The 72,089-nt window shown below is 40.8% G+C and overlaps 2 protein-coding genes across 4 annotated transcripts in view; both read right to left on the bottom strand.

The window, feature by feature from the left end:
• The window catches only part of gprc5c (G protein-coupled receptor, class C, group 5, member C), a 21,968-nt gene extending 5,933 nt beyond the window's left edge, over positions 1–16,035 (bottom strand). Inside the window, exons 1-3 of one of the 3 annotated variants that reach the window (XM_075457943.1) lie at positions 15,607–16,035; positions 9,458–10,518; positions 1,916–2,016 (exon numbers count right to left, since the gene is read on the bottom strand). In XM_075457943.1, the coding sequence (XP_075314058.1) occupies positions 1,916–2,016; positions 9,458–10,442 (1,086 nt within the window). In that variant the 5' untranslated portion in view covers positions 10,443–10,518; positions 15,607–16,035. The remainder of the gene's footprint in view (positions 1–1,915; positions 2,017–9,457; positions 10,519–15,606) is intronic. The other 2 variants (XM_075457942.1, XM_075457941.1) reach the window with 2 other exon arrangements.
• An 18,300-nt stretch (positions 16,036–34,335) lies between these two features.
• gpr142 (G protein-coupled receptor 142) lies at positions 34,336–53,021 on the bottom strand. Its single transcript, XM_075457403.1, has 3 exons — positions 52,934–53,021; positions 36,442–36,596; positions 34,336–35,369 (listed from the first exon to the last, which is right to left on the bottom strand). The coding sequence occupies exons 2-3, from the start codon at positions 36,578–36,580 to the stop codon at positions 34,423–34,425; spliced, it is 1,086 nt and encodes a 361-aa protein (XP_075313518.1). The 5' UTR covers positions 36,581–36,596; positions 52,934–53,021; the 3' UTR covers positions 34,336–34,422.
• Between the last annotated feature and the right edge of the window lie 19,068 nt (positions 53,022–72,089).

Here is a 72,089-nt window from a genome sequence, read left to right as displayed (position 1 = left end):
AACTATAGTAACTAATAAAAGATTAAAATAAATGAAGATATGACCTGCTGATGATCCTGACGGTTCTCTTCCACCTCCAGCTCGTCTACAACTTCTGCAGCATTCAGAGCATAATAGGTTATGTCCGCTGTGCATTCATGGAACGCGTGCTTTCAGCTGAAAGCTATTTCACACCCGGCAACAAGAAATTCTGTTTTCTGATTGGCTGAGAAATTCTATTTTGTGATTTGCCGATGGGTTGCTAAATCAAGACAGCTGTACAGAGCTATAGTTCTGAGCTGTACGAGCGCACAGTAACCTGCCATTGACTCGTTTATAGTATCGGCCATTAGAATTTCTGTGCAACGAAGTTGATCATTTCTCAGCGTGAGAAATGGCATGTGTGGCGTGTGAGCGTGTGAACTTGTTGAAATGCGTGTGTCTCACGCTCATTGCGTGAGACTTGAGAGCCCTGATTATCAACTAGTTAGCATGATTGCTAACATGATTGCTAACATTTTTAACATTATTATCAACTAGTTAGCTTGATTGGTAATTAGTTGATTGCATGCTAGCTAGTTGGCTTCTGTGACTCACTCTCAATCTATTTGAGCTATTTTTGCAAACTTAAATGTTTCCTAATGGTTTAAGAAAGAGAAAAAAGCGAATCAGGCCAGTGAAAATCACATTTATTTACTTGCATTTTTGTAGTAGCTAGCTCACCTACGTATCTATGTTTATGTTTGCTGAAGAAGCCACAAAGACGGCATCAAAATCCCCCCAAAAACGCGACCGAGAAGCCAAACATTGTGGCGCGGTATCTCAGCTCCTCGGGTGCTTTGGGGCAGTTTTAGGGCCGAGAATGTGCACAACAAAGGTGGGTGTACTTCAAAACAAGTCAGATCGCATCGTTTTAAGGTTCACAAACTTCTCTGGTGGTGCTTTAACCCGTAGGAGTCTGTGCCCGTCCCGGCGTCACATGTTTTATTGACTTTTCAGCAACTGAATCATCATTTTTTACATCATCTTTCTGTGTAAAAGAAGTCTGTTGTGTGCGCGCTGGGTTTTGAGATTAACCAAGCTCGTAATTAACTATGCTAAGGAAATTTAAAAATGTGTAGTTAAATGCAAACTTTGGATTTTGTAATTCACAAACTACAGAAATATTTGAGCTATTTTTGGAAGCTAAAATGTTTCCTAATTGTTAGTCACCAGCTACATGTATAGTTTACCTGCCCCTAGACAAAAAAATACTTGTTCTAAGATGACAACAAAAGAAACTGCCATTCATGTTTAGATAAGTACCAAAATATGGCTAAATATATTTAGTCTTTTTTGTTAGTAAAGTTAAATTTACAGTCTGAGTAGCTAATCGTGCTTACTATTAGCATGATTGCTAACATGATTGCTAACATTGTTAACATTATTATCAACTAGTTAGCATGATTGCAAACATTGTTAAAATTATTATCAACTAGTTAGGTATCTCAGCTCCTCGGGTGCTCTGGGGCAGTTTTAGGGCCGAGAATGTGCATAACAAAGGTGGGTGTACATCAAAACAAGTCAGATCGCATAGTTTTAAGGTTCACAAACTTCTCTGGTGGTGCTTTAACCCATAGGAGGACAGGGCACACGTTTTATTGATTTTTCAGCAACAGAAATCATTTTTTACATCATCTTTCTGTGTAAAAGACGTCTGTTGTGTGTGCGCTGGGTTTTGAGATTAACCAAGCTTGTAATCGGTCTGCAGAGTTGAACGTGACACTCATTTGTTTTTCTGGTAAATCTATTACTGAATAATGCCTAAAAAACTGGACAAAGGTTCCTCATTTTCATAATAATTTGCCTACATGTGGAAAAGTCTGCTCGTGTGTTGTAAAGCTTGAGCTTTGATGACACATTCAAATGTGCGTGTCTGTAGAAGCTTTATACTCACATTTCCCAGCTGTTTGCTGATGAGAGCCAGCTCAGTGGGCTGGTACACGGCGCTGCGCTGCTGACCGGTGTAACCGCTGTACGGAGACACGGGCTTGGATGCTGCGATGGACACAGAAAAAAAACAGCAAATGTCACTCTTATCCCTGCAGGATGTCTTTACAACTCTTATGTTTGGCTGTTTATCAGCTTTTTTTTTATCTCTCGGATGACCACAATCTTTCACTATCTAATGACAAATAACGCTCCCCCAGCTTGAACCGCTGCCACACCTTGGTCTCCGTGGCAACGATGTAAAAACAGAGCGTGATGTTTCAGGGGGGAATCGGAGGCGTGAGGTGCAGCAGTTAGACATTAACAGGAGGGATTCATCACCTCAGCTACCAGAGACACAGGCTGACTGTTGGTGAAAATGTTGCTGCTCCTTGTTAAATTATACCAACATGAATCAAGAATTCAATTTAGAGTCGTCCTTTTTTTATCCAACCAATGAACAACAGCTGCTGCCTCTAGGGCGGCGCCATTCTGGGATCAATTGTTAAACAAATCATCCTATAAATAAAGAAAAGGCTCAAAAATAGAGATGCACCGATTAAAAAAGCCGGTTTTATATCCAATCGGACCGACCGGTCACTCTCGCAATTTCCGGTTTTCGCTAGGGATGGGAATTGGTAAGATTTTTACGATTCCAATTCCATTTTCGATTCTGCGTAACGATTCGGTTCTTGTTGAGAACCGGTTCCCAGTGTTTTCAATTCCTCAGAATCGTTTGGCGATTTTGCAAACGATTCCCTTATCGATTCCAGTGGGCGCGAATGATGTCACCACGCAGCGTTGCGTGGCGAGTCCGGCGCAGCCAGCAGCCAACAGTAAACATGGCGCCCAAGCGGTACAAACGCTGGAAAGTTTGGTTACACATCTCTAAAAAAGACGACAACAGGGCAACTTGCAAAGTGAATATTTCACCAAAGGGAGGAAATACTACCAACATGCAATAACTATGAATGAATGTCGCGTTTTCGATCCGCTCCGGACTAACGTTGGTGAATCTGAACCCAGCAACGTTAGCAACGTTAGCAACGTTAGCATGTCCTCGGCTAACACTGCAGGTAACTAACTAACAAACACTGCCTATCATGTTAGCTCCATTTGCCTGATTGTAAAAGCTGCTGTTAGTAACGGTTAAGGTTAAATGAATGCCTTCTCAGGCATTACATTTAGATGAAATCATGAGAGACAGAGCCTGACTGGCTCAGAGCCAGAGGCTGGTGGTACTACCCCCAGTTCACCTCTACCTCCAGCTTCTCCTTTCACCAGAGCAGGAAGAGTTCAATTACCCAGGCCAGGATAGACCAATGTGGACCTCACCGTTGTTGGGTTTGTGAGGTCATGACTCGTGTTACTTCTAAACTAAACAAAGTTGATGCTAATCGACCGCTTTGTTGTCCTTTTTCTCCAAATGAGAATCAATAAGGGAACCGACAAAGAACCGAATCGTTAAGCAGAATCGAAAATGGAATTGGAATCGTAAAAATCTTATCAGTTCCCATCCCTACCCATCACCATCACCATCAAACAGATCTGAGTGGTCACGCCCCAGCGCGCCTGTGAGGACTCGGGTTTTGTTCGTCAGCGTATCAGATTCTGTGGGCTCATCAAACAGGCAGGAAACAACCTTCAGAGGACGTTTTCTGCCTGTTATTAGCCTGTTATTCTGCTCTGTGAGCCCCGATAAGCAGAGAATGTGGAGAGAAAGCCTTCATGGAGGCAGACCAAGGTGTGGCCGGCGGGTGGTTAACTGTGTGTGCTTTAACTTTCCTCTGGTTTCAGTTTGCTCACCAACAGAAACCCTTTCAGTCCACTAACCGGGCAAATATTTGCTTTACAGGAAACAGAGATAACACTTCCAGCCTGATGAAAATGAGGCGATTTGCATAGCCTGATGTAATGTTGTCCATGTTCTCTCTGAGAAAAAAGAAGGACGGGACATTTCAGACAGAAATACGTGGAACAAAAGGCCTCCCATCATTTAAAAGCTTAGAAACCGTCAGCTGAATGAACTGAGGAGTGATGGCATCAGGAGTTCATTCTGTTCATGCACCCTCAGATAAAACGTCAACAGTTCCTCCTTCAATCATTTATAGAAATAAACGACTCCAACACTTTGTCCGTGGGCTCATTTCTTTCCGTTTTTACCTTTTTATATGCCAAAAACAACCATTTTAAATGTCATAATGTCAAAATCAGCGTTTTTTTTTCTCCTTTTCCGTGTCAGATGTAAATGTTTGAGCGACAAAGTGTCACATTTTGATGAATAAGCTTCTGTAAGGTGCATTTTAAGACCTAACCGAGGTGTTTTACCAGCATAAACACGGCACTTTCATTAGCAGGGAGCGAAAGAAGTCAAAGAAAAGACCAAAAAAATGAATAAAAACAAGGTCAACACCAGCAGTGTCAGGGGTGGAAACATAACGGGGGATATATGCAGTTTCCTGAGGTAAAGCATTAAAACCAAACATCTTAAGCAAACATAAGAATGTGGCGAGTTGAGAAGGAGATTACATTGAAAATTTATCCGATAATAAGTGACTTCAGCCAACTATTTAACCCAATAAACATGGACAGAAGACGAGCTATAGGCTCAAAAATAAAACATTTCAAAGATCCTTACCCTGTGGCTTTAACTGGACAGCACATAGGTGGACTGTGGTGTGTTGTTTGGATGTTTTATGGATGTTTTTCTGCCTTTTCTGCCATGTTTATGGACCCTTTTGGGTCATTGGAACCCTTCTCTGTGAGTCCAACATACTTTTTAAATGATCTTTGGGTTTAATCGTCGTGACTCTGGATTCAGACGGCCTCTCCAGTGCAGAGTATAGATTACTATTAACCCGACCTGTGTCAGAATCCAGTTACATTAGCTGAACCATAAAAAAAACACATTTCAAGAGGAGAAAACTCAAGAAAGTGGCCGTTACTGGTTGTTAGTAAAGAGACTTTTGAATTAAAGTCTTTACTCTGGCTTCCAGTCAGTCACAGAATAGATTTTAAAAGCCTGCTGATGGTTTACAATCTGTGATCTGTTCAGAGAATATAAAGCCAGCAGAGCTCTTAGATCCAAGGACTCAGGTCAGCTGGTCCAGTCCAGAGTCCAGACTAAACATGGAGAAGCAGCATTTAGCTGTTATGCTGCAAACAAGTGGAACAAACTGCCAGTGGAGATTAAACTTTCACCAAATGGAGACATTTTTAAAACCAGGTTAAAGACATTTCTGTTCTCATGTGTCTATGCATGAAATATCTTTGAACTTATCTAGACTGCTAACTGTTTTTAAATTCATTTAAATGATTTGATTTGTTTCTCTTTATATTCTTTTATGTATTTTTAATGCTCCTTCCACTCCCTGCTGCGATGCTTTTATTTTATGTGAAGCACTTTGAATTGTTCTGGACATGATTAGATTAGATTGTACTTTATTTATCCCACTTCACTTGTCACAGCAGCAACAACAGACATGAAACAAGAAATTAAAAAAGATAAAACTTTTTTTTTTAAAGAGAAAAAGCAAGTACTAAAAAGTAAGAAAAAAAAAAGTAAGTACTAAAAAGTAAAATGACCTAGTATAAATAATATTGCACATTGTGAAGTTGAAATTAATAAAATATAAATAATACGGGTATACTACTAATAATAATATAATAATAATAATATATAATGTAATATATGATATGATATATATAATATAATATAATATAATATAATATAATATAATATAATATAATATAATATAATATATAATATAATAATATAATAAGTGTAATAATAAAACGGGTAATGAAATGTGCTATACAAATAAATCTGATCAGATCAGATCAGATTAGATTTAATTTAATTTGATCTGATCTGATCTGATCTGATGTGATCTGATGTGATCTGATCTGATGTGATCTGATGTGATCTGATGTGATCTGATGTGATCTGATCTGATGTGATGTGATCTGATGTGATCTGATGTGATCTGATGTGATGTGATCTGATCTGATGTGATTTGATCTGATCTGATCTGATGTGATGTGATCTGATGTGATCTGATCTGATCTGATGTGATCTGATCTGATGTGATCTGATGTGATCTGATCTGATCTGATGTGATGTGATCTGATGTGATCTGATGTGATCTGATGTGATGTGATCTGATCTGATGTGATCTGATCTGATGTGATCTGATGTGATCTGATGTGATCTGATGTGATGTGATCTGATGTGATCTGATGTGATCTGATGTGATGTGATCTGATCTGATGTGATCTGATGTGATCTGATGTGATCTGATGTGATCTGATGTGATGTGATCTGATCTGATGTGATCTGATCTGATGTGATCTGATCTGATGTGATCTGATGTGATCTGATCTGATGTGATCTGATGTGATCTGATGTGATCTGATGTGATGTGATCTGATCTGATGTGATCTGATGTGATCTGATGTGATCTGATCTGATCTGATGTGATCTGATCTGATGTGATCTGATGTGATCTGATGTGATCTGATCTGATGTGATCTGATGTGATCTGATGTGATCTGATGTGATCTGATCTGATCTGATGTGATCTGATGTGATCTGATGTGATCTGATGTGATGTGATCTGATCTGATGTGATGTGATCTGATCTGATGTGATGTGATGTGATCTGATCTGATCTGATCTGATGTGATCTGATGTGATCTGATGTGATCTGATCTGATCTGATGTGATCTGATGTGATCTGATCTGATGTGATCTGATCTGATCTGATGTGATCTGATGTGATCTGATGTGATCTGATGTGATCTGATCTGATCTGATGTGATCTGATGTGATCTGATGTGATCTGATGTGATCTGATCTGATTTGATCTGATCTGATCTGATCTGATCTGATGTGATCTGATCTGATGTGATGTGATCTGATCTGATCTGATGTGATGTGATGTGATCTGATCTGATCTGATGTGATCTGATGTGATCTGATGTGATCTGATCTGATGTGATGTGATCTGATCTGATCTGATGTGATCTGATCTGATGTGATCTGATGTGATCTGATCTGATGTGATGTGATCTGATCTGATCTGATCTGATCTGATGTGATCTGATCTGATGTGATCTGATGTGATCTGATGTGATGTGATCTGATTTGATCTGATCTGATCTGATGTGATCTGATCTGATGTGATCTGATGTGATGTGATCTGATCTGATGTGATCTGATCTGATGTGATCTGATGTGATCTGATCTGATGTGATCTGATCTGATGTGATCTGATCTGATGTGATCTGATCTGATCTGATGTGATCTGATGTGATCTGATGTGATCTGATCTGATTTGATCTGATCTGATCTGATGTGATCTGATGTGATCTGATGTGATCTGATCTGATTTGATCTGATCTGATCTGATCTGATCTGATCTGATCTGATGTGATCTGATCTGATGTGATCTGATCTGATCTGATGTGATCTGATCTGATCTGATGTGATCTGATGTGATCTGATCTGATGTGATGTGATCTGATCTGATCTGATGTGATCTGATCTGATCTGATCTGATGTGATCTGATCTGATGTGATGTGATCTGATCTGATGTGATCTGATGTGATCTGATGTGATCTGATCTGATCTGATGTGATCTGATGTGATCTGATCTGATTTGATCTGATCTGATCTGATCTGATGTGATCTGATCTGATGTGATGTGATGTGATGTGATGTGATCTGATCTGATCTGATGTGATGTGATGTGATCTGATCTGATGTGATCTGATCTGATCTGATCTGATCTGATCTGATGTGATGTGATCTGATCTGATGTGATGTGATGTGATCTGATGTGATCTGATGTGATCTGATCTGATTTGATCTGATCTGATGTGATCTGATGTGATCTGATCTGATCTGATCTGATGTGATCTGATGTGATGTGATCTGATCTGATCTGATGTGATCTGATCTGATCTGATCTGATGTGATCTGATCTGATCTGATGTGATCTGATCTGATCTGATCTGATGTGATCTGATCTGATCTGATCTGATCTGATGTGATGTGATCTGATCTGATGTGATCTGATCTGATGTGATGTGATCTGATGTGATCTGATCTGATTTGATCTGATCTGATCTGATGTGATCTGATGTGATCTGATCTGATCTGATCTGATGTGATCTGATGTGATCTGATCTGATCTGATCTGATGTGATGTGATCTGATCTGATGTGATGTGATCTGATCTGATGTGATCTGATGTGATGTGATCTGATCTGATCTGATCTGATGTGATCTGATGTGATCTGATCTGATCTGATCTGATCTGATGTGATGTGATCTGATCTGATCTGATCTGATTTGATCTGATCTGATCTGATGTGATCTGATGTGATCTGATCTGATGTGATCTGATGTGATGTGATCTGATCTGATGTGATCTGATCTGATGTGATCTGATGTGATCTGATCTGATGTGATCTGATCTGATCTGATCTGATCTGATCTGATGTGATGTGATCTGATCTGATCTGATGTGATCTGATGTGATCTGATGTGATCTGATCTGATTTGATCTGATCTGATGTGATCTGATGTGATCTGATGTGATCTGATCTGATTTGATCTGATCTGATCTGATCTGATCTGATGTGATCTGATCTGATGTGATCTGATCTGATCTGATGTGATCTGATGTGATCTGATCTGATGTGATGTGATCTGATCTGATCTGATCTGATGTGATCTGATCTGATGTGATCTGATCTGATGTGATGTGATCTGATCTGATCTGATGTGATCTGATGTGATCTGATCTGATCTGATGTGATCTGATGTGATCTGATCTGATTTGATCTGATCTGATCTGATCTGATCTGATGTGATCTGATCTGATCTGATGTGATGTGATGTGATCTGATGTGATGTGATCTGATCTGATCTGATGTGATGTGATGTGATCTGATCTGATGTGATCTGATCTGATCTGATCTGATCTGATCTGATGTGATGTGATGTGATGTGATCTGATCTGATGTGATGTGATCTGATGTGATCTGATCTGATTTGATCTGATCTGATCTGATGTGATCTGATGTGATCTGATCTGATCTGATCTGATGTGATCTGATGTGATGTGATCTGATCTGATCTGATGTGATCTGATCTGATCTGATGTGATCTGATCTGATCTGATGTGATCTGATCTGATCTGATGTGATCTGATCTGATCTGATCTGATGTGATGTGATCTGATCTGATGTGATCTGATGTGATGTGATCTGATGTGATCTGATGTGATCTGATCTGATTTGATCTGATCTGATCTGATGTGATCTGATGTGATCTGATCTGATCTGATCTGATGTGATCTGATGTGATCTGATGTGATCTGATCTGATGTGATCTGATGTGATGTGATCTGATCTGATCTGATCTGATGTGATCTGATGTGATCTGATCTGATCTGATCTGATCTGATGTGATGTGATGAAGCATTCTGGGAGGTAACGTACCTTGGCTGGGCTCGTCCATGGAAAACGCTTTGTTCTCCATGAACATGTTCTGGGAGCTCTGCTCCTTCAGGATCGTCTCGTATCCGACTCGGTTCGCGTACGCCTCCTCGTCGTCGTCCGGTCGCTGCTCGCAGTCGCTGCTCATGAAGCAGAACTGAGGAATAATGTAGAGGATGAGGAAGAGCCAGCCGTTTGCCACCAAGGCGATGGCCAGGGTGGGATCGTCCCACGTCGGACCCCCGGTCCGCTTATTACCGTAGACGTACATGACGACCCACGCCACCCAGATCCCCACCGACAGCAGGCTCGTGATGAGAATCAGAGCGCCTTCCTTCTTCCACTGCGCGTGTTTGCCCGCCATGACGCTCAGACTGGCCACCGCCACGGTCAGGATCAGCGCCATCACGTAGATCAGCGCCATCACAAAGTCCTGGTTGGCGATGTTGCACGGCGTCGCCGTCGCTCTTCCGCTTTCGGCCGAGGCGTTGAGCGGCGCCAGGGGGTGGCGCACCACGGTAATGATCAGCCACTCCGTGTTGATGACCACCTCCACCAGCCACAGCGCCAACGCGCCCAGACACAGGCCCCAACGCCGGGGCTCGCTGCCCCCCCTCGCCAAGACGTTGAGCCTCACGGACTCCATCAGGTGGCAGGCGAAGCAGCCGCCGAACAGCACGCCGAAGAGGAAGCGCCGCGAGGCGCAGGTGGCGAAGTCCTTCCCCACCACGAAGGCGAAGGAGAGGCCGAGGAGGCCGGCGGTGAACAGCAGGAAGCCCACCTGCAGGGCCAGCGGGCGCTTGCTGCTGGCGCCGTTCATGAAGGGCAGGCTGGCCAGCAGCGAGACGAACAGCACGAAGGAGAGGACGATGCCCGCCGCCGCCACGCCCTCCACCGCCACGCCCCACACCGCGCCGAGGTCGCACAGGTTGTAGTAGAGCGAGTCCACGTTCGGGCCGCAGCCCTGAGGGGTCCCGTTGGTGGCCATGGCGACTGGAATCAGCTGTTCTTGGACTCTGAGTGCGTCCGTTCAGACGGAGAAACGGGGAGCGACTGACAAAGATCTGATGAGAGGGAGATATGAAGAAAGAGTCAGAATACGTCAGCAAAGATTCCTCAGATTACTGTGGCGACGCCCGGCCGTGCAAATATTCCACCTTCATGAGTCAATACACACTCAGATAAATACATAATGTCATGATATTTATCTGGAAATGATGTAAGAAGCAAAGCTACCAGAGGAAAGTTGAAGTATGCATGAAATCTGCACGATATCTGGACTGTTGCTGGTTTTTAATGATTTTATTTGTTTCTCTTTATATTCTTTTAATCATTTTAATTACTTTGTTTCTCTTTATATTCTTTTAATCATTTTAATGATTTTATTTGTTTCTCTTTATATTCTTTTAATCATTTTATTTGTTTCTCTTTATATTCTTTTAATCATTTTAATTACTTTGTTTCTCTTTATATTCTTTTAATCATTTTAATGATTTTATTTGTTTCTCTTTATATTCTTTTAATCATTTTAATTATTTTATTTGTTTCTCTTTATATTCTTTTAATCATTTTAATTATTTTATTTGTTTCTCTTTATATTCTTTTAATCATTTTAATTATTTTATTTGTTTCTCTTTATATTCTTTTAATCATTTTAATTATTTTATTTGTTTCTCTTTATATTCTTTTAATCATTTTAATTACTTTATTTGTTTCTCTTTATATTCTTTAATGTATTTTTAATGCTTCTTCCACTCCCTGCTGCAATGCTTTTATTTCATGTGAAGCACTTTGAACTGTTTGTACATGAAATGTGCTATACACATCAATTTGATTTGAATTGAAGTTGAACTGGAAGGTTTCCCCTTCTCTGACGTTAATAATTAACAGGATTTATCACAAATATCACAGAAAATTCACAGATCGATGAGCTGAAAGTGCAATGAACCTAAAATCAGAGGCCGGTGCCTCTATCAAACAACATAAAGACATAAAGCATGCGTCCAGATCTCCGTCAGATCCGGTTACACCAAACCGAATCCATACTCAGCCACAGCAAAGATGTCAGCCTTTCTTCTTCTTCTTCTGCTCATGCACGGCTGGTTTGAGCACCCAAACTAAAAATATCTGACTTAAAACATTTCAGGACTGGGACAACGAGACCTCAAGGACCAGCCACTTCACTGCATTACTGACGTTTCTAATCCCTCAAGGCACAAAAAACAAGGCCGACTTTCCACGGCACGATGGGGAAAAGTAGGATTTTCCACATATTTAACGTACCTCAGCAGTCGGCCACGTAAAGCTGAGAGAGATAAGACCAAGGACGCAGAGGACAACCTGAAACTGCAGCAGCAGCAAGTCAAATAAAACTAAAATAATCCCAAACAATGAGGATTATTTGGGAGCTTTCACACCAAACGGTTATTTTCAGTGTGGAGGAAACTGGATCAATTAAGCAGTTGTTTGTCGTGTTTGAATAAAGTTCAGCGAGATGCAAATCAAACGGGATCAGAGCATCAAAAACACGAACCACTGTGTGGACTTTGAGTTGTGAAATCAGGCTTAGAGCAAATATTGAAACAGTGAAAGACTAAAGTCAACCTGCAGGCTCCAGGTTAAGGATGTTATTGTACAGAAACCTGCAAATATGTTCTGTAACAAACCAGTTAGAGACACATTATTACAAATATTTAGGCAAATTTTGTAGTTTTACCAACATTTCTGTGTGAAATATTGAACAATTGTAGTAAAACAGACACGGTTACAATAAGTTTAAGCCTCACAGAGACAGGCAGGAATGGGTTTAAAGTTCCACTTTTCACTATTAAAGGCTGCAGCTCGGGTTCATTTAAACTAGGGCTGGGCGAGTTAACTTGTTATTATCGCGTTAACTTGTTAATTATTAAACGCCGATAAATATTTTATCGCGCATTAACTCAGTATTTATTATTGTAAAAGTCTGTTGCTCACAGGCTTTTATTTTGTAAAAGTCTGTTTCTCACAGGCTTTTATTTTGTAAAAGTCTGTTGCTCACAGGCTTTTATTTTGTAAAAGTCTGCTGCTCACAGGCTTTTATTTTGTAAAAGTCTGTTTCTCACAGGCTTTTATTTTGTAAAAGTCTGTTGCTCACAGGCTTTTATTCTGTAAAAGTCTGTTGCTCACAGGCTTTTATTTTGTAAAAGTCTGCTGCTGTCTGCTGTGGAACAGGAAAAGAAAGTAATCGGCGGATCCACCAAACATGGAGAAGGGTACGGAACTTTTACTCGGCCATTTTCATGTTAAAGTTCTTCCAGACGGCGGAGTCGACAGAACCAAAGTCATCTGTAAACACTGCCAAGTTGAATTGTCTTCTCAGCGTAGTAGTTCCAGTCTAAAATATCACTTAAAGGCAAAACACACAACTGATAGCAGCAAGTCATTCAAGGAAACAGACAGTGGAGCGAGGCTTCTACATAAAAACTACAGAAAGATGCTGATGTTAAAAGTGTGTTTGCACAACAAATGTTATGGCACTTTCATTTATATGGCAGCACATTTAAAATAAAGCTAAATGCTAAAAGCTATACGCTACTTTTGGATTCATTTCTGGATTCTGCGTACAAATGAGATTAATCGTGATTAATCAGGGAAATCATGTGATTAATTAGATTAAACATTTTAATCGTTGCCCAGCCCTAGTTTAAACAAAATACTTTTTTTCACACCATAAAGAACTATTGAACATACGGGGGGAAAAAAAGCTAAATTTAGCTCCATTTCAACCACACGTGTCCTTAAACCTCAGCCTTTCCCAGCCGCTTTATTTCTATCGCAGGAACAATTAAGTTCCAGGTTACATGATTTCATATCAGCTGGACCCTCCAGGGTTTTATTTCCACCTTTTGTGGCTTTACGTTTGAGCCGTTTCATGTTTATTCTCATAAAACTTTAAGTTGTACAACAGAAATAGTTGTTCCTATTTAAAAAATAATTCAAACGGCAGTAAAAGACACTGAAACGATCTTTAAGCAGCTCGAAAAGGTTTTTACGTTCCAGGTGTTGTGGGTCAAAGTGTGCACGCTACTTTCCTCTGCTTCTTTAAAATCCCTGTGAGTAATCAGCAGTAATTACCGCGTCTTTTATGAGTCCCTTATCTCAAAGGAAGCCTGTATTTGACACTGATTTATTGGCCCAGTCTCCCACTGTCGTCATCCACCCAACCCTCACAGCACTCAGCCTGACGTCACAGCTGGGACAGCTGAGGCCTCAAAATGGTTCGGAAAGGACTGTGGCAACACATGTTGCCTGGCAACAATAAATCACCTGTAGACAAATACAGATCAGTTTCCCATCTGGTGTCTTTCTGCAGCATTTAGCCTTAGTTTGGAGCAGGAAAACAAGTTTATACGCTCTGGGAAGCCATTTCTGTCAGGAAATAAAGAAAAAAGATAACACTTTAAAATTAAATCTCTAGGAGGAGTTTGATAAAATGCGAGGTGTGGGAAAAAAAGACGTTTCCAACCACCAGCAGGTGGCGCTATAGGTGGATGTCACTATGGTAATATGTGTGCGTTCAGGCTGGGTCCAGCATTCACCGTATGGAGTTTGGGACAGATTGGATAATATATGTGGGAGTTATAAGCGACTTAATTTTTTGTGGCGAGTGATGGCGAGTCATCGAACTTTGACGCGTCGCCACGGCCACGCCCTTTAAGTTTTGAAAAAGTTTCCCCATGAATCTTTCCCCCCATGTCTTAAGAGTAACCTGGCCAAGTTTGAAGCTTGTAGCATTAAATCTGTAGGAGGGGTTCGATCATATGCAAGGCGTGGAATCGGTCAAAAATGGCACCAAAACGCACTTTCCATCCAAAATGGCCGCCTTCCTGTGGACGTGGGACCATGGCGGCATGAGACTTTTTTGTGCATCTGGGCATGATGAATGAGTGTACCGACTTTCATTGTCCCACGCGAAACTAAGCCCAATGCGGGGACCATTTTTAAGCATCATAGGGGGCGCTACAGAGCCAATGAGCGACTCCCAAAAATATAAAGTTTAGATTCTTTCTTGTCGTCGACTGGCAGGTGGCGCTCGCAAAATTTCAAGAGTTTTCGAGCACCTTTGCAAAGAATAAGAAGAAACCTTACAGATAGGGACCCTAATAATAATATAGCTTTTAGTTGATCTGGTCCATAACAGGTCCTAAAATGTGTTTTAAAACTGAGACAAAACGCAGAAGCAGTCTGTGAAAAACTAAGTACACCCCTACTACTTCCATTCACACGATGCCAAGGAGGAAAGCATGTCAGCATGTTAAAGGTTAAAGGTCACCCCAAGGTCAGAAACGCAAGAGCTACATCTCAGACTCTGCAGGCCCCAGTTAGCATGTTAAAGGTTAAAGGTCACCCCAAGGTCAGAAACCCAAAGAGCTACATCTCAGACTCTGCGGGCCTCAGTCAGCATGTTAAAGGTTAAAGGTCACCCCAAGGTCAGAAACTCAAGAGCTACATCTCAGACTCTGCAGGCCTCAGTTAGCATGTTAAAGGTTAAAGGTCACCCCAAGGTCAGAAACTCAAGAGCTACATCTCAGACTCTGCGGGCCCCAGTTAGCATGTTAAAGGTTAAAGGTCACCCCATTTCTAACTGCTGCTACCAGCTGCTGGATCAGGGGTTCACTTAGTTTCTAACTGCTGCTACCAGCTGCTGGATCAGGGGTTCACTTAGTTTCTCACTTAATTTTTTTAAATATAATATAATATATAATAATATCTATATATATATATATATATATATATATATATATATATATATATATATATATATATAACAATAATAATAATAATAATATATAATAATTATTAGTATTATTATATAATAATAATTATATAATAATAATAACATTTATAATATATAATAATATAATAAAAAATTTAATATAATATAAATCATGAATATTCTTTTTAAATTCTCTAAATATATTCAAGTAAATAAACATTTAAACTCTTTAGTTCAGCAGAACTTGACGTTATAAGATCCAAACTTCTACAATAAAATGTTATTTTATCATCTTTTACAACATTTACAACATCTTTTCCATATTTTTGTCTTTTCACTGATCATTTTTGCCCTCTCGCTGAAGCAGATTTCTCTCTAAATGAGCAGAAAAACACACCAAACCTTCCGGCGGAGCTCCGGGAAGTGTAGGCGGAGGATGGCGCGGACCCACCTGGATGTTTTCAGCCGACTTCCCCCTCGCTCCTCGCGGATCTTCACCTGAGACGCACGCACAGTCGGGACAGAAATCCTCCGCAGCGGGGCAACAAAAATCCCGCAAAGAGCCGCAGCGGACTGATACAGACCAAAGTTTATGAATCCCTTTTCCTCCCTCCGCACCCCTCCCGCTCCGTGGCACACAGCCCTGCTTTCTGTCCTCTGAGGACTTTAATATCCGGGAAACCAACGTGTCCCAACTGCACAATTAGCACCAGTTTCTACCTCCCGAAGCCCCGAAGTTTCCCGGAGAAATCTCCTCTTTTTGTGTGTGTTTGGAGGGAAACGTGTCCGGTGAGTTTTTAAACATACTCCTCCACTTATTTCCGGCTCTGTTACCAAAACAGATGTTTATTTTAATATTTAAATAATGATATAGGGAAACAGGGGACCAATCACAGCTCAGCTGGGGTTCGTTTAAAGCAGGGATGGGCAACTTCCATGACCAGGGCCGGCCCAAGCCTTTATGGGGCCTTAAGCAGAATTTCATTTGGGGCCCCCCTACCATCACCTCAGCTCCAGATGCCTCATTATTCCATAGGCTACACTGTTCTGTGTGTAACGGACCCACAATCATTAGCATTATCTGTAATCATCTTACAGTATACAGGTGTCATTCTTGTTTTTAACCTTAAAGGGATAGCAAACTCATAAATATGGTTTAATTAACTTCTACATAAAGAGTGATGTATAAGTATGGCTCATTAATTTAACTATTTGAAAGTAACATCAGCAGGCTGGAGACTGCATTTATAGTAAACACGTTAAATAGTTTCATTTCTTTCAGATGTGCAATGGTGTGCAAAATGTTCAAAATCCAAATACAAAATAGAATCAAATGACATTCACATTATCTTACAGAAAAATAAAGTTGTAATCAAAATTAAATACTTAAATAATAAATAATAATAGTAAAATAATTAATACAATACTTAAATAATTTTGCCCAACGGTGGCAGCAGCCAACAGGAGGCATAAATTAACCTAATATTAGTATTTTGTCAAAATATATATATTTTTTTCTGGTGTAATACAATTTCGTTTAAATTATTCAATGTTTTTTTAATTTCATGTATATATTTACTTTTTTATCACAACGTCTCGGTGCTCTCTGGGGCCCCCTGGTGGCGTGGGGGCCCTAAGCGACCGCGTAGTTGGCAAATGCCTTGGGCCGGCTCTGATTGGAGGGCCACATGACCCGCGCACTTCGAATAATTGGACATGAAAGACGCTACAAATGATTCTCAATAAGAACACATTTTATATGAATTTATATCTGTATGTTTATTGCACCAACGTACAACTGTTTTCTGCATATAAATGCATTTTAACACGTCCTTAATAAGCAACACAGACAAAACATTTTCTTAGAAAAAAGTGCAAAAAAGGAATTTGAACTCGTTCATAACAAAGAACAAAACTGAAGAGGTACTCTTCTTCCCATTTTGGCTGAAAAATGCGATTTTCTCGGTCAAGTTTTCTCTTTTTGCCGCTGCTAGTGGCCATGCCTCTGGACTTTCCTATTCGCTGTTGCGGAAAGCGGCCCGGGCCCCGTTACTGTTTGCGTATGGTGCGCCCTCTATCGGTCAACAGTATAATTACATTTTTTTTTTTTTTTTTTAATTTTTTAATTATTAAATTATTATTGATCTATTTGCCGCCAGTTGGCCATCCCTGGTTTAAAGAATACAAACACTGGAAAGTGTGTTTTTCCCACTAAAAGAGTGTTTATTAGGTCTCTTTTTCACAAATTTCTACACTTTAAACCTTAACTGGCACATTTTAATAAAATCTAAGATTCTTCTCCTCACATATAAAGCTCCTAATGACCTTCAGAGCCTTCAGTTATCAGGCCCCTCTCTGTGGAACCAGCTGCCAGTTTGGGAGGCAGAGCCTTCAGTTATCAGGCCCCTCTCTGTGGAACCAGCTGCCAGTTTGGGAGGCAGAGCCTTCAGTTATCGGGCCCCTCTCTGTGGAACCAGCTGCCAGTTTGGGAGGCAGAGCCTTCAGTTATCAGGCCCTCTCTGTGGAACCAGCTGCCAGTTTGGGAGGCAGAGCCTTCAGTTATCAGGCCCCTCTCTGTGGAACCAGCTGCCAGTTTGGGAGGCAGAGCCTTCAGTTATCAGGCCCCTCTCTGTGGAACCAGCTGCCAGTTTGGGAGGCAGAGCCTTCAGTTATCAGGCCCCTCTCTGTGGAACCAGCTGCCAGTTTGGGAGGCAGAGCCTTCAGTTATCGGGCCCCTCTCTGAGGAACCAGCTGCCAGTTTGGGAGGCAGAGCCTTCAGTTATCAGGCCCCTCTCTGTGGAATAAGCTGCCAGTTTGGGAGGCAGAGCCTTCAGTTATCAGGCCCCTCTCTGTGGGACCAGCTGCACGTTTGGGAGGCAGAGCCTTCAGTTATCAGGCCCCTCTCTGAAGAACCAGCTGCCAGTTTGGGAGGCAGAGCCTTCAGTTATCAGGCCCCTCTATGTGGAACCAGCTGCCAGTTTGGGAGGCAGAGCCTTCAGTTATCAGGCCCCTCTCTGAAGAACCAGCTGCCAGTTTGGGAGGCAGAGCCTTCAGTTATCAGGCCCCTCTCTGTGGAACCAGCTGCCAGTTTGGGAGGCAGAGCCTTCAGTTATCAGGCCCCTCTCTGTGGAACCAGCTGCCAGTTTGGGAGGCAGAGCCTTCAGTTATCAGGCCCCTCTCTGAAGAACCAGCTGCCAGTTTGGGAGGCAGAGCCTTCAGTTATCAGGCCCCTCTCTCCCTTTAAGACCAGGCTTAAAACTTTCCTTTCTGATAAAGCTTATAGTTAGGGATGGCTCAGGTGACCCTGAAACATCCCATAGTTCTGCTGCTATAGGCCCAGACTGCTGGGGGAGCTCCCATGATGCACCTCTCCATGTACATGTGACATCATTGTTATCATTAACTTGTGTTTCTCTCTCTCAGCAGGTACCCCTGGCCTGGTGTTACAGTGTTTGTTGTCCCCTCTTTCCTGGCAGATGGCCCTTCCTGGTTCTGGTTCTGTTGGAGGTTTCTTCCTGTTAAAATAGTTTTTTCTTCCCACAGTCGCCTCGTGCAGCTCAGGACGGGGGATTGGATCAGAGAGAAGATTCAGTGCAATCCGTTGGTTTCCTTAGCTCGGCCACTTATATTTGAATTGGCTCTGTATGTATGAATTGGTCCAATTTAGAAGTGAATTAACTGGATTTGATTGGATTACAATGAACTGGATTGTAATGGTCTTAAACTGGACTTTATCTTTGAAGCCTTGAGATGGCATTTTGTTGTTATTTGGCGCTTTATGAATAAAATTGAATTGAACTGAAATTTAATTTCTTTTGGTCTTTTAACCCACACAGAACCCCCAGCTCACCCTGTTACAACTCATTTACTCCACTTCTGTCTTTTACACATGACAATTAATCTCTTTCCCACTGGAAACTTTCCAAACTGGATGTTAGATGAACGTAGTTGAGGTTAAACACACAGACATGTTTGCTGAACACAGGAAGTGGTGTATGGTGCCATCTGGTGGTGGAAGTGAGGAATCAACGACAGTGAATTGGATTGTAATTGGCTTCAGTTGGACTCTAACTTTGTATCTATATCTTTATAAATAAAACTGCTGATGTAGGAAGTGTTACATCCTAAAAACTCCCCTTTTCATATGAACTTTACATCCGTTTATGATTATAGAGTCACCTCATTGTTTGCCACGACAATGTTTAACTGGTAAACATTTTACCCGTTTTACATGAATGGCATCTAACCACAGAGAGGGGTTCAAGTTAATTTGTTTATTGATTCATGGATGGTGTGTCAGGAACCAGGTGTATTTCCTGTAATGTTCACCTGTGAAGACAAAGGCTGTGTTCGCATACTACTCCTACTTCTCATACTAACTTTTTGAGTTGGTAAGCGAGTTTGAGTAAGCAGAAGTTCCCAGATGCATACTAGATTCTCTGAAATGTTGGGTATGCATCATGAGGTTACTACTCATACTCAAACTACCCAAGATGCAACGTAACGTGACGTCGCCGATCGTCATTTCCTGTCAAAACGGCAGTTTCAAGCTAGCTACAACGAGGGTAGGTTCACTTCCTGTTTTCAAAACAAAAGCACCAATTGTATGGTAATGGCTTTCCCTATGATAAAAGGCAACGGGTATTTTATTTTGTGAAAATAACAGGAAGTGCGTTAGCTCACTGCGGCTATCTTTAGTAGCGCCGAATTCGTGGGAACAAAATGGTAAATAGCCGGTATTTTGTCAGGTTTTCAACACGTTGGGGATCTAAACGACTACTTTCTCGCCTGAAAATATTTCAAATGTTGCTAAAGTTTACAGAGTTTAGAGCTTAAGGGAAATCAGCTTCAGGCCAGCTGATTTCAGCTCGGGCAGGAGCGAAATGCATTGTGGGTAAACGCTCTGCATACTGTCTGATCGATGAGTATGTAGTATTAAAGTGTGCAGTATGTAGTATGCAGTATGCAGTATGAAGTATGTAGTATGTAGTATGTAGTATGCAGTATGCAGTATGTAGTATGTAAGTATGTAGTATGCAGTATGCAGTATGTAGTATGTAGTATGCAGTATGCAGTATGCAGTATGTAGTATGTAAGTATGTAGTATGCAGTTTGCAGTATGTAGTATGTAGTATGTAGTATGCAGTATGCAGTATGTAGTATGTAAGTATGTAGTATGCAGTATTCAGTATGTAGTATGTAGTATGCAGTATGCAGATGCAGTATGTAGTATGTAAGTATGTAGTATGCAGTATGCAGTATGTAGTATGTAGTATGTAGTATGCAGTATGCAGTATGCAGCATGTAGTATGCAGTATGCAGTATGTAGTATGTAGTATGGAAGTATGTAGTATGTAGTATGTAGTTGGTAGTATGTAGTATGCAGCATGTAGTATGCAGTATGCAGTATGTAGCATGTAGTATGCAGTATGCAGTATGCAGTATGTAGTATGTAGGATGTAGTATGTAGTATGCAGCATGTAGTATGCAGTATGCAGTATGTAGTATGTAGGATGTAGTATGTAGTATGTAGTATGCAGTATGCAGTATGAAGTATGTAGTATGTAGTATGTAGTATGCAGTATGCAGTATGTAGTATGTAAGTATGTAGTATGCAGTATGCAGTATGTAGTATGTAGTATGTAGTATGCAGTATGCAGTATGCAGTATGCAGCATGTAGTATGCAGTATGCAGTATGTAGTATGCAGTATGTAGTTGGTAGTATGTAGTATGCAGCATGTAGTATGCAGTATGCAGTATGTAGTATGTAGTATGCAGTATGCAGTATGCAGCATGTAGTATGCAGTATGCAGTATGTAATATGTAGGATGTAGTATGCAGTATGCAGTATGCAGTATGCAGCATGTAGTATGCAGTATGTAGTATGTAGTATGGAAGTATGTAGTATGTAGTATGTAGTTGGTAGTATGTAGTATGCAGTATGCAGTATGTAGTATGCAGTATGGAAGTATGTAGTATGTAGTATGCAGTATGCAGTATGGAAGTATGTAGTATGTAGTAGGTAGTATGCAGTATGCAGTATGTAGTATGCAGTATGTAGTTGGTAGTATGCAGTATGCAGTATGTAGTATGCAGTATGTAGTATGTAGTATGCAGTATGTAGTATGTAGTAGGTAGTATGCAGTATGTAGTATGCAGTATGTAGTATGTAGTATGGAAGTATGTAGTATGTAGTATGCAGTATGCAGTATGTAGTATGTAGTATGCATTATGCAGTATGCAGTATGTAGTATGTAGTATGGAAGTATGTAGTATGTAGTATACAGTATGTAGTATGCAGTTTGCAGTATGTAAGTATGTAGTATGCAGTATGTAGTATGCAGTATGCAGTATGTAAGTATGTAGTATGCAGTATGTAGTATGTAGTATGTAGTATGCAGTATGTAGTATGCAGTATGCAGTATGTAAGTATGTAGTATGCAGTATGTAGTATGTAGTATGCAGTATGTAGTATGTAGTATGCAGTATGCAGTATGTATTATGTAGTATGTAGTATGCAGTATGCAGTATGTAAGTATGTAGTATGCAGTATGTAGTATGCAGTATGCAGTATGTAAGTATGTAACCCATATGTAACCTAAAAAACAAACATTCACCTATCCATGGGGGAAAAACGAGTTTAGGAAACTTAGCGCTACATGTTTCCTCAAGTTAGATGTTGAGTTTCTGCTGAAATGTGCGTTTGTTTTGGTTGACACAGAAGACACATAATGTAGCTGCTGTTTCTCACTCTTTGTAAGGTAAACATGCTTTCAGTATGAGGCCTCGTCTGCGTCTTCATTTCCCACCGTTGGTTCTGACATTTTTCATCTGTTTCTTTCTTTGTTTGCTACGACTGCTAATGCTAAAGCTAACCCGTCCCGCCGCTGAGATCGAGTACGGTCACGTGACCAGACTGCACGGCTGCGTCTGATTGGTGGAACACAGTCAGGTGGTAGAGCCTTTGGCGGAAGTCTCTCTCTCTGTCAGAATAAAACATTAAAATGAGGCGTACGCGGGGGATAAAAATAACGAGGCGTAGAATACCAAAGAGGTAAGAAGAAAAGTATCCAGCTCATTGTAGCCTAATGTAGCGGAGTAAGAGGACAGTTTCTGCTGCACACATCTACTCAAGTAAAAGTAAAAAGTATAGAGATTTAAAACTACTCCTAGAAGTACAATGTTTTCAAAAACTTACTCACCTAAATGTAACTCGTTACTACCCACCTCTGCCACCAGATGTCACTGTTTCTCCTCAAAGTGAAGCCCCAAAGCTTTGCATATTTTTTGGTATAAAAAGAAAGAAAGAATCAAGGCTTCACAAGGATTCAGTCTGTCACGGAGAGCAGAAGAAGTTCAGCTAACGACAGTTACAGCAAAGATCTGACGAGGACTGAGATAAAAATGGAGGGGAATATATACTGAGGGAAACTGACGAGGAAGCGGCTGCAGCTGTGACCGATTGAGTTGGAAACAGAGCTGAGAATCAAACAGGGAAGCCGAGGACACTAAGTTATGACCAGATCTAAACAGATCTAAACACGGGACTGAAAACAGAGATAAAGTGAGCGAACTAAGAACATCCAACCAAAGGATGAAATGATTAAACCACCAAAAGAGCCACACATCACGACAAAATAAAACAAACAGAAAACATAGCATTTGTGCTCACGAACATCTGTAATCTGTCATCAATCAATCTTCCTGGGATGGTGGGTCTGTCTTGTACCATTTTCTTGTAATTGCCTTTTTACAGGCTACTAACATCATTTTCAATATGTATCCATCATCTTTCAACACAACATTTTCCGTAATAACACAGAGATATAATAATGTACAAGACTTGGATACGACATAACCCAAAATGTTTGGTGGATTTTAATGTGATACCTTATTTCAGTGTCTGTTTCAAACCAAGCCACGGTGGGTTTGTGTAGTCTACCTTCATTTTTGTACAGAGAGCAAAGCTAAAGCAAAAGTATTTACATACCTGGACAGTAAAGCTGCTTCTGATTCTGAAAGGAAACAGTTTGGACAGAGAAAACGACCTGCTTACTGTCATTTAATAGCATTAATTTCACAATTTCAGCTACCTGAGGAGGGAATCAGGTGATTATTTATTATTATTTTCTTGTGAAATGTTTCAGTTTGATGCTCCTAACATCTGGAACAGTCTTCCAGAAGATGTGAGACAGGCCTCATCTCTGACAATGTTTAAATCCAGGCTGAAAACAGTTCTATTTAGCTGTGCATATGACACCTGAAAGTATTTTATCTGCACTCTTCACTTTTAAATTAATTAATTAATGATTATTTTTAATATTTTTTTTAAAAAAATTAAATTTTTTATTATTATTATTATTATTTTATTTATTTTTAATTATTATTTTTATTTTTTTTAAATGATTTTATTGCCTTCTTGTGATTTTATGTAGCTGTGAAGCACTTTGAATTGCCTTGTGTATGAATTGTGCTCTATAAATAAAATTGCCCTTGCCTTTAAGCATATGTTTCACTGCTCCTACAGATCCAGAAGCAGATTCAAAGTTTATTCACTCGAGCAGCTGTGAAGCTGGAGTAATAAAAAGCATGCCGACAGGACTGTGGAGATGTGAGCAGGGTTTCGGTCAATGATTAAAGGGCCGGTCCACGCACAGACTCACACTTGTTGCTCAAGAGCTGATTTGTGCTGCTTCATTTGCCTCGGCGAGGCTGATCTCGACAGAATGGTTTGAACTTCCATTTCCTCCTCCATCTGGCCCTCAACTGATAGGAAGTCATGCTTTTAGCTTTCCACTCTCTGTAATTAGGTCCTCCACCTGGCCTTGGAGCCTGTTATCGGGGTCGAATTTCTCTCATGGGTTCCAATCCGTCGGGCTCCCGAACCCAAACCCATCCGTTGTCTGTTTCCAGATATCCATCAGAAACGTCTCATTCATGGACTCGCTTATATCACATCATCTGTGGAGGTCTTTGAGGCTGCTTTTCATTGGTCGATGCAAATCGATGAGAGACATTCAAATCAAATCAAATTTATTTGTATAACACATTTCATGTACAAAACGTGGACATGTACGTCTGCTGGGCTGCAGTCGCCATGGTGACAGAGACACATAAAGTTGTGTATCGTCTGCATAAACTGTGATAATTGATGTTAAAGTTACTGCAATATCTGACCCAAAGGGAGCATATACAAGTTAAACAGAAGAGGTCCAAGAATTGACCCCTGGGGGACTCCGCAAGTCATGGCCATGTCATGTCATGTCCGGCTCAGCCGCGCCTTGTTTTGACTTTTGTTATTTTTAAATGTGCTCTTACCTTTTGAAGTCCGCATCCGTGTCCTGCCCCCCACCCACCCTGACAGATAATTACCGTTGCTCAACTCATTCTGATTGTAATTTAGCCAATAATCCGATCCTTTCAGCGCCATGTGACCCCGCTGACTGAAAGCGTTTCCAGACGGTCGCTCTGCTCTAATAAAATCCTGATTTGTGACGGAATCACCGTTAATGTAACTTAAATGCAATTCAGCTGAACTTACATGTACCTCCCGCAGAATAAGTGAGAGGATGTTTTTTTTTAAAAAGCACACAGGATGGCGGTCTGATTAAAGGGCCCGAGTCAAGCTGTGCACGGAAATGTAGTGACTCTGTTTTCCTGTTTCACGTTTTCCCGTGAGACCGGGCCAGAAGGATAAATATTTGGAGGTGTTTGCATGCTATATGTACATGTTCCCCGTTTATTCCTCCGACCATTTGTTCAGGTTTAATGTTTCCAGTGCCGGCCCACCACCTGTTCCCGTCCCCCAGGCTGTGTTTACAGTAACAGCGCCGCTTCTCCATCTCAGCCGGCGCGCTGAGTTCTGAGGCTTCGCGCGCAGATGCAGATACGAACGTTTTCTTTGAAGCCGTCTCCCGCTGCCCGACAATAACAGAAGGAGGGCTGAGAGAGCGTGTAGCGGCGGCGACCCGACGCCGGTGAGAACAGCAGGAAGTTAAGGAAAGCATGAACGAGCATTTAAAGAAATACAGCACCGACATGTCAAAGAGGGCTCGGGTTTCACCGCTGATGGTGCGTGACGGCGGGTGGAGGAGGTGGAGGTGAGGACCCTGTGCAGCAGGTAAACCCCACGTCCTCACGGCTGCCTCCCACCTGCCCTTTGTGCCTGTTCAAACACCGGCCGATGTCCCACCATTCGGCTCCCATTCAGGCCTTCCTGTTGCTCAGCAGGTGTCACAAGGATAGATTCACTCACACAGAAGAAACATCCGAGAGTTAATGAACAATCGGAGGAAGGTTACTCAAGCTACGCCCTGAAAAAAATCACCTCAAAGGAGGCGGAACACTGGAAAAAATGCCCCTCCAAAAATAAGTAAAAAAACAACAAATAAAAGACGTTTTTGCTTGAAATAAACAGAAAAAAATCTGCCAATGGAACTAGTGAAAATCGGCTGGTCAAGATTTCTTGAAATAAGATGTGATATTTAGGACTTTTGAGATAAAAGTGATCTTGAAATTAGCTTAAAAACCTCTACAAATGTAAAAACAGAGCATGTTTCATGTGAAATATGACTCAAAACAATTTGTTTTCAAGACTACTACTCCTACTAACTTTCTGAGTTAGTATGTGAGTTTGAGTAAGCAGAAGTTCCCGGATGCATACTAGATTCTCCGAAATGTTGGGTATGCATCATGAGGTCACTACTCATCAGAGGTGGGGACTTGGACTCGAGACTTGAGACTTGACTTGGACTCGAGTCCCGATTTTGATGACTTGAGACTTGCTTGACCAAATCAAAAAAAGACTTTGACTCTACTTGGACTTAACCCTCTGGACTCGAGTCAAGTCACATGCAGCAAGCACAAATATTAAAATATTTTTTAAAAGTGTCGCATCAATACTGTAGCAACCAGCCAGAAATCCCAGTGACACCTGAACGCCGCCTGAACTTCACGCCGCCCGCCACGTCACTACGTCACGTTACCTTACGCACAGCTAACAGACCAGAGGTTCAACCTGGTCACATCTGGGTGCAGCTGGTTTTGAATGGTGTTTTTTTTTAATGATTTTTTATGTGCAAGTTTGTGTAGAAATAAAAGGAGAAATACCTCCCAAAGTCTACTGTCTATTGATTTACAAATGCACTCCTGTTATCAGTCTTGGCTGGATAATTAATGCCAATACACACAAAAAAAAAGATACTAAAGATATCGCCCAATTTTTTCAATTTCAAATAGCTTTATTGGCACAAGAAGGCAGTGCTTATATTGACGAAGCATCTAAACACAATATTAATGAAAATAAACAAATGAATAAGTGGCAGAACATTAACAATAAAATATAAACAACTTAATTGAGGCGTGGTCATGATCCGTATCATTAATTATAATCGATTTGTTAGGACTTGGTTGGGACTCGAAACAAAAATCTTAGGACTTGGACTTGAGAGCAAAGACTTGAGACTCTACTTGGACTTGCAACATAGGGACTTTCTCCCACCTCTGCTACTCATACTCAAACTACCCAAGATGCAACGTAACGTGGCGTCGCCGATCGTCATTTCCTGTCAAAACGGCAGTTTCAAGCTAGCTACAACGAGGGTAGGTCCACTTCCTGTTTTCAAAACAAAAGCACCAATTGTATGGTAATGGCTTTCCCTATGATAAAAGGCAACGGGTATTTTATTTTGTGAAAATAACAGGAAGTGCGTTAGCTCACTGCGTCTAGCTTTAGTAGCGCCGAATTCGTGGGAACAAAATTGTAAACAGCCGGTATTTTGTCAGGTTTTCAACACGTTGGGGATCTAAACGACTACTTTCTCTCCTGAAAATGTTTCAAATGTTGCTAAAGTTTACAGAGTTTACAGCTTAAGGGAAATCAGCTTCAGGCCGGCTGATTTCGGCTCGGGCAGGAGCGCAATGCATTGTGGGTAAACGCTCTGCATACTGTCTGATTGATGAGTATGTAGTATGTAGTATGTAGTATGCAGTATGTAGTATGTAGTATGCAGTATGTAGTATGCAGTATGCAGTATGCAGTATGTAGTATGCAGTATGCAGTATGTAGTATGTAGTGTGTAGTGTGCAGTGTGCAGTATGTAGTATGTAGTATGTAGTATGTAGTATGTAGTGTGTAGTGTGCAGTGTGCAGTATGTAGTATGCAGTATGTAGTATGCAGTATGCAGTATGCAGTATGTAGTATGCAGTATGCAGTATGTAGTATGTAGTGTGTAGTATGTAGTATGTAGTATGTAGTCTGCAGTGTGCAGTGTGCAGTGTGTAGTCTGCAGTCTGCAGTATGCAGTATGCAGTATGTAGTATGCAGTATGTAGTATGTAGTATGCAGTATGTAGTATTTAGTATGTAGTATGCAGTATGTAGTCTGCAGTGTGAAGTGTGCAGTATGTAGTCTGCAGTGTGCAGTGTGCAGTGTGCAGTGTGTAGTGTGCAGTGTGCAGTATGTAGTATGTAGTATGCAGTATGTAGTATGTAGTATGCAGTATGCAGTATGCAGTATGCAGTATGCAGTGTGTAGTGTGTAGTGTGTAGTGTGTAGTGTGCAGTGTGCAGTATGTAGTATGTAGTATGTAGTATGTAGTATGCAGTATGCAGTATGCAGTGTGTAGTGTGTAGTGTGCAGTGTGCAGTATGCAGTATGCAGTATGTAGTATGTAGTCTGCAGTGTGCAGTGTGCAGTATGTAGTATGTAGTATGCAGTATGTAGTATGTAGTATGCAGTATGCAGTATGCAGTGTGTAGTGTGTAGTGTGTAGTATGTAGTATGCAGTATGCAGTATGTAGTCTGCAGTGTGCAGTGTGCAGTATGTAGTATGTAGTATGTAGTATGCAGTATGTAGTATGTAGTATGCAGTATGCAGTATGCAGTGTGTAGTGTGTAGTGTGCAGTGTGCAGTATGCAGTATGCAGTATGTAGTATGTAGTATGTAGTGTGTAGTGTGCAGTGTGCAGTATGTAGTATGCAGTATGTAGTATGCAGTATGCAGTATGCAGTATGTAGTATGCAGTATGCAGTATGTAGTATGTAGTGTGTAGTGTGCAGTGTGCAGTATGTAGTATGTAGTATGTAGTATGTAGTATGCAGTATGCAGTATGTAGTCTGCAGTATGCAGTATGCAGTATGCAGTATGTAGTATGCAGTATGTAGTCTGCAGTATGCAGTATGCAGTATGCAGTATGCAGTATGTAGTATGTAGTATGTAGTCTGCAGTGTGCAGTGTGCAGTGTGTAGTCTGCAGTCTGCAGTATGCAGTATGTAGTATGCAGTATGTAGTATGTAGTATGCAGTATGTAGTATTTAGTATGCAGTATGTAGTCTGCAGTGTGCAGTATGCAGTATGCAGTCTGCAGTATGCAGTATGCAGTATGCAGTATGTAGTATGTAGTATGCAGTATGCAGTATGCAGTATGCAGTGTGTAGTGTGTAGTGTGTAGTGTGCAGTGTGCAGTATGCAGTATGTAGTATGTAGTATGCAGTATGCAGTATGCAGTATGCAGTGTGTAGTGTGTAGTGTGTAGTATGCAGTATGTAGTATGTAGTATGCAGTATGTAGTATGTAGTATGCAGTATGTAGTATTTAGTATGCAGTATGTAGTCTGCAGTGTGCAGTGTGCACTATGTAGTCTGCAGTCTGCAGTATGCAGTATGCAGTATGCAGTGTGTAGTGTGTAGTGTGTAGTATGCAGTATGCAGTATGTAGTATGCAGTATGTAGTATGTAGTATGCAGTATGTAGTATTTAGTATGCAGTATGTAGTCTGCAGTGTGCAGTGTGCACTATGTAGTCTGCAGTCTGCAGTATGCAGTATGCAGTCTGCAGTATGCAGTATGCAGTATGCAGTATGTAGTATGTAGTATGCAGTATGCAGTATGCAGTATGCAGTGTGTAGTGTGTAGTGTGTAGTGTGCAGTGTGCAGTATGCAGTATGTAGTATGTAGTATGCAGTATGCAGTATGCAGTATGCAGTGTGTAGTGTGTAGTGTGTAGTATGCAGTATGTAGTATGTAGTATGCAGTAAGCGGTTTCGAACACAGCCTCGCTCTCTGAGCAGGTGTCCCTGCCTGGTGTTACGGTGTTTGTTGTCCCCTCTTTTCTGTCCTCGCAGCCCCCAGCTGGTCCAGGCAGATGGTTCCTGGTTCTGGTTCTGATGGTGGTTTCTTCCTGTTAAAGGGAGTTTTTTCTTCCCACAGTCGCCTCGTGCATGCTCAGGACGGGGGATTGGACCAGAGAGAAGATTCAGTGCAATCTGTTGGTTTCCTTAGCTCGGAAACTGTTTTTTAATTGGCTCTGTATGTATGAATTGGACTAATTTTGAATCTAATAAACTGGATTTTGTTGGATTATGATTACAATGAATTGAACTCCAATTGGCTTGAATTGGACTGTATCATTCAAGTGGATTGAGATGAAATTTGTTGTAATTTGGAGCTAAATAAATAAAACTGAATTGAATTGAATGGAATAGAATTGTATGAATTGTATTAAAAATGGGCCGTAAGTCTTAAATTCAGTCTTAAAGTCAGTATTTTATTTTGCTAAGTTCATGATGGAACAGATGTTTTTTTTATTGTATTTCTTACTGGAACTGTTTCTGCAAACAAACCAGATCACTGCTGCGTAACATCAATATTACGACATATATTCAGGTTGGCGAACATCAATCCTGAACCTTAATCGATCTTCCTGAAAAACCAGGAAGAACTCTTCAACTCTGACACCAAAACGAGCAACATGGAGTCAGAATGACAGAAACTAAACTCATTTCTGAGTTTCCATCATCAGACAGAGGAGACTTTATCACATATTACAGCCTTAAAACAATAAATCAGTGACACTGGTGTAAAATACGCAGGTTTGTGTGATTTATTTTACAGTTAAAGGTTTCATTCCCATCATTGTACTTCTGTTTATCACAGCCCAAAACAATCTTTTAAACTCTGAAAACGTGTCTTTAGATGAAGCACGGGTTAAGACACTGTTGTCAGACACCAAAAACAACTAAAAATAGACAAAAAGATCAATTACGAAAGCCTTTTCCAAACATCAAGGCCCTTTATTAACGAGCACTAAATGAGGTTGTACTGTTATTGTAAACATGAATATTTAATACCATTTATCAGACAAAAAAAAATACTCAATATCTACCTGTGTCTGAACAGAATACACAAAAAACTCTGAGCGTCACACTCTTTTAAAGGTCTGCCGTTAAAAAACACGTATTTGTACAGAAATATGTCAACGAGCAGGGGCGTGGCTACAGGGGGGCTGAGGGGGGGCACTGCCCCCCTGAGAAATGCCCCGTCCATCCAAAGAAAACTGTCCAGAAAAAAGGCCACGATTAATTATCTCTGTTTGTGTCTTCTATTGATAGAATAAATGCAGGTGGTGATTTTAAAAAAACACATATCTGCAAAGTTTATAGCTTTATATATTTTTTTGTTATCGTGTCCCCCCCCCCTCCGTAACCATAACCCCTTGCTGCTGAAAAAAAAGGCGATTTTCACATTTTCGGATGTTTTTCTTGTATATAATGATCTGAAATGTAGACTTAATGAAGGTAATGAAAAGCTGGAGTTGGCTTGATGTCTCGCCCCAAAGTATCTACTTGAATTTAAACCCTCAATGGAGAATGTGGAGCATGTTAATTAAAATTAAAAATAAAAATTGATGGTCATGATTTATGCTAGTGTGACCATGTTTTAATTACTGAATTGAATGATTATTATTATTATTATTTTATTATTAATATTATTATTATTATTATTATTATCATTATTATTATTATTATTTTATTATTAATATCATTATTATTATTATAATGCTTGAAGTTGTAGTAGTAGTTTTCCACCGATTTTTTCAGGCAGTGGAAATGTACTGGCTGTCAGCTCCGTGTGTGCACGTGTTCACGCATGCATGAGAGTGTGCTCGTGTGCGTGTGTTTGTGCACATCATCAGGCTAATCTGCGGTTTGTTTAGCCGGAGCTGGGGGGCCGTGTTGGGGTCGTTTTTGCCTGAGAGTACGATTTCTTTTGCTCGATTGGCTTTGATCAGCAGGGTGGATCGTGTTTATGGGATTCAGCATCTTTACACAAAGCAAGCCGGGTCGATTTTTGGCTCTTTTTCTTTCTCCTTCTTTGCTGTTTGCAGAGTTACAGCACGACACAGCAGTCGGATTCTGTGACACTGGAAAAAAAAATCTAAGTCTTACCAAGTATATTTGTCTCATTTCTAGTCAAAATATCTCATTACACTTAATATCAGACACAACTGCTTAACAAGTTCAGCCAGATATGCACTGGAAAAAATGCCCCTCCAAAAATAAGTAATAAAACAACAAATAAAAGACGTTTTTGCTTGAAATAAGCAAAAAAATCTGCCAATGGAACTAGTGAAAATCGGCTTGTCAACATCTCTTGAAATAAGATGTGATATTTAGGACTTTTGAGATAAAAGTGATCTTAAAATTAGCTTAAAAACCTCTTCAAATGTAAAAAAAAAAAGCTTGTTTCATATGATATGTGACTCAAAACAATTTGTTTTCAAGACTTTTTCATTTAACAAGATATTCAAAATGTATTGTCCCTATATCACTGGAAAAAATCAAAGTCTTACCAAGTATATTTGTCTCATTTCTAGTCCAAATATCTCATTACATTTAATATCAGACACAACTGCCTAACAAGCACCATTTCAGCCAGATATAGGGACTTGTTTTAATACAATACATCTGGAATATCTTGTTAAATGAAAAAGTCTTGAAAACAAATTGTTTTTAGTCACATTTCACATGAAACAAGCTTTTTTTTTTCATTTGAAGAGGTTTTTAAGCTAATTTCAAGATCACTTTTATCTCAAAAGTCCTAAATATCACATTTTATTTCAAGAAATCTGGACAAGCCGATTTTCACTAGTTCCATTGGCAGATTTTTTTTTGCTTATTTCAAGCAAAAACGTCCTTTTTTTTGTTGTTATTTTTTGTTGTAGGGGCATTTTTTCCAGTGCAACCATGAATGAATCAGATAAAATGATTCTTTCTCCTCTAATGCAACAATATAAAATATATTCTGTCATGTTACGTCCATTTATGGAGAAGAAAAAAATACCTACTTGTGTTTAGTCAAATTCTTTCTAAGGAAAATAAATACGCGGACGGCCATCTTATTTGATTTACGTGGACAAACAGCAGCAGGGTCACAGAAGACAAAACGTCCAGAGAGTTGGGCCGGTTTGAGGCCATGTGAGAGAGCTCCAGGGCGGACTGGCTGCCGTCCACGGTCGTGCCCGGAACACAGCGCGTCCCTGGGGGTCCGAAGTGCACCGGGACCGTGGGACGCCGGTTGTGTTTTGGGTCAGGAAACTCCTCCATGCATTCATCTCCAGCAGACTCCATCACTGTAACGCTCTTTTAACTGGACTAAAATCTTTACTCTGGCTTCCAGTCAGTCACAGAATAGATTTTAAAAGCCTGCTGATGGTTTACATCTGTGATCTGTTCAGAGAATATAAAGCCAGCAGAGCTCTTAGATCCAAGGACTCAGGTCAGCTGGTCCAGTCCAGAGTCCAGACTAAACATGGAGAAGCAGCATTTAGCTGTTATGCTGCAAACAAGTGGAACAAACTGCCAGTGGAGATTAAACTTTCACCACATGGAGACATTTTTAAATCCAGGTTAAAGACATTTCTGTTCTCATGTGTCTATGCATGAAATCTGCACGCTATCTTTGAACTTATCTGGACTGTTGCTGGTTTTAACCCATAAGAACCCGGACCCATTTCTACTTAAATGAAAATTAAGGGGGTCATAACACAGACTAAATAGACCACATTTCTTTCAAAATACCACCCCCCCCACTGTCAGAGATCTGTAATGTGACATATGTCACATTGGGAGTTAAGAACCTGGATAATTTCTCCATGAAGGAAAATTATGCTGAACATAAAACAGACTAAACAGACTATATAAAACACATTTCTGACATTTCTCAAAATAAGACTGCCTAGTGTCAAAGATGTGTCAATGGGTGTTAAATGGTTTAAATCAGAGGTCTTCAACCAGGGGGTCCGCGGAGGTACTGCAGGGGGGTCGCGAAATCTTTGTTTGATTAGACGATATTTTACTTTATTGTGTGCAAACGTGTGCCATCCACAGATGGTTTGAGGATTCATTGTCATAGCTTAGTATTGAATGTACAATAACAGAGTAGCTATGTTTATACACGGCACTAGGCCCCGTTAAATATGAAACACAATTGTATGCCATATAAATAGTAGGGGGGTCCCTGCTCCAACTCTCCATCAGTTCGGGGGAGCCTGGCCTAAAAAACGTTGAAGACCCCTGGTTTAAATGGTTTGAATCTTTCCTTTAGCAACCAAAAACAAGCGATTTAAATGTAGCTAGCTCTGCCCGTAGTGCTAACCTGGCACACGGACATCTTGGAAATGTTATTATGGGAAGACTAAATCACATATAACCTGTCACATGACCCACCAGGATGTTAAGTATGGGTCACTCTGGCAATTCATGAGTTAAAATCAAGGATAAATGATTTTATTTGTTTCTCTTTATATTCTTTTATAGCCTGGGAATTCCCATGCTGCTTTGCGTGCAATTTCATTCTCACTGCAAAGGCAGCCTGGAAACCACCGCCCTGATTTTTGCCTGAGTTAGGGAACCAATCACAGAACGGGGGAGGGGCAGCAAGACGATGACGACACCGAAGCTTGTAGAGTGTTAATCCAACATGGCAGCGGACACAACGTTACCGTTCGATGCAGCCTTAGAAAGTGTTTTAAGTAGCTTAGAACGCAAGTTTACTTTTAAAAAAGAGCAACGCGTCTTCTTCTTCCTCGTCAAATTTCTGTCGCTCTACATACGTCATCTGGTATAAGTGATACAATTGGCTATGAATCGCGCGCAAAGCAGCATGGGAAGAACCAGACGCCATTTGATAGACATTCGTGACGCCCAATAAACGGCTCTAGGCATTCGTAAACCACGCCTCAAATACGAGAAAATGCACACCTAGTTCCCAGACCACCATCTCATCCAGATGTGGACGCGTCAGCCAGGCTAACTCCCTGCTGCAATGCTTTTATTTTATGTGAAGCACTTTGAACTGTTTGTAGATGAAATGTGATATAAATAAATTTGATTTGATTTGTTTTGGGTTAGGAGGCGGAGCGGGACAGAGGGTCAGGAGGGCTTTCTGGCCCTGCGGGGCGACAGCGGGGTGGAGTCCCGCTGCCAGCGCTTGGTGCTCCCGCTGTAGAGCGAGGAGATGGAGGCGTTGTTGGGGGCCTGCTGCTGGGGCAGGGCCCGGCGGGGGTCCAGCGGCCCCCCTCTGAGCAGCACCACGTCCTGCACCGCGCCGCGGAACGGCTTGCTGACGAAGCAGTACAGGAAGAAGTTGACGGCCGTGTTGAGCATGGCCAGCATGTTGGCGAGGTCGTAGGCCAGGTGCACGCGCCAGTCCCTGTGCACCGAGGACACGTACAGGTGGTAGATGATCACCGCCGTCCTGGGGGCCCACAGCACCGAGAACACGGAGGTGATGGCGAGCAGCATGGCGGTGGTCTTCCCCAGCCGCCGGTGCGGGCCGCGCTCCTCCTGGCGGGGCTGCCGCCGCTGCCGCAGCCTCAGCGTGCGGATGATCAGCGAGTTCAGCACCAGGAAGATGCTGCAGGGCAGGAAGTAGATGATGGTGACGTGAGTCCACACCAGCACCGCGTCCAGCGGCGTGGGCGGGCGGGCGCTCCGCCACACGTCCGACCACCAGAAGAACGGCACGCCGGACGCCAGGGACAGCGCCAGCACGGCCAGGATGATCCTGCGGGCGCGCGCCGGGTAGCTGATCTGCCGGTGCAGGAGGGGGTGGCAGAGCGCCACGTAGCGGTCCACCGTGAGCGGCACCGTGGACCAGATGGAGGCGTGGTTGGCGGCGAACTCCGCGGCGCTGACAGAGTGCAGCAGGAGCTCGGGGACGTCGCGGTGGAAGACGGCCGTCTCCAGCAGGAAGCCGACGAAGATGATGAAGAGCTGCGAGAGGATGTCCGATCCGGTCACCGCCAGAAGGTAGTAGTACAGAGCCTTCTTCGTGCGGGACGCCAGCCGGGACAAGGCCACCGCGGTGAGGACGTTTACTGGGGAAAAGATAGATAGAGAAGTACTTTATTCATCCCAATTTGGGAAATTGTTGTGTTGCAGCAGCGTACAGTAAAAGATATGTAAACAATTAAAGGGAAAACAAGCAAATATAATTAAATTAAATTAAATTAAATTAAATTAAATTAAATTAAAAAATAGATAGATAAAAAAATTAAATAAAATAAAAATAAAAATAAATAAAATAGAATAAAAAAATAAAAAAATAGAAAAAGAAATAGAAAACGCACAGGAAATTTTATTGTGGTAGCAGCAGTTACTGGTGAACTTTCACTTTACCTTTTTTGCCAAACGATCTGCAGAGAATGACTTGTATCTCTCTTTGCTTGTTTGTATGTTAGCCTTTTTAAGATCCTATAGCTTTTTCATAACACTAAATGAGAAAATAGCTAAATCTAAATCAGTACAAAAGTTTAACACCAAACTAGTACTAAATGCTAATTAGCCTAGCAGGCTAGCAGTATTACTTAAATTAAAAATGTATTTTCATAAACTGCAAAACTGTTTTTAAGATCTATTTTAGTAAAAATTAGGTAAAAATTCTAGGTTTTCAATCATGTTACACGGTTTATATCAACTTCAAAGCTTGCTTTCTCTTTCTTTCCGGAGGTTGTGAAAGACGCGACTCTTTTCTGCACGGATACATTTCCACAGTTTGGGAAATGAAACTGCTGACTCGGGGCCCTTCGGCCTCCAGATTTATTTCCCTTTAGGGACAGTTAGTGTTTGACCTGCAGGTCACCTGAATGTGTTCGTGTCTTTGGTCGTTTTGAACCCCATAAATCCCGGCTGCATCAATACCAAACCCTCACTTAGCTTAGTGAGCCGGTAAATCTCAACAAAAGACAAATGAAAAATAGTGTGATTGATAAAGAGATACTCAACTGATTATGAGATGATTCGATTATCATAAACCTGTGAGAATAACCATCAGTGTGTCTATTACCTCAGTAGTGCATTAACACCCGTAATGTACCTCTGACTCACTTTAGCATTGATTTCTTAGGTGTGGTTCCCTTATTGTGCTCAGATTGTTATTGAGCGGTCTACCTGGTACTCCTACGCAGAGCAGAACGCTGTAGTAGATAACGGGGATGAAGCCCAGGACACACTTGGACCTCTGCAGCTCCTCGGGTTTCAGGCCCAGCTCCTGGGGGCCGGATGCTGTCACATTGGGCCAGTCGATCATGACCTTGGTGCTTCCCCTGGAGGATAAAGTGACGGGAACAGAAAACCACCTTTTCAAAAAGGTACAAAAAGTACAAAACAGCAGAAAGTTTAGATGTAAGTTTAGTCTCCTGTTCTGGGAAGATTTAAAGGAATAGTTCGCCTCTTTTGACATGACCAAAGGGAGACATTTTTAAATCCAGGTTAAAGACATTTCTGTTCTCATGTGTCTATGCATGAAATCTGCACGATATCTTTGAACTTATCTGGACTGTTGCTGGTTTTTAAATGAATCTAAATGATTTTATTTGTTTCTCTTTATATTCTTTTATGTATTTTAATGCTTCTTCCACTCCCTGCTGCAATGCTTTTATTTTAGTTAAAGCACTTTGAACTGTTTGTACATGAAATGTGCTATATAAATAAATTTAATTTGATTTGATGAATCTCGCTGGGATAGGCTCCAGCTTAAGGGAAAGAAAGGAAAGGGAAAGAAAGGAAAGGAAAGGAAACAGAAGGAAAGGAAACAAAAGGAAAGGAAAGGAAACAGAAGGAAAGGAAAGGAAACAGAAGGAAAGGAAAGGAAACAGAAGGAAAGGAAGGAAACAAAAGGAAAGGAAAGGAAACAGAAGGAAAGGAAACAAAAGGAAAGGAAAGGAAACAGAAGGTAAGGAAACAAAAGGAAAGGAGAGGGAAGGAAAGGAAAGGAAACAAGGAAAGGGAAAGAAAGGAAAGGAAACAAAAGGGAAGGAAAGGAAACAAAAGGAAAGGAGAGGAAAGAGAAACAGAAGGAAAGGAAAGGAAACAGAAGGAAAGGAAAGGGAACAGAAGGAAAGGAAAGGAAACAGAAGGAAAGGAAACAAAAGGAAAGGAAAGGGAACAAAAGGAAAGGAAAGGAAACAGAAGGAAAGGAAAGGAAACAGAAGGAAAGGAAACAAAAGGAAAGGAAAGGGAACAAAAGGAAAGGAAAGGAAAGGAAACAGAAGGAAAGGAAAGGAAACAGAAGGAAAGGAAAGGGAACAAAAGGAAAGGAAAGGAAACAGAAGGAAAGGAAACAAAAGGAAAGGAAAGGGAACAAAAGGAAAGGAAAGGAAACAGAAGGAAAGGAAAGGAAACAGAAGGAAAGGAAACAAAAGGAAAGGGAAAGAAAGGAAAGGAAACAAAAGGGAAGGAAAGGAAACAAAAGGAAAGGAAAGGGAAAGAAAAGAAAGGAGAGGAAAGGGAAACAGAAGGAAAGGAGAGGCAAGGAAAGGAAGGAAGGAAACAGAAGGAAAGGAAAGGAAACAGAAGGAAAGGAAGGAAACAAAAGGAAAGGAAAGGAAACAGAAGGAAAGGAAAGGAAACAGAAGGAAAGGAAAGGGAACAGAAGGAAAGGAAAGGAAACAGAAGGAAAGGAAAGGAAACAGAAGGAAAGGAAAGGGAACAGAAGGAAAGGAAAGGAAACAGAAGGAAAGGAAACAAAAGGAAAGGAAAGGGAACAAAAGGAAAGGAAAGGAAACAGAAGGAAAGGAAAGGAAACAGAAGGAAAGGAAACAAAAGGAAAGGAAAGGGAACAAAAGGAAAGGAAAGGAAAGGAAACAGAAGGAAAGGAAAGGAAACAGAAGGAAAGGAAAGGGAACAAAAGGAAAGGAAAGGAAACAGAAGGAAAGGAAACAAAAGGAAAGGAAAGGGAACAAAAGGAAAGGAAAGGAAACAGAAGGAAAGGAAAGGAAACAGAAGGAAAGGAAGGAAACAAAAGGAAAGGAGAGGGAAGGAAAGGAAAGGAAACAAGGAAAGGGAAAGAAAGGAAAGGAAACAAAAGGGAAGGAAAGGAAACAAAAGGAAAGGAAAGGGAAAGAAAAGAAAGGAGAGGAAAGGGAAACAGAAGGAAAGGAGAGGCAAGGAAAGGAAGGAAGGAAACAGAAGGAAACAAAAGGAAACAAAAGGAAAGGAAAGGGAAAGAAAGGAAAGGAAAGGAAACAGAAGGAAAGCAAGGAAACAAAAGGAAAGGAAAGGAAAGGAAACAGAAGGAAAGGAAGGAAACAAAAGGAAAGGAAAGGAAAGGAAAGGAAACAGAAGGAAAGGAAGGAAACAAAAGGAAAGGAGAGGGAAGGAAAGGAAAGGAAACAAGGAAAGGGAAAGAAAGGAAAGGAAACAAAAGGGAAGGAAAGGAAACAAAAGGAAAGGAAAGGGAAAGAAAGGAAAGGAGAGGAAAGGGAAACAGAAGGAAAGGAGAGGCAAGGAAAGGAAGGAAGGAAACAAAAGGAAACAAAAGGAAAGGAAACAAAGGGAAAGGAAAGGTGTGACTTTTTCCTGGAGAACCATTTTGTGATGCAAATGTATTACTCTGTTGAACGCATATTGTTCTGAGAAGCAAAAGGCTTTATTTTTTAAACCCCAGCCAACTAGCCGGACTACCTTCATCAACACCAAAACGAGGCTGGAACTCTGCTCACAGGACGCAGCAGGGGGTAAGAAGATGTTCAGAAATGATGCTGCTGATATGGGATGTTACACAGCTTCATGTCAAAAGAGGAGAACTGTCCCTTTAAAGAGGCGAACTGTCCCTTTAAAGAGGCGAACTGTCCCTTTAAAGAGGAGAACTGTCCCTTTAAAGAGGCGAACTGTCCCTTTAAAGAGGCGAACTGTCCCTTTAAGTTCTTTTCACAAGCAGTGAGTGTGGATTGATTTGGTTAGAATTGGGATATAAAGGATGAAATGACACGAAACAATACCACTTATTTAGTGTTCATTACAGCTTTTTAATTCCTCTGTTGCCCAAACCTTAAAACTGTTATATAGGTTCACATATATATAGGTTCACATATATATAGGTTCACATATATATAGGTTCATATATATATAGGTTCACATATATATAGGTTCACATATTTAGCTGTTTAAAACACACGCCACCCGACCAGATACTCTGTCATCCAGGAAATGAGGGTCAGTTGTGTATTAGATGGTAAGCTGCTTAAAATAGCCCTCAGCAAACACTAACATTTGTAAAGCTCCTACCTGCCTTATCAAAAACACTTGTCATTTATCCAAAATTTATGAAATGATTTGAGATTTACGGCTTCAGTTGGAGCCAATAATCTCAAGGCTGAAAGTGTTGGAGGACAGCGTTGACGCACGGATTGAAGTGTTGTTGGTTTTGGTCTGTTTGTGTGAGTCAAATCTTCCATCAGTTATCCGAAAAGTTCGTGCGAAATGGAGCGAAGCAGATGTGGTTTCTGAGGACTCGAAATTACACACTTTTGAGTCCAAATGTCATATAATTCAGCTTAGTTTGCTATATTTGCTGTAAACCAACAAGTAGTTTTATGATGTATTAATTATCTGTTTATTTTCAGTTAATCCTTTTGTCTTTAAAGGTGCACTGGAAAAAATGCCCCTCCAAAAATAAGTTAAAAAAACAACAAATAAAAGACGTTTTTGATTGAAATAAGCAAAAAATCTGCCAATGGAACTAGTGAAAATCGGCTTGTGAAGATTTCTTGAAATAAAATGTGATATTTAGGACTTTTGAGTTAAAAGTGATCTTGAAATTAGCTTAAAAACCTCTTCAAATGAAGAAAAAAAGCTTGTTTCATGTGAAATATAAACTCATAACAATTTGTTTTCAAGACTTTTTCATTTAACAAGATATTCCAGATGTATTGTATTAAAACAAGTCCCTATATCTGGCTGAAATGGTACTTGTTAGGCAGTTGTGTCTTATATTAAGTGTGATGAGATATTTGGACTAGAAATGAGACAAATACACTTGGTAAGACTTTGATTTTTTCCAGTGTGTGAAAAAACATGGTTCCAGTGTTGTAAATCTAAAGGCATTATCAGACCATCACAAGCTGCGATCCATTTTCTTTTTATCTTTTATGAACAAATGTATTCTTATGCACATTTGTAGTTTGTCTTGTTGGAAGTGAAGTGGAAAACAGGTTCAGCCAAGCTTCAATGAATACATCACGTTAACAATAACTCACATGAAGGAAGTCTTCCAAACAATAATACCAGACTGTCTCCTCCATGTTCTGAGTTACTAAATGTTTCATTTTCATGGCGTGAAAAAGGCACAAAATCAAAATCTATTAAAAACAATTCAATTTTTACGTGACATGAGTCACGTGATGGATTTCAGTCAGTTTATTGTTGTGCCTGCATCATATTTTTGTCTTTTACAGACGGGAACTGTCATTTGGTAACGGTCGGACCTTGAGTTGGGAAAACTTTGAGAACAAGGTGGTTAATTAGGGAAAATGAGAGATCATTTTCATATGTTCAGGACATCGTGGTCGCATTTGACTTCATTTGCTGCTTCACCTCTTGTCAAAAAAACTTCCACGCTCACTGTACAGCAGAAGCAGCAGGGATAAACTCTAAGAATATCTGTTTTTGTTTGTACTTAGCTTAAACTGAGTCACGTACGTAAATGTACGGGTGTTTCTTTTTCCTCTTAAAGCTCCTTTTGTAATAATTTCTGTGTTCAAGTCAAACAGTACAGCAGAAGTAGAAAGGATAAACTTTAAGCAGAAGCAGAAAGGATAAACTCTAAGAATATCTATTTTTGTGTGAAGTTAGCTTAAACTGAGTCACGTACGTAAATGTACGGGTGTTTTTTTTTCCTCTTAAAGCTCCTTTTGTAATAATTTCTGTGTTCAAGTCAAACAGTACAGCAGAAGTAGAAAGGATAACCTCTAAGAATATCTGGTTTTGTGTGTACTTAGCTTAAACTGAGTCACGTACGTAAATGTACGGGTGTTTATTTTTCCCTCTAAAAGCTCCTTTTGTAACATTTTCTGTTCCATTCTTCAAGTCAAACAGTTTCTGCCGGTTAAAGCACTTATTTGCTGCTCTACGATTTAAAGAAGCATGAGTGAAGTGTTTTTGACCACATTTGATTTACATTGACATTTATTATGCACATTATTCGGCCTGATATCGTCCTGGAGCGCCTGAGATACCGCAGTTCACGACTTTGGTTTCCAGCCCTGCGCCGTTTAGCTTTGCAGTCACTTCTTGTGACCTTTTGATGCCATCTTTGTGGCCTCTTCAAGATTTCAAGATTTTTTTTCAGAAAAGTGGGGTGACATCCCACAGCTGTAGTGGGAGCCAAAGAGTTAAAATGGCTGTGTTCGAAACCGCATACTACTCCTACTACTCCTACTGACTTTCTGAGTTAGTATGCGAGTTTGAGTAAGCAGAAGTTCCCGGATGCATACTAGATTCTCCTAAATGTTGGGTATGCATCATGAGGTTACTACTCATACTCAAACTACCCAAGATGCAACGTAACGTGACGTCGTAGTGGGCTGAGCAGGCGCCCCATGTACAGAGACTATAGTCCTCGCTGCAGCTGGCCCCGGTTCCAGTCCCGCACCGGACGGCCCTTTGCTGCATGTCTTCCCCCTCTCTCTCTGCCCCCTGCTTCCTGTCTCTCTCCAACTGCCCTATCCATTAAAGGCATAAAAAAGCCCAAAAAAATATTTAAAAATAAATAAATAAATAAATTTATTTTTGTTTTAATTAAAAACTTTTTTTTTGTTTTAATTTTAAAAAAGTCTTTTTTTTTTAAATAAAAAAATAAAACATGCATTAATGCGCGATAAAATATTTATCGGCGTTAAATAATTAATGCGTTAAAAACGAGTTAACTCGCCCAGCCCTAATTGATACATATGTGTAACTGTATTAGTCTGATAAAAGAGCCAGTCATTATGTGCAGACACAGTTTCAGATACAAACAGTGGAAACAAGAAGTGGGTTAATATGCTGAGTCTGAGCTCAGTCGATTAAACCGCAGGTTCACAACAACAGATGGGCCGACAGCAGTGACCCCGTCACCCTCTCACGGCTCTTTATCCGCCCGTCTTCTGGTCATAACCTTTTCACCTGGGTGCCATTCATCCTGTTTTTCACTGTCTGCTGCCACTCCACTTGCTCTCCTAATTCACTCCGCTCATCCGTGAGGCCGTATTTGGATTGCGTTATCTCTGGAGCTTTCAGTGACAGTCCATTTGGAGATGCTCAGCCAATGTAAACATGATAATAGAGCCACAATCACCCCATTCATGAAGGGACACTCCTGATGTGAGCATGGCACTCACCACCATGAGCAGTTGGCCATATTTAATTACTTCCATAGCAAAGCCTGTTTATGTGCCGAAACACCGCATATATGACCGGTAGCAGCAATGGGATCATAACACGTCAATCAGTCATGCCCTCTCTACATACCTTAGTGTTTATTGGAGAGAATAAACTCATATCAGATATGCATCAACATGTCAGCGGGACCGAGAGTCTCTGGCTGTGTTCGAAACCGCATACTTCTCCTACTACTCCTACTAACTTTCTGAGTTAGTATGCGAGTTTGAGTAAGCGAGAAGTTCCCGGATGCATACTAGATTCTCTGAAATGTTGGGTATGCATCATGAGGTTACTACTCATACTCAAACTACCCAAGATGCAACGTAACGTGACGTCGCCGATCGTCATTTCCTGTCAAAACGGCAGTTTCAAGCTAGCTACAACGAGGGTAGGTTCACTTCCTGTTTTCAAAACAAAAGCACCAACTGTATGGTAATGGCTTTCCCTATGATAAAAGGCAACGGGTATTTTATTTTGTGAAAATAACAGGAAGTGCGTTAGCTCACTGCGGCTAGCTTTAGTAGCGCCGAATTCGTGGGAACAAAATTGTAAACAGCCGGTATTTTGTCAGGTTTTCAACACGTTGGGGATCTAAACGACTACTTTCTCTCCTGAAAATGTTTCAAATGTTGCTAAAGTTTACAGAGTTTAGAGCTTAAAGGGACAGTTCGCCTCTTTTGACATGAAGCTGTATGACATCCCATATTAGCAACATCATTTATGAACAGCTTCTTACCCCCTGCTGCGTCCTGTGAGCCGAATTCCAGCTGAGTTTTGGGGTCCACGAAGCTAGTCCGGCTAGTTGGTTGGGGGCACAAAAATAAAGCGTTTTGCTTCTCAAAAAAATATCCGTTCAAAAGAGTAATACATTTGCATCACAAAATCGTTGTCCAGGAAAAAGTCAGACCTCACAATCTATTTTTGCCTCCCTTGATATCAATGCGTCCAATGTAAAACTGTGCAGACCGAAGAACAGACCGAGCAGTCCCCTGCTTCCGAGCAGTAAACACCGTAACAGGTGCAGCTATCGCTAGGTGGCTAGGGACTGCTCGGTCTGTTCTTCGGTCTGCACAGTTTTACATTGGACGCATTGATATCAAGGGAGGCAAAAATAGCGCCAAGCGAAGTGAGGTCTGACTTTTTCCTGGAGAACCATTTTGTGATGCAAATGTATTACTCTTTTGAACAGATATTTTTTTGAGAAGCAAAAGGCTTTATTTTTTAAACCCCAGCCAACTAGCCGGACTACCTTCATCAACACCAAAACGAGGCTGGAACTCTGCTCACAGGACGCAGCAGGGGGTAAGAAGATGTTCAGAAATGATGTTGCTGATATGGGATGTCATACAGCTTCATGTCAAAAGAGGCGAACTATCCCTTTAAGAGAAATCAGCTTCAGGCCGGCTGATTTCGGCTCGGGCAGGAGCAAAATGCATTGTGGGTAAACGCTCTGCATACTGTCTGATCGATGAGTATGTAGTATGCTGTTTCGAACACAGCCGTTGTCTTCGGCTTTCATAATCACCATTTTGACGGCAAAAGACGAACAGCTCAGTGCAAGACATGCGGCATCAACACCTCAGACAGCCAGACGACAACTTCCAACTTTGTTCGTCATCTGAAGATCCATTCTGACCAGTAAGTGCTCGTCAAATTAGCTAATATTATCCTGTTAGCCTAGTCGGTAGTTAGCTAACGTTAGCTTGATATGATACGGGGTGGACAGGTTGGACACATTGGCCGATGATGTTTACTGACAGTTACTTATATCTTTGTGTTTTCACTTTATTAAGATCAGATTCTGCAGGTAAAACTGCAATAATAAGGTGACTTGACTTTGACTTGCCCAAGAAAAAATGACTTGGGACTTGAAAGCTAAGACTTGAGACTTGCACATGTGTGACTTGGTCCCATCTCTGTTGAATATCTTGGTGCCTGGCAGCTTTAAATCACCTGTCAGCACCATAAACCAGCAGAAAGAGCAGGATCGAAGCGTAATTTCAAAGATCAATGATGTGATTTACAGCGTAGAAAAAAAAGAAAGGTCAGTATAATGGAGACCAAACCAACCTCCCAGGTTTCCTGAATTATCTTTTGGCTTTAGGCACAAAAACAACTTGTATTTACAGGAACTTTATCGTCAGGAAGTTTCCATGGAAACACGGATCCCTCGGCCAGTCGCTACCTGCTAAAGACTTCAAACTATTTGGAAAATGACTCAGCTGATGCTTCAAAAAGCAAAAGACAGGATCTTAAAATAATTATCTCTGGACTTCAGACACTGATTTATTCATCCTTAGAGAAAACATCTCTGGCTTCATGTTGTTTTTTTGCCGAAGCGTAAAACTACATTAGCTGGTTTGAGGGAACACATTGTAAAATAATGACATTTAACAGGCACTTTGTTTAGGGTCGTTCAGGGTTTAGAGTGAAACATCAGACCTTTGTTACACTCCTGTTACACCGAACATGAAGTACTGGATCGGCTTTATATTTGAGCCGAAGCGGAATCATTTCCTACTGCAACGTCGTTTGAAGGGAGACCGAGAGACACCAGGCCAAAACACACTCACAGTTAAAGTGACACTGGAGAATTTGGCTAATTTCCTCTTTGGCTCCCTCTGCAGATGTGGGATGTAACACCACTGTCAGGAAAACGAGGCCTCGGTCAAATAGTCCGTATCCAAGGCACGAGTAGCAGAAAAGATAAGAGCTACTCAGATTTATGTGGCTAAATGTGAGGATTTAAAAGAATTATAATAAAGTAATTTTCTATATTATCTCTATTATGATATAAATGACAGAATTAATATGTAACGATGTGATCAGATTACGTCGGATGAGGTATCTAAAGCACTTTTTGTATAATATTTGCTGAACATTCGTAGTTTTAGTGCTGCAAACCCACATCTTTTCCATCTTTCTTTCACTAACTTAAAGGGATAGTTCGCCTCTTTAAAGGGACAGTTCGCCTCTTTTGACATGAAGCTGTGTAACATCCCATATCAGCAGCATCATTTCTGAACATCTTCTTACCCCCTGCTGCGTCCTGTGAGCAGAGTTCCAGCCTCGTTTTGGTGCTGATGAAGGTAGTCCGGCTAGTTGGCTGGGGTTTAAAAAATAAAGCGTTTTGCTTCTCAGAACAATATGCGTTCAACAGAGTAATACATTTGCATCCCAAAATGGTTCTCCAGGAAAAAGTCAGACCTCACAATCTCTTGGCCCTATTTTCTCTTTTATCACTGGAACTCGGCTCACAGCACGTAAATGATGTTGCTAGTATGGGACAGAGATGGGACCAAATCTCAAGTAACGGTGCGTTCAGACTGGACGCGGTGCAAATTTTTCGCGCGACGTGATTACATACAAAGTCAATGCAAAGACGCGAATGACGCTTTTGAGACCCTTGAGCAAAAATTCGCTCGTTGTTTACTCGCGCGAATTAATAATGAATAATCACATTTTCCGCGCAAAATATGCGAAATATGCAGGACTCACTTGATTTCACAATCTCCGCACATTTCTGCATAAAGTTGGGAAGAAAAAAAAAGTCTAAATGACCCAAATTAACTGGTGATGTAATTTATGTCCGACTCGCGGCTTGCGACGTCATTGCCGCCGACACACACAAGGAAAACAGCACCGTAGCGTGAAGACAAAATTAACGAGAGACAAAATGAAAAAAGCTAATCGATCTCACCTACCGACGCACGTTACTGCCAAAGACCGGGCAAACCAGCACCCCGATGTCTTGCACCAAAGCGGGGGGAAACTACTCTGCACCCCGTGCAACTGTGTGTTGGAGCATAAAAGAAAATCGTCGGTGACGTGCCACTTTACCAGCGCGAAACATTTGAAAATGCTTTCTGCAGCTGCGGAAAGGAAAGCCAAAGCCAGACAGCTGACGTTCACCGAGGCATCAACCTCCAAAACCCTTGCAAGCGCTACCAGAAACAAGGCAGCATTTATTTTATCTTTTACAATTCTGTGACTCAGGAATGTTTAAGCCATGTTTTTTTTTACGACTGATTGTGAAACTGCTCAAGTTGTTAAAATAAAAAAACCTTCTGTGAAGTAACTTGGTTCCAGTATGCTTGTTTATCACAGGAGGTCTTTAAAATGACTCTTTTTCATTCAGTAGCAGCATATTTTGCAACTTTGCATAATTCACAACTTTTTGCATAATTCGCAAGTTTCCGCAACTTCTCGCAATTTCACGGCATAAATTCATTAAAAAACCCACATATTCAATCGCAAAATCCAGGATTTTAGCCCGCAAGATCAAGGATTTATGCCCGCGTTTTTCTGGAGGGTCTACCTTATTGTTGCAGTTTTACCTGCAGAATCTGATCTTAATAAAGTGAAAACACAAAGATATAAGTAACTGTCAGTAAACATCATTGGCCAATGTGTCCAACCTGTCCACCCCGTATCATATCAGGCTAACGTGAGCTAACTACCGACTAGGCTAACAGGATAATATTAGCTAATTTGACGAGCACTTCCTGGTCAGAATGGATCTTCAGATGACGAACAAAGTTGGAAGTTATGCTAGATGCTTAACACTCAAGTCATTCAAGTCATCGTGTCTCCAGTCAAGTCAAGTGCCGAGTCTTTAACTTCCAAGTCCGAGTCGAGTCTCGAGTCTTTTATTTTTTGTCAAGTCACAAGTCATCAAAACAGCGACTCGAGTCGACTCGAGTTGAGTCCAAGTCACAGTGACTCGAGTCCCCATCTCTGGTATGGGATGTAATACAGCTTCATGTCAAAAGAGGCGAACTATCCCTTTAAGAAAAGGCCGTAGCTTGTGATTCTATTCGACAGAAACCCACCTCTCTGTGTGAGCCCTGTATACGCACAGCCATACGCATTCAGCGACCATAAAGTAAAACAGTGGGGTTCAGGGATGGACTCCAAAGTCATGAACTGGGGTATATCTGCCCCCCCCGGGGGGCTCTGGGGCAGTTTCAGGCCCAGTACATACAAAAGGTTGATGTACATGGTTACGTCTCAGAATCCACAATAAGTACTCGAAGCTGTCTGGAAACTCTGAAATACATTCTGGATGTCGTGAATAAAAGAAGGAAGCTGTTTGATTTAGAACTTCTACAACTGAATACTTCACTCACACGACCAGTTAAGGCATCTGTAGGTAAAATATCTCTTTTACAATAAAGCCAAAGACAAGTTTAGGTGTTTTTTTTTGTGGTTTTTATCAGATATTAGTCGCCAAATACTCATTACAGCCGAGTTGTTCTTATTTAAGAGAAGGTAATTTGTCTTGGAAACAGCAGAAAAGGGGAAGAAGTTCTCTGAACGTCCATGAAACGTAGAAGTTTATCCCGTTATTATGCGACCGGAAGCTCCAGGACATAAAACGATTCGGCTGCTTTCGTCAACTGCAGTTTTCAAGGTCGAGACTGAACTTTCACAGAGACTTTAATCCGTAAGCGAAACGCCTTCCACTCCGGAGGAAATGTGAGCTCAGTTATTCCACTTTGTTGCTTTTTTTAGGGGCTTTGTTTATCAATAAAAACATTCTCCGATTTCACCCCCCCGTTATGCAACAGCGTTCCACGTGCTCGGATAAGATGTCCTATTCAGTATTAATAGGTGCGCAGCTCCCATAGGAGGTGTGGTGTGCATGCAGGGATACATTCATGCCTGCAGTGCACGTCAGGGCTGCAGGGTTACTCATTTTTAATGCTTCTTCCACTCCCTGCTGCAATGCTTTTATTTTATGTAAAGCACTTTGAATTGTTTGTACATGAAATGTGCTATATAAATAAATTTGATTTGATTTGATTTTGATTAATGACACCCAGCAGCATCACAACCTGGAGTTTTCACTTTTTATGAACAGCAACAACTCATTTACTATCATTGAAAGACTGAAAACAATTATTAAGTACTTGTTCTTTTGGTATTTCCCAGCCAAATCAGACCTCAATTTTTAATGTTTTTTTTCCCTATATAAGCTACTCCTTATGAATCCATTTTGTAAGGAAAACATTTGATTATAAAACATGCTCAACATGTTATCTGGGTCCATTTTAAACCTCTGAAAGCCATGTTTTCCATGTCAAAGCCTCAGTAAACTCTGACCTCAGCAGCCAGAAATGTATTTTTAGGATCCGTGGAACTGACATTACTTCATCACTGCAGCGGCTTCACATGCAGGGTTTCTGCATAAAGTGAAAACTGACAAAACAGCACAGCTTGGGCTGAATTTGAACGTCGCGGTTGCATCCAAAACCAGCAACTTGTGCACTGGAAAAAATGCCCCTCCAAAAATAAGTAAAAAAAACAACAAATAAAAGACGTTTTTGCTTGAAATAAGCAAATAAATCTGCCAATGGAACTAGTGAAAATCGGCTTGTCCAGATTTCTTGAAATAAAATGTGATATTTAGGACTTTTGAGATAAAAGTGATCTTGAAATTAGCTTAAAAACCTCTTCAAATGAAAGAAAAAGCTTGTTTCATGTGAAATATGACTCAAAACAATTTGTTTTCAAGACTTTTTCATTTAACAAGATATTCCAGATGTATTGTGTTAAAACAAGTCCCTATATCTGGCTGAAATGGTGCTTGTTAGGCAGTTGTGTCTGATATTAAGTGTAATGAGATACTCAATGAGAGAAATATGCTTGGTAAGATTTAGATTTTGTCCAGTGTGAGGTTGTCTCTGTCCCATCGTCTGAGACACTGGATCTGCTTCCTGAAGCGCGTCGCTCAGGACCAACAGTGAGAAAGATGATGAATGAAAAGGTCGTCACAAAGGACCGTGATCGCTTCAGATAATCAATAACCCACCTCTTAAAGGACCTCTTAAATCCTTAAAGGGACAGTTCGCCTCTTTAAAGGGACAGTTCGCCTCTTTAAAGGGACAGTCCGCCTCCTCTGACATGAAGCTGTGTAACATCCCATATCAGCAGCATCATTTCTGAACATCTTCTTACCCCCTGCTGCGTCCTGTGAGCAGAGTTCCAGCCTCGTTTTAGTGCTGATGAAGGTAGTCCGGCTAGTTGGCTGGGGTTTAAAAAATAAAGCGTTTTGCTTCTCAGAACAATATGCGTTCAACAGAGTAATACATTTGCATCACAAAATGGTTCTCCAGGAAAAAGTCAGACCTCACAATCTCTTGGCCCTATTTTCTCTCCCTTCATATCACTGCGTGCTGTGCAGACCGAGCAGCAAACAGCGTAACAGGCGCGGCTGTCGGCAGGCGTCTTTCCTTTCCTTTCCTTTCCTTTCCTTTCCTTTCCTTTCCTTTCCTTTCCTTTCCTTTCCTTTCCTTACCTTTCCTTACCTTTTGTTTCCTTTCCTTTCCTTCTCTTCTTTCCTTTCCTTACCTTTTGTTTCTTTTCCTTTCCTTTCCTTTCCTTACCTTTTGTTTCCTTTCCTTTCCTTTCCTTTCCTTACCTTTTGTTTCCTTTCCTTTCCTTTCCTTTCCTTTCCTTTCCTTACCTTTTGTTTCCTTTCCTTTCCTTTCCTTTCCTTACCTTTTGTTTCTTTTCCTTACCTTTTGTTTCCTTTCCTTACCTTTTGTTTCTTTTCCTTTCCTTCTCTTCTTTCCTTTCCTTACCTTTTGTTTCTTTTCCTTTCCTTTCCTTTCCTTACCTTTTGTTTCCTTTCCTTTCCTTTCCTTTCCTTTCCTTACCTTTTGTTTCCTTTCCTTTCCTTTCCTTTCCTTACCTTTTGTTTCCTTTCCTTTCCTTTCCTTTCCTTTCCTTTCCTTACCTTTTGTTTCTTTTCCTTTCCTTTCCTTTCCTTACCTTTTGTTTCCTTTCCTTTCCTTTCCTTTCCTTTCCTTTCCTTTCCTTTCCTTACCTTTTGTTTCCTTTCCTTTCCTTTCCTTTCCTTACCTTTTGTTTCCTTTCCTTTCCTTTCCTTTCCTTTCCTTTCCTTACCTTTTGTTTCCTTTCCTTTCCTTTCCTTTCCTTACCTTTTGTTTCCTTTCCTTTCCTTTCCTTTCCTTTCCTTTCCTTACCTTTTGTTTCCTTTCCTTTCCTTTCCTTTCCTTACCTTTTGTTTCCTTTCCTTTCCTTTCCTTACCTTTTGTTTCTTTTCCTTTCCTTACCTTTTGTTTCCTTTCCTTTCCTTCTCTTCTTTCCTTTCCTTACCTTTTGTTTCTTTTCCTTTCCTTCTCTTTCTTTCCTTTCCTTACCTTTTGTTTCCTTTCCTTACCTTTTGTTCCTTTTCCTTTCCTTTCCTTACCTTTTGTTTCCTTTCCTTTCCTTACCTTTTGTTTCCTTTCCTTCTCTTCTTTCCTTTCCTTTCCTTTCCTTTCCTTTCCTTTCCTTACCTTTTGTTTCCTTTCCTTTCCTTTCCTTCTCTTCTTTCCTTTCCTTACCTTTTGTTTCCTTTCCTTTCCTTTCCTTTCCTTTCCTTTCCTTACCTTTTGTTTCTTTTCCTTTCCTTACCTTTTGTTTCCTTTCCTTTCCTTCTCTTCTTTCCTTTCCTTACCTTTTGTTTCCTTTCCTTTCCTTTCCTTTCCTTTCCTTTCCTTTCCTTACCTTTTGTTTCTTTTCCTTTCCTTACCTTTTGTTTCCTTTCCTTTCCTTCTCTTCTTTCCTTTCCTTACCTTTTGTTTCCTTTCCTTACCTTTTGTTCCTTTTCCTTTCCTTTCCTTACCTTTTGTTTCCTTTCCTTTCCTTACCTTTTGTTTCCTTTCCTTCTCTTCTTTCCTTTCCTTTCCTTTCCTTTCCTTACCTTTTGTTTCCTTTCCTTTCCTTTCCTTCTCTTCTTTCCTTTCCTTACCTTTTGTTTCCTTTCCTTTCCTTCTCTTTCTTTCCTTTCCTTCCCTTTCCTCTTGTTTCTTTTTTTTTTTTATTTTCGCAAAACGCTTTATTTTTTAAACCCCAGCCAACTAGCCGGACTACCTTCATCAGCACCAAAACGAGGCTGGAACTCTGCTCACAGGACGCAGCAGGGGGTAAGAAGATGTTCAGAAATGATGCTGCTGATATGGGATGTTACACAGCTTCATGTCAGAAGAGGCGAACTGTCCCTTTAAAGAGGCGAACTGTCCCTTTAAAGAGGTGAACTGTCCCTTTAAGGAGGCGAACTGTCCCTTTAAAGAGGCGAACTGTCCCTTTAAAGAGGCGAACTGTCCCTTTAAAGAGGCGAACTGTCCCTTTAAAGAGGCGAACTGTCCCTTTAAAGAGGAGAACTGTCCCTTTAAGAGGCGAACTGTCCCTTTAAAGAGGCGAACTGTCCCTTTAAAGAGGCGAACTGTCCCTTTAAAGAGGCGAACTGTCCCTTTAAGCTTGGAGAGTTCAACTTCTCCTCAACCTGTGGAAACTCCTGTTTCCTCCAGAGGAGTTTTACTAACATGTGTTGTTACAATTCAGCACAACAAATAAATGCAGTCATGCGTCAGGACGTCACATCAGAGGCATATTTCTGATTAAGACTCTTTTTTTAGCGTTTTCCCAGGGTTGAGATGCAGCTGGAGGCTGCAGAGCTCTGCAGGGGGCTCAGAGCCCAGGAAGCTGAACTGAACTTAATTATTCATGGAGAGACGATGCACCTGAAACAACAAGCCTGGGAAAGAAAGGGTGCTGCCTGCACACATATCGCTGTTTCCCACGACAGATACACGTTCTGCCGTTTGGAGGAAAGTTCAGAGGTTTCTTCTTGGATGAGAAAAAAGGGATTCCAGTGAAAATCTGCAGCTGACAGACGACAGTGGAAAGAAATTAGCAAGCAGATTGTGAGCGGAGCGGCTGTTCGGAGGAGCCCGAGGCCAAAATCCTGACCTGTGGTCAGAACTGTTGGGGAGACTGAATCCAGAAGCAAATTCTGACGGCAGTAACTGCAGGCTGGGGTGAAGACAAAAACAAAAATCATACTGTATATAGCTAATGTTTAGTCACTTTATTTTATTTTATTTTATTTTATTTTATTTTATTTTATTTTTATTTATTTTATTCTATTCTATTTGCTTGTTTCTACTTTAATTGTTTACATATCTTTTACTGTATGCTGCTGCAACACAACAACAATTTCCCAAATTGGGATGAATAAAGTACTTATCTATCTATCTATCTATCTATGACAAATGTCTGTTTCTTGGAAGATTTTGGGGTGTGAAACTACAGGAAAATACTTTAGGTAGTCAACAAATGGAAGTGACACACTCCAGACGCTGGTTAACAACTTGCTCCAACACGTCAAGTCAGAAAACAACAATCTTTTCCCTTGTTTTTCTTTTAAAAGTACGTTCAGCCGTCTTACCTTCACATCCAGTTTACGCGGCGTCTCCACCTGGATCACAGCCACCCAGCTCAGCTGCCGTTCCCCCCAGAGGCTCCGACAGAGTCCCTGCTGGAGGAGAAGAGTCCAGGCAGCCGGTACATCACTGCAACCACTGAGCCGAGGGAGAGGAGAGAAACCGAGCAAAGGGGAGAGAAGCTGAAGGGGAGGGCGGGGGAGGAGACTGATGTGTGAATAAGGCAGGAAACAGATCCGATGAAATGGATAGGGTGCAAAAGAAAATATGAAGGAAAACCACACTGAGTCTGACAGTGGGGATGAAAAGTGGTCATTTTCCCTCCAGAAGGAGCTAATGGAGATTTAATCCTGAAGTGTTTTCACACTGGAAACGTGACAAAACAAATACTCTCAGAGCTTCCAGACCATAAACCGAGCAGACGCAGCCACGGCGAAGCTTACACAACCCCGCTGAGCATGTGGGAGTTTAGACGTGTTTATGCTTTCAATGTGGAGCTTTTCTTTCAAGCTCAGGGCTGATTATTAAAAAAGAAATCAATGAGAAGCGTCACTCACCTGACCGTAAACAGGTAGTAACACATTAATTATGGCACAAAGTTTCTATTTACAAAAGTTAATAGGAAATAGAAATAAAAACCCAAACTGAATGATTTTCCCACAGTTTAGTCTGTCTGACCTTTATCAGATATCATATCATATAATATATATACAGCTATGTTTATCAGGTATACACAGCTATGTTTATCAGGTATATACAGCTACGTTTATCAGGTATACACAGCTACGTTTATCAGGTATATACAGCTACGTTTATCAGGTATATACAGCTACGTTTATCAGGTATATACAGCTACGTTTATCAGGTATACACAGCTACGTTTATCAGGTATATACAGCTACGTTTATCTGGTATACACAGCTACGTTTATCAGGTATACACAGCTACGTTTATCAGGTATACACAGCTACGTTTATCAGGTATACACAGCTACGTTTATCAGGTATACACAGCTACGTTTATCAGGTATACACAGCTACGTTTATCAGGTATACACAGCTATGTTTACCAGGTATACACAGCTACGTTTATCAGGTATATACAGCTACGTTTATCAGGTATACACAGCTACGTTTATCAGGTATACACAGCTACGTTTATCTGGTATACACAGCTACGTTTATCTGGTATACACAGCTACGTTTATCAGGTATATACAGCTACGTTTATCAGGTATACACAGCTACGTTTATCAGGTATACACAGCTACGTTTATCTGGTATACACAGCTACGTTTATCTGGTATACACAGCTACGTTTATCAGGTATATACAGCTACGTTTATCAGGTATACACAGCTACGTTTATCAGGTATACACAGCTACGTTTATCAGGTATACACAGCTACGTTTATCTGGTATACACAGCTACGTTTATCAGGTATATACAGCTACGTTTATCAGGTATACACAGCTACGTTTATCAGGTATACACAGCTACGTTTATCAGGTATACACAGCTACGTTTATCAGGTATACACAGCTATGTTTACCAGGTATACACAGCTACGTTTATCAGGTATATACAGCTACGTTTATCAGGTATACACAGCTACGTTTATCAGGTATACACAGCTACGTTTATCTGGTATACACAGCTACGTTTATCTGGTATACACAGCTACGTTTATCTGGTATACACAGCTACGTTTATCAGGTATATACAGCTACGTTTATCAGGTATACACAGCTACGTTTATCAGGTATACACAGCTACGTTTATCTGGTATATACAGCTACGTTTATCTGGTATACACAGCTACGTTTATCAGGTATATACAGCTACGTTTATCAGGTATATACAGCTACGTTTATCAGGTATATACAGCTACGTTTATCAGGTATATACAGCTACGTTTATCATGTATACACAGCTACGTTTATCAGGTATACACAGCTACGTTTATCAGGTATACACAGCTACGTTTATCAGGTATATACAGCTACGTTTATCAGGTATATACAGCTACGTTTATCAGGTATATACAGCTACGTTTATCAGGTATACACAGCTACGTTTATCAGGTATACACAGCTACATTTATCAGGTATACACAGCTACGTTTATCAGGTATACACAGCTACATTTATCAGGTATACACAGCTACGTTTATCAGGTATATACAGCTACGTTTATCAGGTATACACAGCTACGTTTATCAGGTATACACAGCTACGTTTATCTGGTATATACAGCTACGTTTATCAGGTATATACAGCTACGTTTATCAGGTATATACACAGCTACGTTTATCAGGTATACACAGCTACGTTTATCAGGTATACACAGCTACATTTATCAGGTATATACAGCTACGTTTATCAGGTATATACAGCTACGTTTATCAGGTATATACAGCTACGTTTATCAGGTATATACAGCTACGTTTATCAGGTATATACAGCTACGTTTATCTGGTATATACAGCTACGTTTATCTGGTATACACAGCTACGTTTATCTGGTATATACAGCTACGTTTATCAGGTATACACAGCTACGTTTATCTGGTATATACAGCTACGTTTATCTGGTATACACAGCTACGTTTATCAGGTATACACAGCTACGTTTATCAGGTATATACAGCTACGTTTATCAGGTATATACAGCTACGTTTATCAGGTATACACAGCTACGTTTATCTGGTATACACAGCTACGTTTATCAGGTATATACAGCTACGTTTATCAGGTATACACAGCTACATTTATCAGGTATATACAGCTACGTTTATCAGGTATATACAGCTACGTTTATCAGGTATATACAGCTACGTTTATCTGGTATATACAGCTACGTTTATCAGGTATACACAGCTACATTTATCAGGTATATACAGCTACGTTTATCAGGTATATACAGCTACGTTTATCAGGTATATACAGCTACGTTTATCTGGTATATACAGCTACGTTTATCAGGTATATACAGCTACGTTTATCAGGTATATACAGCTACGTTTATCTGGTATATACAGCTACGTTTATCTGGTATACACAGCTACGTTTATCTGGTATATACAGCTACGTTTATCTGGTATATACAGCTACGTTTATCAGGTATATACAGCTACGTTTATCTGGTATATACAGCTACGTTTATCTGGTATACACAGCTACGTTTATCTGGTATCTATCCATCTATCCGTCTATCTATCTATCTATCTATCTATCTATCTGTCTGTCTGTCTGTCTGTCTATCTGTCTGTCTGTCTGTCTGTCTGTCTGTCTATCTATCTATCTATCTATCCATCCATCGGTCTGTCTGTCTGTCCGTCCGTCCGTCCGTCCATCCATCTTATTATCCTGGGAACGCTTCTTGGGAAATTTTCCTCTCTAATGGAATAAATCCGTCTTTTTTAGGGACATTAGGAGTCTCAGAGTGTTTCTCACTCTTATAACTGCAGAGATGCGCTGGTGTAAGACATTTTTTGGGGTTGAGCTCTTTTGTCCTTGCTACTCAGTATCTGAGCTCATGGATCAGTCGTCGTAATCTGGAGTAAAACGCTCTCCAGTTGAACAAATTCTCACATGTCTTCAAAGACATCTCGTGGTGCAATTCTGTTTCTCTGACCCCTGCAAGCTCAGAGACCAGTTCTGGATCTGGGACTGTGATTTGGGAGGTTAAATCTCACTTGGGGGGGGGGGGATTACCAATTCCATTTTTGTTGAGCATCACCACCTCAGAGACCTTTACCCTATTGTATCTGTAAGGTTTCTTCTTTCTTTCTTCTTATTCTTTGCAAAAGGTGCTCGAAAACTCTTGAAATTTTGCGAGCGCCACCTGCCAGTCGACGACATGAAAGAATCTAAACTTTATATTTTTGGGAGTCGCTCATTGACTCTGTAGCGCCCCCTAGGATGCTTAAAAATGGTCCCCGCATTGGGCTTAGTTTCGCGTGGGACATCGAAATTCGGTACACTCATTCATCGTGCGCAGACGCACAAAAAAGTCTCATGCCGCCATGGTCCCACGTCCACAGGAAGGCGGCCATTTTGGATGGAAAGTGCGTTTTCGTGCCATTTTTGACCGATTCCACACCTTGCATATGATCAAACTCATCCTACAGATTTAATGCTACAAGCTTCAAACTTGGCCAGGTTACTCTTAAGACATGGGGGGAAAGATTCATGGAGAAACTTTTTCAAAACTTAAAGGGCGTGGCCGTGGCGACGCCTCAAAGTTCGATGACTCGCCATCACTCGCCAAAAAAAATGAAGTCGCTTATAACTCCCACATACATTATCCAATCTGTCCCAAACTTCATACGGTGAATGCTGGACCCAGCCTGAACGCACACATATAAAATAGTGACATCCACCTACAGCGCCACCTGCTGGTGGTTGGAAACGTCTTTTTTTTCCCACACCTCGCGTTTGATTGAACTCCTCCTACAGATTTAATGCTACAGACTTCAAACTTGGCCAGGTTACTCTTAAGACATGGGGGGAGAAAGTTTCTTTGTTGGGAATCTCTTTTCTGAGATCCTTTGTGGATCTAAATCAACCCCCAGAAGGTTAGAGACTCTTTCTGTCTCTCCAGTTTGTGATGTCGAGTCTTTTGGGGAACTGAAGGCCTCTGGTTGAAAACATTCTCATGCTCCATTTGTCTCTTTTTGTGGTTCTGAAGAATCTCGCGGTTGAACTTTTTCAGGTGCAGAAACCCTTCGGCTGGACACATTTCTGCTGCAGAGGGCTCTGGGACAGACCTCAGTAGGTCCGTGAAGTTCTCACTTCATCCGATGCTCACTTTAATTATATGAATTTGATTTCTGCTCCAGCTCAATGTGACATTAGTGTTAGATTTACTGCCTCCAAATGTTTATCTTGAAGGGCATCGCCTCGTAAATTTGACTGCCGACATGTTGGTGAGCATCTGTTTTTGATATCATGAATTTATGGATGTATTTTGGTTTTTGGGCTAATAAAAAAAACAAAACAACCCAATAACTACGTTTGCTGCGAAAATAAAGGTTTTGGAAAAATACTAAATTCTGAAAAACCGTCAGCAGACTGGCTGGAGATGTGTTGTTAGAAAAAAAGAAATGTTTTAGTGTTCTTCACCAATAAATTGCTGTAATTCTTCATTAGGTGTGTTCTTAAATCATTTTTGTTGGCTTAAAGTGGCATAAAGCTGCTTAAATAAGGCAAAAACGTAGTAAATTTCTGCTCTTTGGCCCACCTTACAGTTGTGGGATGTGACAGCAGCGTTATAAAGATAAATCTCCATGTGAGCCCTGCACATTTACAGCCATCTATGTGAATCTAATGTGTGTGTTGAAGGGGCCATAAAGACGCCATCAAAAGCCCACAAATAATAACCCCGAAGACTTCAGAGCAAAACAAGTGTGATGCAGGGCTGGAAACCAAAGTATCTTCAGGCTTCAGGCCCGGGAACCTGCATAAAAAAAGGTTCACAAACTTCACTAATATTGCTTTAATTGCATTTATTGTCAAACTAAAATGTAATTATCATGACAGTCACATTTATTACCGAAATGTTTTGGGACTTTTTCCTTTTTCTTGTTGCTTTTCAACTGACAGTCAAAGTTAATGCACAATAATATATTTACACTTTTCTATTCTTTCTAGGCAGAAGGCTGGACCCTCTCGGTGCTGTGGTGGAGCAACGGATGAGGAGGAAATTATATTCTGTTTTGGAGAATAATAAACATCCTCTCCACAGCATCCTGCAGGACAGAGAGGTTCAGGAGGTCCTTTGTCCCCACAGCCATCAGGCTTTTTAACACCGACTGCTGAGTTCTGCTCAAATTAATTGATTGATGTTTTTTATTTTATTTATTTATTTATTTATTTTATATATTTATTTATTATTATTATTATTATTAGTTAGTAGTAGTATTTTTTATTACAATTGGTATTATTATTGTTGTTGTTAATATACAATCATTGTAAATGCTACTTGACTAATTTGAATTTCCCCCATTGGGGGATGAATAAAGTATTTTTCTATTCTATTCTATTCTATTCTATTATATATCCACAATTATTGGACAGCTGCAGCAATAACAGGTCTTATAACATCATTAATAGCATTCTGAGGTATAGTGTCCTTATATGAGAAACTGCAGCATCGACCCATAAATAGCAGCTAATCTAATTCAGATCATGTGTGATAATAACTTATCTAACTAAATAAAATAAAATAAAATGTGGTTGCTATACTTTGACTGTTCCATTAGTGATTACAGACCGTAAACGTGCACAATGAACCGTGAGATGGAAGAGTCGGTGCGTTGGGAGCCCTGATAATGTCAGAGGTTTCCAGAGGAAACAGATGAGACTTTCACCGTGAAACAAACGGCTCCTGACAGCCGTGATGAAGCCCACCGGTCTGAGGTTTGGTGGGCCACGAAGCGTCCCGTGTCAGGAGACAGGACGCAGACAGGAGACAGCTCCTTCAGCCCGGCTTACACTTCCTCACAGAGCTGGATCTCATTCACTCAGCCGTTACCAGCTCTCTCCAGGAGATAAGATAAACTTTATCCTCTCCACCGGGAACGTTTGGCTCCACAAAGCTGCGCTCCACATCAGTGCCGTACTTCTTAATAAGGAGTCCCGAATATCACGAGGGAAATCGATCCCAAACAGAAATAGAAACGATGAATCGGTCGTTTTAGCCGGTGTGAACATCTATCACCCATAAGATGCTGGTGATCACCTCTGATGAGGCCTGGTGTTTACACTCTGTCCTGGGGGAGAAGTAAAGCCTGTTCGCTGCATGTGGAACTGTTTCTGCTGCTCTTGTTCTGTGTCAGGTCAGTTTTGGCAGCGTTACCCACAGAAAGACACAACCGTGGGAGCTGGAAACCCTGAAAACAGTCAGATATTTCATTGATCTATTTTTCTAAATTCGAATTTAATTTCCACAAAGCTCATGGGAATGAGAGGGGTCCAACTGCTGAGAACTGGACTGGATTTCATAAAAATACAATTCACTGGGTACTGTGATAGATAGATAGATAGATAGATAGATAGATAGATAGATAGATAGATAGATAGATAGATGGATGGATGGATGGATGGATGGATGGATGGATGGATGGATGGATGGATGGATGGATGGATGGATGGATGGATGGATGGATGGATGGATGGACGGACGGACGGACAGACAGACAGACAGACAGACAGACAGACAGACAGACAGACAGACAGACAGACAGACAGACAGACAGACAGACAGACAGACAGACAGACAGATAGATAGATAGATAGATAGATAGACAGACAAATGGATAGATGGATGGATGGATGGATGGATGGATGGATGGATAGATAGATAGATAGATAGATAGATAGATAGATGGATGGATGGATGGATGGATGGATGGATGGATGGATGGATGGATGGATGGACAGATAGATAGATAGATAGATAGATAGATAGATAGATAGATAGATAGATAATTTATTCATCCCAATTTGGGAAATTATTGTGTTGCAACAGCGTACAGTATAAAAGAAATGTAAACAATTAAAGGAAAAACAGGCAAATATAATAAAGAAGAATAAACATCAGCTATAAACAAATCTACAGTATGAAGAGTAGGGTAAATAATAGTAATAATAATAATAAACATCAGTAAACTAAATAAAAACAGATTTGTACAAAAGGTAAAAATGAATTTCACTGAGCAGACTGAGCCAATAAGAAATATAGGGGAAATGGATCATTCACATTATATTGTACTTGATGATATTTGTGCAAATGTTACGGAAAGGCTCAGCAGCAACACTCAGGTAGGCTGCGGCATTAAAGGGACAGTTCGCCTCTTCTGACATGAAGCTGTGTAACATCCCATATCAGCAGCATCATTTCTGAACATCTTCTTACCCCCTGCTGCGTCCTGTGAGCAGAGTTAATACTTCCTGTTTTATCCCGCAGAGCTTCCCTCGTTTGTTCTGACGAGCTTTACTTCCCTTCCTGGTTGCACCTGGTTTCTGTTACTGATTAACTCGTCTCACCTGTTTTTATTCCCCTCGTCTTCTGTTGTTCCATGTCGGATCGTTTTCATCTTACCTGTGTTTGTTCCCCGTTGTTTTTTTTTATCCTCTGAGATCTCTCTGTTCGGTTATTAACACATTGACTCCCAGCGGTTTTTACAGAATTATGTGGTAGAATCCCAGCGTTCTAAACCATTTTTGGACGTTTTTTGTACAGTCACAGCATATTATGTGATAGGGCCACTGAAACATGTTATGGCTCGTTTGAAAGCTGAGACTTTAAACTCTTTGTGGGTCAAAACTGCGTGTCTCTAGGTGCCGCCATTAGCGAGCTATCCTTAGCTAAACCAAGGCGGGTATCCACCAAAATCAACAACAAACTGAGATATCGGGGCTTTTGTGAAACGTGCGCTCTTTCAGCCTGTCGCACTTTAGATACTTACATATCCGGGTCAGAGGATTTGCGTCGTGTCGCATGTTGCAATGCTAACCTGTTCATAAGACCGCCTCCTTAGACTTGTCGCGTGTCTTCTTCTCCTTCTTGTTGTTTGTTTATGTTACTTTACCGCCACCCTCTGGAAACCGACACGTGCGATTGGACACAATGCGGAAATGCACAACAATCAATGCGGCGCTATCAAAACTGTTCTTGAGTTGACGCAAAGCCATTGGCGTAATGCTCAAAATGTCCAGATGATGACACCAGTTTTTGACTGCCATCTATAGCCCTTTTTCCATCAACGACATGATTCGCTTTAATTTGATGCGCATCAAGAAGTTAGTGCGATACATGTGATGGAAAAACGGTTAAATCGCTAGAACGCCCGTTTTGTCGCATTAAATCAATTCGCTGGAAATAGGTGGTTCAGGGCTAAGTTGTATCGCTACAGAAGTGATGGAAAAGGTTAATGCGATTCAGACTAGCCACGCATGCGCAGATGGTATTGGTAAAGCGCGAGGATTCGAATGTTGTTGTTGAGCCGCTCAGCCGCCCCAGTTCACCTATCCTGTCGGTATCAAAACAGCAGCAACAACTAGTAACAACAATGTCCGATGATAAAAGAAACAACTGGTCGAGAGCAGAGACTCTGCTTTTTATAAACACAATTCGGGAGGTCCTGAAGCAGCATAATTAATTCTCCCCTCGCTCTCATCCCCCTTCTTAAATTTCTGACGCTATTATAAGCTGACATAGCAGCACTAGCAGCATGTTTAGTCCTATCCTACGGTCCATAACTCTAAATAAGTAACTAGCCTAATAAATAAAACGAAAGCCGGTGGTGAAAAGGTACGTAGCCTTGAAAGTTATAGCAACTGTTATAACAGGAGGCTGACAATAACAGTGCGAGCAATTAAACTCCCGCTACCGAGCATTCTAATTCGCTACAATTCGCCACTTTTGTAATGGAAAATCATCTGGTCGAGTCAGAATAATGCGCATCAGCACGTTCCGGTGATGTCATTTTATTTCGCTAGAATCGTCCTGTTTGATGGAAAACCAACTGAACGCATCTTATATCGCAACAAAGTAATGCGATATAACTTTTAATTCGCTACAGAATCTGATGGAAAAAGGGCTTGTGTCAGTTCTGTTCATCACATAATTACAAAAATCACACAGAATGTGCATTAGAATGTATAGATTCAGAATCCATAAAAAAACAGTAAAAACGTATTTTTACCATGTGGGAGCCAACGCATGGGCAGTAAAAGCGTAGTTTTCCGTGACTTGGGAGTCAATGTGTTAAAACCTCTGAGACCACCTGCCTGCTATGCCCCCAAAACGTGACACCGTGGTCATTTGAAGTCCTACTTTGAACTGAATTGCAACATTTAGTCAGAGTTTATACAAAAACAGTGGAAAAACTTACAAATGAAGAACATTTCTTTTGCATTTTCATTAATCTTTTTCATTAATCTTCTAAAAATGAGGCTGGAAGTGACGCATTATTTGAATTATTTGACTTATTTGACTTACTTATGCTGCAATATGTACAATACAGTCATACAATAACCGGATTGCACTGTAACTTTTTACTTTTTAACTTTTTACTTTAACTTTTACTATTTTTATTCTCTTGTATACTATTTAGATATCTTTTTATATTTTTTTGTATATCCAAAGCCAAGAGCTCCTGAACCAAATTTCATTCAATTCAATTCAATTCATTTTTATTTATATAGCGCCAAATACAACAAATGTCATCTCAAGGCACTTAGATAATAAAGTCCAATTCAAGCTAATTGGAATTCAATTAATTGTAATCATAATTAATCATAAAATAATCCAATTCGTTCATATAGAGCCAATTATTTATTATTATTTATTATTAATTAGCTATTATGCCTGCATAGTGACAATAAAGATTCTTGATTCTTGATAAAAACACCAGCAAGAGGAAAAATGTATGCGGATTAATATATATCATAAGTAAAAAAAATGGAATTGGGACACAGTAGTTCAAATTGCCTCCAGCGGATGACAAACCAGCAGCACAAATTTAACATATGTGTTCTTCACAGAAACTTAACATAATTAGCAGTGAGGAAATCGCCACCATCAGTGGATCTGGGAGCCGACTTGTTGTTTTGCACAAGACAAATGTCTCCTTAATTCAACTAAATCCTTTGAGAGCGCACGTCTCACGGCTGCAAAGCAAACAGAGCGTTTAACGAGCAGATCTGATGGCCTAATTCATCCAAAGTGTGTTGACAAACCATTTGCGAACCTGCTCCCTACGTGAGCTCGCTTTGAGCCAATATGGCCGCCCTCGCCCTGCAGCTGCACATCGTTGTGTTTATCAGACACGTTGCACCCCTGACCTCGCCCTGCAGCAGGAGGTCAGCCGTGCCAATAATGAACCTTCCAGTTAACAATAATGCGCAGACATGATTCATTATCTATCAGAGCTGCTGGACCGGAAGCTGCAGACGCTGTAATAAATTTAATTTGTTTTGTGACGCTGGTGAAGCCTTCGATTTGAATCGGCAGGCATTCGTTTCTCCTTTTATGGACCTTTTAAAGACTTCTGAAATAAGCATCACTGAGGCAGTTCTTACACTGATAGAAGAGTAGATGAATATCAACTAAATGGCATCATGCTGTAGTGCTAATGACGGCTAAATTCCCCCCCCCTGTTCTTCTGTAACACCGGCTGCTTCCTGCATCATAAGCAAGGCGAGGCGATTTCATTTATAGAGCACAATTCGTACACAAGGCGATTCAAAGTGCTTTACAGCTACATAAAATCACAAGAAGGCAATAAAATCATTAAAAAAAAATTTTTAAAAACATTACAAATAATAATTAATTAATTAATTAATTAATTTAAACTTAAATAAATGAAAACTTTATTAATTTAAATTTAAACATAACTTTTCACATATTTACGTATTTGCTACGCATGTTTTTTGGAGATTCGACACAAATTTTAAACACAAACCTGTCTATTAATTAGTCCTGCTGTTCTATTAGATTCACTTTTATCCGATGAACCTTACAGGACTGATTACATGGTAAGAACTGAAACCTCTAAAGTTACCTGCTGGCATATGGAAGAAGGTTTTTTTAGGAAATGGTGCCGTGTGGACTAGATTTCTTATGACAAAGACAAGATATGTTTTGATAAATGCCTGTAGAGACTGGTGTCTGCCTCAGTTTCTGTCCTAATTACTTAAGGGCAGAGGTGGGTAGAGCAGCCAAAAATTTTACTCAAGTAAAAGTAAAAAGTAATTAAAATAATTACTTGAGTAAGAGTAAAAAAGTGCTCAGTGAAAAAACTACTCAAGTACTGAGTAACTGTTGAGTAACGTCTGATTTATTTGTTAAAGGATAAGACCGGTTTTTTGACATTGGGCCCTTGATTTCACATTATAACATGATGTTCTACTCACCCCTGCTTGTTGTTGGTCATTTGGAGCTGTTCCGAAGATATTCGCGAGGCGTCTGGCTGCTCTCTTGAGATATTCGGCCATGAAACGGTTTCCTATGGGCAAGCTCATACAGGCACAAACTATGCTGTTTATAATTTATTAATTACTGTACATTAGCACTGATAACGTGGAGGTGCGTCGCTTACTTAAAAAAATCCGGGTTAATGTAATTTTGAATTTTTGTCGTAAAGTGGGTGTTACTGACGTCCTCGTGGTGCTACTGCCACAGACAGCCCACAGACCTGCTGCCTATTTATTCATTCGGCTAAAATTCAAAATTAGTAACCCGGATTTTTTTAAGTAAGCGACGCACCTCCACGTTATCAGTGCTAGTGTAGAGTAATTAATAAATTATAAACAGCATAGTTTGTGCCTGTATAAGCTTGCCCATAGGAAACCGTTTCATGGCCGAATATCTCAAGAGAGCAGCCAGACGCCTCGCGAATATCTTCGGAACAGCTCCAAATGACCAACAACAAGCAGGGGTGAGTAGAACATCATGTTATAATGTGAAATCAAGGGCCCAATGTCAAAAAAACGCTCTTATCCTTTAACACAAGCATTCAATCAGACAGACAAAAATACTAAATAATCATCTTTAGACAAATTAGAGTTCATCCAATTGATAAAATAAATTAAAATGAATTCATTAATTACAAAATAGCTTAAATTAAAATAATCCAGGTAAATTCAAGAACTTCGATAAAAAAATAAAAGAGACTTAGGAAATGTTTAAAACATATGTAACCCATATGTAACCTAAAAAACAAACATTCACCTATCCATGGGGGAAAAACGAGTTTAGGAAACTTAGCGCTACATGTTTCCTCAAGTTAGATGTTGAGTTTCTGCTGAAATGTGCGTTTGTTTTGGTTGCCACAGAAGACACATAATGTAGCTGCTGTTTCTCACTCTTTGTAAGGTAAACATGCTTTCAGTATGAGGCCTCGTCTGCGTCTTCATTTCCCACCGTTGGTTCTGACATTTTTCATCTGTTTCTTTCTTTGTTTGCTACGACTGCTAATGCTAAAGCTAACCCGTCCCGCCGCTGAGATCGAGTACGGTCACGTGACCAGACTGCACGGCTGCGTCTGATTGGTGGAACACAGTCAGGTGGTAGAGCCTTTGGCGGAAGTCTCAGGCTGTGTTCGAAACCGCATACTACTCCCACTACTCCTACTAACTTTAACTTTTTTAAAGGCCAACTTCCATCGTCATTTCATTAATACTACTGTGTTCACCATTGTTATTGAATGCATTAGGCGTCGGTTCTGTTTAAAAAAACGTTATGGTTGCTTTGTTTCAAGCTGTTTTTGTCGGCAGGTAGAATGGCTTGATGAGAAACGACAAGGTTTTCCGGTCCTTCTCATGCATGTCCGTGACGCGATAATGAGGCGTCTCTGATTGGCTCCCTCCTATGAATGAATGACCCCTCTCCCCCCCTCCCCTCCCCGCTCTGTGTTTATCCGAGAGCAGCAATCAGCTGATAGCTAGCTCGAACTACGCTACAACAGTTTCGCCACTTGTTTTGAAAACTTGGAGGAAAAAAAAACATTTCAACATGTCTTCAGGCATACAGCCGTACATCTATGACCCTGAATCAGAGGACGAAGGGGAAGTCGAGGGGGAACAACCGATTGCTCTTCGTTTAGCAATGAGCGTTTCTGACTGGTAAAATTTGCACGTCAATATTTATCCTCAAAGTTTCTGGTCTATCGTTATGCTTAGCGTTTTAACAATTGCTGCTTTTTAAATAATAATAGACAAATGTTTAGGGCTGATAATTTACGCTGTTAGTCTTTGCAATCTTTCAGTTTGTTGTTTTTATTAGCCTACTTTGCCAGAAAGGCTCATCTTCCTGCTAAATTCCTCAGCTAAACTAGCATGCCAATCTACACATTGAATATCGGATAACAGTTCACTTACCAACACAGAATGATCATTCGGTAATAGTATATCCAATATGAGATATAAATGGTCTAATACGAGTAATGTTTGTTAGGTGCACTTGCGGGAACTGTGAAAAAATGTCCACGGAAGAAGAGAATGTTTGCTGCCGGGAGATTCCCCAGGTATGTAGACTATCGCATCTGTGGCTCAAAGCTTGCTAACAAGGGTTACATGTTTACAATATGCATGATAGACTGCTTATGTGTGCTGCGAGGTAGCCTTTGTTGTTGTTAAATAATGTATACACATTCATGTCCGACTATTCAGGTAATGACAAGACTGACGGACACCAGCACCCCAGTTGTCTGCATGAGCCAACACCCGGGACTCGAACCAGTGTGCCTGAACATATATGCACTCCAGACTGCCCTTAATGTCTACCGAACACACCATGGAAGCCTGCGAGTCAGAGGATACCAAAGGTATTATAAACTTTCAAAGTTAAAAAAAGAGTGTCTCTGTGCACAGGCCTGCTGTAGTTGTACAATATTCACTGTACTGTTTAAGTGGCAATAAAAGCAACACATTGTTGACTATTTTTTCTATCGTTATCCATTGTTCAAAACAGAAAATAGTGTTAGTCTGTGCAGTGTTTTATGAAAGAAAATTACAACATTGGTGTCTTCTGTAAGATAAAGCAATTTATTTACACATATTAAATCGAATAAAATAATGAAAATGCCAACATTGACATACATACTATATACAATATAAACTTTCTCTCCCAGGCGATGCAGGCATCTGGCCTACAGATGCTTTGTCAGTTGGTGCTGGGGCTGGTTGGGGAGAAAAGTCAGAGTCGTCATCCCGTCATGTGTGGTCCGGCGCATCAGACAGGAGTTTCCAGACACAGAGGGCCAGTATGTTGGCTTCAGCGCTGCCCTTGACTGAAGCGAGATCGGTAGGACCCGACAGCTTCGGCCAGTGGAGGGTGGTGGAATGCTGAGGACAGGGAATCCAGAACAGGAATCTTTTCCAGCTCCTCCAAGTACGGCTCGGGGTTTGGGATGACCTCCTCGAACACCAGACTCATCATCTTGTTCACGTAACCTGGGAAATATTGTTCAGTGTAAATATGTATATCCTTTTTAAAAATTATTTTGTAAAAAATTTAACTGTTTTCAGTAAAAAGATTAAAATAATTGTGAAATTTCTTACGGTATGGTGGTTTTGTCTTCACTGGCTTCACAGTACATCTTCCCTTTTTGGCCTTGGGGTAGTGGATGCCGTACCTCAGGGTTCCTTTGGTAGTTCTTGCCTGGGTGCGCCCTGAATTTTCATTATAATGAAGCACTGCCAGATAGTGTCTGTAAAAAGTAAAGTTTTGGTTACAAGTCACCGTTTAACCTCTATTAGCCTAAACCAAAGCAATATAATCATGGTAAACATGGTAAAAAGGCAGATGTGTACAAACATACCTGCACAGCATTCCAATGAAAGGAAAGACCACATTCTTGGCTGTGAACCGCAACATCAGGCTGTGGAATGCCTCCAGTGTTGACGTTTGGTACTGGGAGCTTAGTCTCTCCACGTCATTGAGAACCCTCTTGTTCACAAGAATCTTCTCCATCCTCTGTATGGCTTTGGAACCTGAAAAGATGAAGCGTAATGTAAATATCTATTCGAAAGCCGTACAACATGCAGCGAGTCCAGTATAACAATACTCTGGTACCTGGTTTAAACCACTTCTTCGGTCTCTGCTGGTGCGGTCAGGGTGTAGGCATTTTGGGAAGATAGGGTTGTCGTGGACGTGCTTGTTTTGCATGTGGTTCATCAAAGATTTCCACTTTGCGACCTTCTCTGGCCCGGAGGAGGAGGATGTTGCACACCAGTACACGTGGTTGCTGATCCCTCGCTGCCACTTTTTCACCACCTCGCTGTCCTTCTCTTTAGCCACTTTTCCCACCTTCTTGGACAGACCTGAGAGTCACAAAAGGGATTAGCTGATTTCACATTGGTCATGATCATGCATATGGGAATGCTATGCGGAATTGGAATGCACTTTGTAATCCATAAGGCACTGACCTTTCTCCAAATGCCACACATCATAATAGTGTGCTATCTTGCGGTCTCTGAGGAACTTCTGGATCTGGGGGTGACGGTCGGTGACAATGTAGTCCACAGTCACATCCTTCGACTCCAACAGCTGCAGGCTTCTCGTGAGTCCCTCTTTCTCCATATTGTGGCTCCCACCGACTTCATTGCTCTGTGAAAACATAGAAAGGAAGTATATATTGACTTTAAACTACTTCCAGGGCAAGAAATATAAGCTTTGTGTTGAGCTGTAGAGAAACAATTGTCAGTGAGAGTGAAAGTAAAGGAGAGGATGAGCAGTGCATTGAGTAAAAATGGCAGTCATTCTATATGCGTGTGCCCACTAACCTGTACTAGTTGAAGGTCGATGATGGTGTTGTTCTCCAGATTCATCAAACTGTAAGTTCCATACTTGGCCGAGTGTCCTTCAAATACAAATACAACAGTGTTGGTATTAGAATTATATCACACATTTCGGTCTAACTTAGCATCTGTAGTTCGTTTTGCAACAGTTATACAACATGTGTGCAGATACAAGTAGATAGACAGATGGATAGAACTCTAACCAGGTGAATCTGCTCTCATGTCCCCACCAAGCTTGACTTTTTTGTGCCTCAGAGACTCCATTTCAGTGTCTTGAAGCTGGTGCCATGAGTGAATAACTGCCGGCTCGAGGAAACGATTTGCAAAAATGTACATGAAAAAGTATTACAAGACTGTAGCAGCTAGTGTTGGTTGCCATCTATGCTCCTGTTGCCCATTTTACTGGTGTAGGCTGCTATTACCCCTGCCACAGAAACATGTCTTTATCAGTAGAGGTTGTAGAAGTTTTGTCAAACATTTAGAAGGTTTATTATTGCACTTCAAAAGCAATCAGTTAATTAAGAATAAGCTATTCAGCAACAACTAGACCAGAACCGTTACAAATATTCTATAAGACACGGTGTTGAAATGAATGTATGCTTTACCTTTTGTCCTTGATAAAATGATGATCCGCTGAAATATATGGCTGCTGACAGTTGGATGTTGCCTACTGGTGAGCTCTTAATGATTGGCTGGCTCTTCCATTGCCTGGAAAACTTGCAGTGGTGACATTTCTGGTCAACGGACAAAAATGTTCCTCGCCTGTAAGTCTTCACCTCTGTCGACCTAGTACAGCCTGGACAGTGCTGGAAGAGTTCCATGAGGTTCTTCTCAAAAACAATGTATTTTTTGTCCGTGTGTCCAGTTGGAGATGACAAGTTGTCACTATTACAGATAAAATGACAAATCAAAAGATATATATATATGTATATATATATATATATATATATATATATATATATATATATATATATATATATATATAGAGAGAGAGAGAGAGAGAGAGAGAGAGAGACAAGATTAGTTTGACAATAAATCAATCAAAACAAATGTGAGTATTAATATCTGATGAGATAACATGCCAAAGCACATACGATAGCTGTGATGATTCTGTTAGCGTGGACCTCGACTGTGCAGGGTCATATGTGGAGTCAAAAGGATCAGGTATTGAGAGGGTGTCAGTGATGTTGGCGGCGGATGTGGATGCGGTGGGGGTAGCCTCCTCCTCCTCCTCCTCCTCCTCCTCCTCCAACCGCGGTCTTTTAGATGGCCGATGGTGAACGGGCTTGATGGGTGTGGAGGACTGAGGGCCCCATGGTGCATCAGAAGTGCCTACTCTTCTGCTTTTATACATTTTTGTGTCTGACACAATCACATTGGAAACCTAAAGTCAATAAAATGTGTGTTACTGTCAGTAGACACTACACAATTTCACATAATGCAATGACATAACATACAGAAAGGAGAGGCATGTAGCATAGCAAGTACAAGTGGCCACAAATTCTGGAATAGCATTTTGCTTCACTACATAATGATCTGTCTCACAAGAAATGAAATATCCAGTAACTGGCACAGAAGAAATGTAATGTATAAACTACAAACCTTTGCTTCTCATGTGAGGACCTAATGTACCCATGGAAACCTGTGTGGTTCGAGTTGAACGCCGAGGTGGGTCTGTCTGAGTGGCAACATGGCTCAAGGGTGGTGTCAATAGCGCCTGGGATGTGCTCTGGAAGACAGAAATATTATATAAATATTAAGTGGATATTTGACTGTGCAGTTATTTTATTCCCAACGTAATGCTGTTTTCACACACATAAAATATGTCTTCTCATCTATATCATGTTCTGTTAAATAATTAAGCTGATTTAAACTAACACAGACTTCTACTGAGCCAACAGAAAGAAGGCAGATGCCCGTAAAACCGGTGGTGCCCAGCACCGCCACCTCTAACGGGAGGCCAGTGGCTGAGGGAGTCCACCCCCAAGACACGAGTGCCTTTATAAAATATAACAGGCCTATAGGCTATATGTCTTTTTTAAGCCTATTCATACAAATATTTATTTGTCTTTTATGTCTTTTTTTTCTTTTGTCCCAACACATTCTGATGGTGCCGCTCAAAAAGATAATTGTCTGTAAATGCAAAAATCTATGCGGTCTGATAATCTCCCGACGAATATTTAATTCTCTGCGCAATAATGCTGCACCTTCATCCACGGGATCGTTGTCAGAAGGACATGTTCGTGGAAAAAGTCGCCTCCTGCTGTGCCTGATGGACTTGAGTAAAACCTGGTCCCGACCAGGTTAGGTTCAAAGAGTCTGTTACCTCTCTTTGTGAAACAGGCTAGGGTTACCCCTCTTTCTCGGGGTTGAGTTACCTCCCTTTGTGAAACGGAAAACTCAGTTTCCCTCATTTCAGGGTTAATCTACTCAGAGTTTTCACTAAACCTGCTACGTGAAACGGACCTCTGTACCCATAACACCGGCTGAATGAAATTAAGAATGAAATTAACATGCTGTGTTTGTAACAAAAAATCGGATGCAAAAGTTAACAATCAACGACTTACCGCCTGTGGGCTGGTGCCTGTTCTTCGCGATGGTATAGACCCAGGTAGTAGAAACAGCTTTGCAGCAAAACCCCTGTTGTACTCGCCCACGTTTTTGAAGTCGCTGTCCAGGAAATGTGTGGAACACAACACTAGCGTCTTGTTGAATTTAAATGGTTGAGATGTTCCGTAGATAAACTCCAGCCATCTCTTTCTATCGTCCTCATTCCTGGGCAACATATGCATCGACGATGCCTTATTGCCACAGATCACACACGTGCGACTATGTTCCGCCATGCTAATAAA

This window comes from Odontesthes bonariensis, chromosome 23, assembly GCF_027942865.1.
Source record: "Odontesthes bonariensis isolate fOdoBon6 chromosome 23, fOdoBon6.hap1, whole genome shotgun sequence".
Lineage (NCBI taxonomy): Eukaryota > Metazoa > Chordata > Actinopteri > Atheriniformes > Atherinopsidae > Odontesthes > Odontesthes bonariensis.
Note: the sequence above shows the minus strand (reverse complement) of the source record. Positions and strands in the feature narration are given on the sequence as shown.

What these genes read in the sequence shown, in the direction of transcription:
- gpr142 (XM_075457403.1), bottom strand. Translation starts at nt 36,580, where the DNA reads ATGATCGACTGGCCCAATGTGACAGCATCCGGCCCCCAGGAGCTGGGC. An exon ending in GCTCTGCGTAGGAGTACCAG is followed by an intron (nt 35,370 to 36,441) that starts GTAGACCGCTCA and finishes TCTTTTCCCCAG; the next exon opens with TAAACGTCCTCACCGCGGTG.